General features: G+C 44.0%; 1 long non-coding RNA gene across 1 annotated transcript; it reads left to right on the forward strand.

Moving 5' to 3' along the window:
- The first annotated feature begins 25266 nt into the window (after positions 1-25266).
- On the forward strand, positions 25267-50321 carry LOC105857085 (uncharacterized). Its single transcript, XR_001147478.3, has 4 exons — positions 25267-25689; positions 31866-32051; positions 32586-32712; positions 49853-50321. It is a non-coding gene; the product is annotated as an uncharacterized LOC105857085 (long non-coding RNA).
- The last annotated feature ends 21768 nt before the right edge of the window (positions 50322-72089 follow it).

The raw sequence follows: 72089 nt of genomic DNA on the forward strand, positions 1-72089 counted from the left end.
AAAGGGGTCACCTTGGGGAATGTTTACAATGGCACTGTTCCATTCATCCTGATCTACATTATGCCAAATGATGTAGGCTCTGTTGACAGGGAAATTGGGGATGTTTGCAGGGAACCAAAAGTTTTCAGGTTTGAAGAGAGAAGGAATATGGGGCAGCCAAATAGAGGAGACTATGGGAATGTGGGTGAGCAGGTAAAACATAATTTTGATTTTAACAAGGATGTTCATAACCATACCCATTTAGAAAATTACACCAACAGAGATTGGATAGATCCTAAACAACCTCTCAGGGGTCTTGGTCAAAGCATTCAGGATTTTCAGTAATATATTCTGTAGCAAGGAAAGTAGAACGTCAGTTATTTCAGGGGTCGTGACCACTGGCCTGGTGTGATGTCTCTGCAAGAATATCTGCTTTGGTTGTTGCTGTGGAGACTGGCTGAGCCTCAGGTGTTTTCCAAAGTCGAAGGTGGGTGTCATTAGAACATGAGTACATAAAGAATAGAAAAGAAAGAAAAAAAAAGAAAAAAAGAAGGTGGGTGTCAGAGACTGATTCGAAGATCCAGGTATGGCAAGGAATGTGGTTGGGTGACTGTTTTAGGTGTGAGACATGAATCCAAGAAGGGACTCCCTTTCATTTTGCAGTACACGAGTTAGTTAAAAATACCTGACAAGGTCTTTTCCAACAGGGCTGTGGAGAGTCATTTAGTTGTTTCCTTTATAGGAAACGAAGTCCACCTGGCTATAACTCATAATCCTTGGAGCCTTCAGCTCCTGAGAGCTTACTGTGGAAAGACTCTGTTACCAGCTTTGTAGAGTTTGTTAAAGTTTTGGGAGTCCTTAACAATAATGCAGTATGTAAAGTTTGTTCTTATAAGCATTTGTCCAGTCTCCTGGGTCTTCCTGTTACTATTTCACAAGGTGATGGACAGTGTTTTCCAAAAAGGGTGGATCTAAGGTTAAGCACGACCAGTGGGAGGGCTTTTGGCCAAGGGAGCTGAAAAGCCTGGGTTAACTTAGCTAACTGAGTTTTTATTGTGCCATTTGTCTGTTCTACCAGCCCAGAAGATTGGGGGTGATGGGCACAGTGGAAATGTATTATGGGCCAGACTTTGCAAATAGATCGAACAACTAGTCCAGTAAAATGAGTCCCATGATCACTGTGTGGCTCAGAATGGATTCCCCAAACTGGAATGATTCTTACTAATAATATTTTGTCTCCTGATAAGGTAGTAGTCCTCCGACAAGGAAATGCTTCCACTCAATGAAAAAGTGTACAAACCATGACAAACACATATTTATAATTTTGAGATGGAAGCATCTGGATGAAATCTGACTGCCATACTTTAACTGATCCTGTCGGCAAGGGAAAATGACGTTGGGAGCCATGCAAGGGCTTGCCAGGGTTACGTTTTGGACACATGGCATATCAGGAGTATACCTTTTGGGCTATTGTAGGGGATGGTTTCCAGAAATACTGTTTTCCCTACGATATCATTTTCTCAGGGGCCCAATGAATCATATCATGAATAAACTGTGCACCTACAGGAACTATGGGCCATAATTCTCTACTTGGGTTAAATACACCTCCCCTTTGCTGCCAGATTTTCTTCTCCTGAGGGGTTGCTGCCTACTGATAATTGTGGGAGAATGCTGGTGAGGGCATGGGCGGGACAGAGGGTACATTCTCGTACAGGACGGGCCGTCTTTCCTGGGGCAGCACTTTTTGCTGCAGTACCAGATTATTCCCTATCGCTTTTTCAGTGTTAGCTTCTGAGCTGCCAGGACTTTTTATGATTACAAGCTTCTCTGGCATTTGGAATGCTTCTATTACAATAGCTCCAAGACTTAATGCCAGTTTTGTATAAGTTGCCCAGGTGAGGTGAGAAACCCGCTCTGTTTCCATAGCATGCCGAAGTCATGGGCTGCTCCAAAAGCAAATCAGCTGTCAGTGCGTATATTTGCCACTTTTCCGTCAGCCAGTGGGCAAGCTGTGGTTAATGCTATTTATTGATTCAGCCAGCTGGGCTGATTTTCGTCCTTGGAGTTGGGCGCTTTCAATTATGTCCGCCATGGAAGGGATGGCGGAGCCTGCCTGGAAACGCCCTGACCATCCCTTAAATAAGAACCATCTGGGAACCAAAGTAATTCAGCATTCTGTGGAGTAGTCTCCTGGAAATCTTCCCGAGGGGAGAGATATCAGTCAGTAGGCTGCAGTTATGTTCTTCCTCTCCTTGTTCACCGGGAGAGGGAGCAGGGCTGGGAGGGTTACAGCAGGGCTACGCCAGGTTGGGGGCAGAAAGCAGGGGCACTCCACAGGAGGCAGCTGGCAGAGTAGTGTCGGGGGTGGTGGGAGTGTAGGAGAGATTCCACAGAGTGGGGGGGTATACATGGTCATCAGGGCCCCCAGAAGAAATGTTTTGACCTTCTTACATGAAATGGCCATAGCCTATGTGGCCCTTATACAAGGGGGGAGGGATATTCTCTTGCTACTAGGTCTAACTTTCAGCTGAAATAACCAACTGGCCTGTGACTATTAATACTCCTAGAGCATGTCCATCTATTTCATATACACAAAGGGAAAATGGAAGGCTGTAGTTGGGGTGGCCAGCACAGGTGCCTGGGTGAGAGCCTGCTTTAAGTCCTCTATGTGTTTCTGTTCCCTGTCTTCCCAGCAGATTGGGTCCAGATGGGTCTGTTTTAGTTTTTTTATATAAGGGCTGGGCCATTAATGAATAATTCAGAATCCAACTTCTGCAATAGCCCGTGAACCCCAAGAACCTTCTTAATTGTCATTTTGTTTGGGGCACGGGAAAGGTCACGACAACCGGAGATTCTGTTCTCTCAAGGTTCGTTATTAGCCCTCTCTGGGAAATCATATGTCCTAAGCAGTTGCCTTGATGGAGACAAAATTGCAACTTATCTGTGGACATTGTGTGTCTGTTCAGAGCAAGCTGTTGTAGCAGGTGCATTCTTTTTTTTTTTTTTTTCATTTTTTTTTTTTTTCTTATTCATTCCCAATTGCTGAAAGCAGGTGCATTCTGTCGGGGAGGATGAACACAAGTCACCCACATGCTGAATTAGGATAGTTCTATTTAGAAATTGGGTATCATCTAAATATGCTTTTAATATGAAAAATAAGTAAGACTCTTGGAATAGCCCTGGAGCAATACTGTCTAAGTATGCTTTCCTTCCCAAATGAAGGAAAAAGGTACTGGCTATTCTGCTGTGCGGGTCTGCGGAAGAAGCCTAAGTGGCTGGCGTAGGTAGGAATACCGGACAGCAAGGTATGGGAGTTAGGAACAATAGGATGTCCAGGAATCATTATTTTATTTTATGGCTCAGAGATACTGAATGAATCTTGAATGGCTTTTTGTTTAGTTTTTTTTTTTCTTTTTATTTTCTTGCCTTTTTTCTTTTTATTTTTTTTTCCCCCAAGACATGTTCTCACTCTAGCCTGGGCTAGAGTGCAGTAGCATTATCACAGCTCACTGCAACCTCAAACTCCTGGGCTCAAGCGATCCTCCTGCCTCAGCCTCCCGAGTAGCTGGGACTACAGGTGTGCACTACCTGTAGGATCCCCTCCCCTAGTGGGCTTTATTCTAAAAGGAGCAACTACTACTTCATTTTCTCCTCTAGCTATTTCTGATCCTTTTGAGGTTTGAGGTGAAGGAATAGGGGAAGGATGAGGAGGAAAAGTGACATTGTCCAGACAGGAACGTGCAGAGGGTTGGGGCAGTAGAAGGAGAGAGTTTCTGGCACCTTCCTGATTTCAGAAGCAGCTTCGGCTAGTTTATTTAATTCCAAGACAGTCTCAAATATTTTCTTATTAACTTCCTGGAGGGAGGCAAGTTCATCATTTCTCTTTCAGATGATCCCAGGTGCCAGTTGTAGTATGACCCTCATTCATTTTCCTCGATTCAGGAGACTAATTTCTCTAATTTATCATGCCAGAAAAACTAATTTGGTAATCTCGAAAGTTCCCCATTTGGGGAAGCTTAGACCTAGGTCATCTTTAGTAAGAACTTTCCATTTACACAAATACTTGCAAGTAAAGGTGCCATAATTATCAAACATAAAAGCATGGGGGGTGGGGTGCCCCCAGGGGGCCGCTCTTCTTGCCTTTCCTCATTCTTAGAGGATTTGTTTCCCATTTTTCTTTAGAAGAAGGAACCAGACCGTGGCCTGGGGTTCAGTGTAGTGGATCAGAGTGTGCTGATTGTGGCTGGGACTCCACAGTGTGTCACCACTCTGACGTGTCTCAATTTCTGTCTTTGGGGATATACCACCTCTGAGGGGGCCCCCAAATGCCAAGTGATCAGCTCTTATAAGCATTTCCTGGATGAGCTTTCTTTTAATTAATTTTGTTGGCGGGTTCCCTATAGGGTCACTGTGTGTCTTTGGGGAGTCACCCCAGACACTCCCACTGAGGCCCCTGGTCACCTTGAGGCACCTTTCACCTGGGAGGAGCAAAATGCCATTCTCTCTGGAGCTGAGAAACTCAGTCTCTCATTTATTTATCTATGAAAAGGACAGTTCAGTTTCTTGCACAAATGCACTGATGAGCCAATCGAGATTCATTTGGGGAGGAAAAGGCAATGGAGAAGGCCCTGATAGAATGCACCTCTGAAGCAACATTAGGATCCCAAACAAAACTTCCCAGGAAAAGGAAGCTCGGTCATGTCCAGACAGCTCAGAACATACCAGGGCTCATCAACCAATAGCAGGAGGTCAGGGCTCAGGAGGACTTACCAGTTCCACTTGGGGAGAAGCTCAGTGTCTGGGGGGCATCAATGGGCCCATGCTGGAACCTTAGTGCTAGGTTTGGGTGACTCCTTCTGGGGTCCTGAGTCTTCTCTTAGCCCCACACTGGGTGCCAGGAATTGTTGATGCTAAAACCAAATTCTGCCAAAATATTTAATGAGGTTTATTCTCTCTCTCTCTCTTTTGAGAAAGAGTCTTGCTCTGTCGCCCAGGCTGGAGTAAGTGGCGAGATCACAGCTCTCTGCAACCTCAAACTCCCAGGCTCAAATGATCTTTTTGCCTCAGCCTCCCAAGGAGCTCGGACTACAGTGTGTGCCACCACACCAGGCTAATGTTTCTATATTTTGTAGAGATAGGAGGGATCTTGCTATTTTGCTCAGGCTGGTCTTGAACTTGTGGCCTCAAGTGACCCTCCTGCTTCAGCTTCCCAAAGTGCTGGGATTACAGGTGTGAGCCACCTCACCCGGCCTAAGAGTGTTTATTCTGAGCCTAATACGTGCAACCATGGCCTGGGAAGCAGTCTCAAGAGGTCCTGAAAAAATGTACCCGAGGTGGCTGGGTTGCAGTTTGGTTTTATACATGCATGGAGATTAGGGGTTACACGTAAAATTATAAATCAATACATGGAAGTTGTACATTAGTTCTTCCCAAAAACATGGCACATCTCAAAGTGGGTGCTTACAAGTCACAGGTGAGCTTTAGGGATTTTTCAGTTGGCAGTTGGTGGAAACTGTTAAGCATTATCTAAAGACCTAGAGTCAGAGAAAGGAATGCTTAAGACAGGGGTATGCTAGGATGGTCGAATTGAGAGAAGGGGGTCTGCTATCTCATTTGATGCCATTGCAGAGTCAGATTGGAAAGTAAGCTACATTATACTGAGTTAATTAAAAAAACCCAGTTAATGAGATTTTGTGGCTTGTAGAGCATGACTCACCAGTCCTCTTAGAAAGAAAATTGAGCAAGAGAAAAAAAAAAACAGTTCAGAGTTCAGTCCTTAGTTCCAACTCCGCACATTGTGCTAGTGTCGCATTGGTAGTGCAAGCGGCCTGGGCCAAATGGTCTTGCCATGAAGACAAGCAGCCAGTCACCATTAGCTGGAACTTGTGTGAAAATGAAAATTCTATCTGGAACTTACTCGTGTGAAAATAAAAGTGAAGAGGCTAACACTTTCAATGCCAGAATTCAACATAGAATTGTTTCATTGCTTAATGAGGTAATTGAAGGAAAGTTTCCAAAAGTTCTAACAGCCCTGGTTTAATTAATAGTTTAGGAAATGCTGATTGGGCAGGAGTGAAAGTTACATGAAGCCCTCGTGTGTGTGTGTGTGTGTGTGTGTGTGTGTGTGTGTGTGTGTGCGCGCGGCCTGGCCCTTTGCCGTGTGCTGTACTGGGAGTTTTGAGATTTGTCCCTGTTATGAGTGGCATGGACAGAGGCCTCACAGGGTCTCCAGAATTCAGGACTTTGTACAGCTGGCTGCCCCCGAGCCCTAACCTGAACCCCAAACTTGATCATTCATGTTGTCTCATCGGAATCAGACTCCAGCTACAGCTCAGCGAGATAGGATCACAGCAGCCCGGGCAGGCCAGGGAAGAAGGTGTCTACCTAAAAGAAAAAACTGAGGCAACATTAATATAAGCAGAGAGTTTATTTGACCCACTTTGAGGACTGCAACCCCAGGGGCATAGATTCAAGTTTCCCAGAATATATACACTCTTGATTACCAGAACTTACTAGTGGGTTTTTAAAGGAAAACGAAATAGGCAGTTCCTAAATTGTTTACCAATAATTTACATCAAAATCACATAAGCTACAGATTGGCTATACACTGTTCTTTGTGTCACAAATTCCAGGAACTTGAAGATAACAAGTGAGCTGCCAGTCAGGAACAAAATGTCTTGAAACAACTGCCCCCAAGCATGGGTGTGGGAGTGTGACGAAGTCCCCAGCTCCTGTCTTTCTGGGACTGATAAATTTTGCATATCTCAGATTTGCTCAGTTCAGATTTGGCTGGGCTGTTGCTTCTTGCAGGCCTTGGGACAATGGGAAGCTGCATCTCCTGCAGTTCACTTGTTCATCCCTATTGTCGAGGGACCTTGTAATGACATTGGAATTGGGAGCCTAGAGAAGAGAGTAGGTAGAGTGGGGCATGTCTCCTGTTTACTATGTCATTTTAATTGCTGGCACCTCTGATCTGGCTCACACAGGCAGGATTTCAAATGGGGACTTTAAACATTTCTCCTCAACAGCCGTTCTATCGGGTTCCTGTTCTTGGAATCGTGTGGCAGCCGTGAACATTTTACCTGGGTTTCATTTCTCTGAACTCACCTTCCTTCCCCCTTTAATTCTCTTCTAAAGGCTCAGTTCCTCTGAAGACAGAAAAGACACCCACCCGTAGCACAGCAGCAGAGGTGTCCCGGGGCAGGTGAGGGCAGCGGCTCTCGTGTGCCAGCTGGAGATGGCGGGCAAAGTCCCCTAAGCCACATGGATAGCTGCAGAGTATCAAAAGGCAACATTACGACACTTTCCGTGTAAAGATCTTTATTGGCTCTTATTTTGGATTCTAGCATCGAGTGACACCTCGCTCCACAGAACAGAATGAGTGTTCCCATGAGTCGAGCAGAGGACGTTGGCTGTACACACAGAGAAGGGCTGAGGGAAGCAGAAATTGAGACCGAAAGCCAGATTGGTTGTTTCAAAGTTACTTTTCTTATAAAGATGAAAGCAGAGGGGACTTCCTTATCCTGCCTGCCAAAACTGGCCTCCTGGGGATTTGCCTATTATCTCTCTTCCTTCTGAATTCTTGGAAGGTCAGATAAACGACTTACCTCTGGCTTGGTGGCCTGGGCCTTCAGCAAGCGACTCGTCTCTGTCCGGTCCGTGGGGCCTGGTGCAGGAGCTCAGCCCAAACCAGTGGCCTCCTACGAATTTTTATTTAACAACAGATAACCTACAAGAAAAAAGTCAAAACTCGACTTCAGCACTGAAGAGAGTCATTTAAAACACTACGGGTCTTTGGAAACAAGGTTGTTTCTGACAGGTGCCATCTGTGAACTCCAGGAGAAGGTCCCAAGGGAGGACGTCAGTCTGGATTTGCCGACATGCATCCGGGACACGTCGTTTTCAGGGATGCGTCTGCTGCTTGCACACACGTGTGATGCTGCATGCTGTCACTGACACAGGCTGTCATTTTCATTTTCTTTAAGATGCTGCTCAACATCACATTCCTACCAATTTCTCTCAGGCCCTGCCCGGGATTGCATTAATGCTCAGGAGCGCACAGCTTCCGAGACACGCGGGGCCCCAAGGCCGCAGCTTGAAGCCTAGAGCGAGCTCCTCTCCCTGTGACTGTGGCTGCTGAGGGCTCACACCTGCACCTCTCCGGGGGGTGGCCCTTGGCTAGGAGAAGCTGCGTCACCCAGACTAGCCTGAGAGATTCGTCCCTGCCGCCCCCAGGGCAGCCCCTGTTCAGGGGCAGACTGGAGCCACCTGCAGCTGGGCCTCACCTGAACCCCACCTTTTCTTGGACGCGCCCTGTGCTTCTCTCGCTTCCTTATAGATTTTTCTGGGGATCTTTCCTTCAGTAAGTCTTTTGCCCAAAAATCATGCCTCAGGCTCCCTTCTAGCAGGGGGGACCTAAGGCACCACTGTCAACAGGTGGGTGTTGATGGAACAGGCCACCGCCCCTCACAAGGCTCAGGTGTGGCAGACGCACATGGACCTCTGTGAAAACATGCTAGTCACATGCTCTTCAGTCACCAGGCTGAACGGAAAGTAAAAGGGACAAACATCTGTGTCCAAGCTGGTGTTTGTCATTTATTCTATGATATTAAAAAAACAAATATCGAGAATAAATGACGAAAATATATATTGCCACTCTGGTTATATTAGGAAAGAGAAAATTGGTGATGTGTTGGAAGGACCACTGGCTTTCTTTCCAACCTGGGAGAAAATTTTTAGTAATAGAGAAAAATTAAAGATCAATCTCACTGGGCCTCAGGGAAGATCCCCTGCAGGCCTTGACCTCTCCTCTCAGCCCTGCATTGTGCCGCTGGCCTCCAGCCTGCGGGGCCAGGGCCATGTCTGCTCGTGGGCGGGAGGCTGGGACCCTCAGCTTCTCCCGCTCAGTACCCTCCTCCCTAGGTCATCTCAGCCGCTCTGAGGCTTCAGGCAGCGAGGCTGTGCATCCTACTGCCCGTGGCTGTCCTTCCTGGACACGACCCATGGACGCGACCAGTTCAGAATTTCCAGTGTCACCACCATCATTTTGGCCCAAGACCTGCCCCTCAACTGTCTTCATCATGAGTAGTGGGAACCCACTCTCCATGGTTCTGACCAGAGACATAAGTGTGACACAAGTGTCATCATCTGTAAAGCAGAATGACAATGACCGATGACTTATGACTATGGTAGACGACGTAAAAAGCAACCACACAAACTCTTTGTTGCATGGCAATGGCCATTTATTTTGCGCACATTTGCAGTTCAGTGGGCACCGGCTCTGGGCGGGCACTGTCTGGAGTGGCTCTGACTCAGCCTTTCATCCTTCTCCAGGGACCAAGGACCTAGATTCCCCGTATTCTGTCGTGGCAACCTCGGATGCTTTTTAAGCCCTTGGTCACATCACACCTGCTGACACTCCATTGGCTAAAGCAAGTCACACAGCCCAGCCCAAAGTGGCGTGATGGAGAAGTACACTCCACCATGCAGGGTGGGGGACAGGGAGGGGATGTTTTTGAACAATAATCTAATGTGCCACAACAGTGTACCCCATAGGGCATCAGGGAAATTAAATGAGACAATATTGTGAAATGCTTAGAACAGTGCCTGGAATCTACTTTTCTATTATCTATTTACCTACTTACATATCTATCCATCTATCTATTATCTATCTAGTTATCTATCTACCTCCCTACCTATCATCTGTCATGTTTCCTTTTTATTCCTTGTCTTTCTCCAGCAAGTGAAAATTGAAGTTCTGTAAAATTCTCTTGACTATCTTTTAAAGGCATCCGTGCTGCCATGAGGAAGCTCATGGATTTCTCCTGACTGAGCTTCCTTTACAGTGTCTCGACTGTTCTCCTTTCCCGTGCTATCCAACCCCCTGCAGCAGACCAGACTGTGATGCTTGGCTCGAAGCCACCAGTGGCTTCCATGGCTTCAGTGCCTCCCAAGTGTCCTTAAATTAAAACTCAGGGTAGTGCTTGACATGACATATAACACATGTGAAACTGCCCATGACTCCGGCAGGAAGCACACAGTCTAAGGGATGAGATCTGCATCATCTGGGTCCCGCTGTGGGTGGAGTAGGGGGTCTCTGCTGTGAGAAATGTTCAGAACATTCTGCACGTGTCAGTTATCTATTGCGGCATGAGAGACCACCCAACACTTACTGGCTTAAAACAACATGATCTGCAATTTCTCGCAGTTCTGTAGTTGTCTGGGTGGCTCTTGTGAGGGTCCCACCAGGGTTCACACTGTGGCCGCATTTGGGTGGGGTGCACACTGGGGACATGCTCCTCTGGAGCCAGGTGGGCATCCCTTTGCATGCGGTCTTCCATCCTCAAGGAGGTGAGACGATCCTTCTTTACATGAAGACATTCCAAGACCACATGCCAAGAGCCAAGCTCCAACATGTAAGCCTGGCTGCAGCCATTGCAAACATCATGTGTGCTGCTGTCTCAGTGGTCACACCACCAAGCACAGGGTGGGAGTACGGATGCCTGGGGGGGGGGCGGATGCATTGGGGCCATTAATGTTCCCACTGCCACATCCTACATGGAATCCAGTGATGAAGTCATGAACTTAAATATTCTGATTGCACAAAATACAGTTTTTGAGACTGTAGTTTCAGGAAATATTTTAGCTCCCCCTCATGTGTGGACAGAGATTAGGTATCCTCAGTGAGGACACCAAGGTGCAGAGGAAAGAACTGAAGCCCAGGACCCTGGAGAGCTGAGTTTGGCCGATTTCCTCGTATCCATCCTGTGGTCTGGTCACTCCACTCCTTCCTGGCTGGCTTAGAAAGTCCTCACATATCTAAGAAGTAATGAAACAAAACCAGGGTGAGCCAACCTGGGAAGCTCCCCAGTTCTGATTCCATTGTTTCTCCTGAGCATCAGGGTATAAAACCAAACATGGATTCCAGTTCTGGAATTCGTCTGCACTGCCCAGGAAAAGGAACAGCCACGAGCGGCTCTTTGCAGCCCCCTTGCCTTTCTCTCTTTCGGAATCTGCCTGTAGGTTCAGTGCATAGTGTGAGGGGAGAGCTGTCCTCCTTCTGTCGGCCCTCCTGGACGCGCTGCCGTGATGTAAAGTTTGGGGCTGGCGCCTGGGCAGTGAGGAGCACGTGCTCCATGCTGTGCTTCCCACAGGCCGTGAGGGTTGCTGACCTGTGTCTGGTAAGAGTCGGTGTCTCTGAGTGATGGGCACCAGAGAGGGTTTGCTGAAAGGAAACGTTTAATTCTCTTGTTTCTAGTCTTTACAACAACCACTGTAACCGCTTAGTATGGGACTTGGGTTGTTATGGGGGCAGCAAAGGGCTCTCTTTGACACGGAAAATGTCGGGCGCCGGGACACGGCCGCTTGTCGCCTCCCTGTCGCTCTGCATCTCCGGGGGCCAGCGCTGTGGGTGGCCGGTTGGAGGGCACGCTGCTGGGGCCGGCCCGAGGTAGAGCCGCAGGGGGCCTCCACGTGCTGCTGGCCCCGTGTGCTGCAATGCCCCCGGCCCACATGCCGCTGCATGCTTCTGGGCCTGCGCACTGACCCCCACTGCCCAGGCCTCCCTCGGTGCTGGGCAGCTTCCTGTCATCCAGCCGCACTGCTCGCATCATCCTGATTGGGTAATTTTTGAATCTCACTGTTGCTGATTGGATGTTAAAGCTTGTAGTTGATTGGATGCTTTTTTGAGCCCTACCAAGGGTATAAAAGCAGGAGGAGACCAAGGAAGGGGGGCCAGAAGACCAGAAGATGAGAAGAGAGCTGTAACACTTGCTGGGTTGAGCCTACCTGAAGAATAAAGACTGTTCTCCGACTCCTGGTGTGCCACTCAGTTCTTTCCCCAGTCAAGAGCTGTAACACTAGCTGTACACTTGCCGCAACAGCTTCGGAAAAGAGTGGAGAAGATGCACATGGAAAATGGGCTAAATTGGGCACTATCTGGCTGATGTTCCATAGGAGAATCCTTAACATCTCAGTATCCAACAGCAACAAGCTTTTCCTGTCCTGCTCTCCAGCCTGCAGATGGCTGGTCAGTGGGTCTGGCCTGGCTTGGCCTGTGTCTTCATGCTGCGGCCGGTGCAGAAGGGGCCGTGCATGTCAGGGCCAGGTTCTTCCCATGGAGGCTGGGAGGGGAGCAGGAGGACCAGACAGCCACACGTGCAGGGTTAAGGTCTCTCTGTTGATAGGCTATGGCCCAAGCACACTGCATGACCATGCGGAGGGCAATGGGGGTATGCCCTGCATTCTCTGGAGAAAGAGGCTGCACAGCCGCGTGGCACAGGGCATGGTTGCTTATCAGCAAGGGAGACAATTGTCCATCAATCCTGCCCCTCCTACTTGAATCTGGGAAAACACTTCTCCTCTGTCTGGGCTGTGACATGGCACACAAACTCTCAGAAAGCCTGAGAATTTCATGCTGGTGGTGGCTGAACCTCTGCTAAAGAGGCCGACTTTTCTCAGTCTCATCCGTACATCCTGGGTGTCTGGACAGCCTGGCTCCTAAGAAGGGAGCCTCCATGTGACAACAGCTCCCCTCCCAGGGACTCGGTTTCCTTCTTTATGACAAAGGGCAATCAAAGACCATGACCTCACAGAGGCCTTCTTGGGCCTACGTATTGTGATCCATTCATTGCTGATTATTTCTGGCGGAGATTAACCTCTTTTCCACCCCACTGTGGCCCCACCCACCGTAGGCCATGTGGCCACCAGATTCACAGCCAGGTCCTGATGTGGGTGTCTTTCTGTGGGGTGGCACAGAAGAGGAGGGCACCTGGGAAGAGGGGGTCTGAGAAGCCAGAGAGACCCCTGTGCATTGCAGGGCAGGTGCAGGCAGGGTGAGGAGTGGGGTTCTAGTGTCCCCCACTGAGGTGACACTGTCTGGCAATGCAAGGAGCCTTCCCTCCTCAGCTGTCTTCCTGGCATCATCTTGACTGTCACAGCTTGTGCCACCCCACACCTTGTCACCCGCTCCAAGGAAACAGGACAGGGCGTGGAAGCCGGGGACACTTACCCTGAGTGATTTGCTGTCCTGAAGCTGCATGGTGAGATGACCTGGCCCTCTCCTCCAGCGTCCCATCCCGGCCAGGCAGCCACGAGCTGTGTTCCTGTGGAGGCGGGCAGCTGCCTGGCCCGACCCGTCTGTGCATGTGGGGCGGGGGTGGGGTTCTCAGTGCTGAGGCAGAGCTCTGCTCTGCATTTAGTTTTTTTGTGACTTTCTTTGTGACATAACTTCAAACTTACAACAAGCGGCAAAAGTGATGTAGAAAGCTCCTTCGCATACCTGGATTCCCCTGTTGTGAGCCCATGGCCTCAGTGGTCCCATCCTTCTCTGTCCGTGTGTGTGTGCTGCTGTCGGTCTTTCTGCACCATCTGAGAGCAAAGTGCAGATGTGATCCTTTTATCCTTAGACACTCTTGTGTGTCCCAAGGGCAAGGACGATCTCTTGCACAGACTCAGCACTCTGAGCGATTAACGGCACCAGCGTGGATGCGTCCTCTTGTCCCATCCGGAGCCACAGAGCTTGTCAGCAACGTTCGGTCCTCAGGCCTCGCTAGTCTCCCTTAATCTAAAACAGTTCCTCGGTCTTTCTTGTCTTTGTGATGCTGTCATTTTGGAAGACAGCAGGCCAATCATTTCGTAGAATGTCCCCAGTTAGGATGGGTCAATGGATTAGGTTCGGCCCACATAGTTTTGGCAGGAACGTTACAGAGCGATGTTGTCCCTCAGTGCCTCATGCCAGGAGTCCTCACTATCCCTTTGTCCCGCTGCTGATAGATGCTGTTGTCCAGGATCAGACGGTGTCTGCCAGCTTTCTCCACTGCAAAGTTCCTTTCATCATTAGTAAGTGTTTCGTGCAGCAATACTTTGAAAACATGTATATATCCTACCTCTTATCAAACTTGCACTTTCTAGCTTTAGCGCATAATGATAATTCTTGCCTGAATCAATTGTCATTATGACTGCTCTCAAGTTTCTGTTTCTAACTTCAGCCTTTCTTCTATATTTATTAATGGCACTCATTCTACCCCCTCTTCTCATCTTTCTACCTGTCATCCATCCTTCCATGTAATCTATCTGCCTCATGCTTTCTTATTTTATTCAAGGAGTTATAATCTGTTACCATTATTTATTCCAGTGTTTAAATTGTCTCAGAGTTGACCAGTGGGAGCCCCTTTAACCAGCTTCCTGTGTCCTATTTACATGTTTCCATCGTTATTTGAGCCTATCTTTACTTTCTGATGTAACAAGTTGCAGATTTATGTTTCACTTCCCTTGATCCAACCCTAGGGCCAGTGGTTGGAACTGTGAGCTTAGAGAGCAACACCTGAGCGCTGTGTGTGCTCACTGCTGCTGGGCTGCCACTGCACCTAGGGCTCTGGTGCTCACCTGGGCAACTTTGCCTCCCACGGGCATTTGGTAATGTCTGGGGACATCTTTGGTTGTCACAACTTGGGAGACAGGTGCTACTGGCATTTCACAGGTAGAGGTCAGGGATTTGATAACCGTTCTGCAATGCACAGGACGTCTCCCCAAACAGGGAATTCTCAGGCCCCAACGTCAATAGTGCAGAGGATGAGGAACCTTGTTCTGGGCCTTCTCAGATGGACAGAGCCACAAACACACACAGGAACATGCCCACATGGTGATATCTATTTTTATGTTATCTACATATATGTTAAAAAACATGAGTTAACCCTGACACCGATTCCAACACAATGAAGTTCATTCTGGTCCTTCCCTGTCTATAGATGAGACACTTTTCTTTGATAGTTATCACTTGTATCCCATTATCATCAATACACAGTCAGCCCTCTGTATCCATGGGTCTGTTTCTGTGGATGCAAATACTTTCAGTTCAAAAATATATTTAAAAAATGCATCTGTAGCCAACATGGACACTTTTCTTGTTGTTATGTCCTAAAAAATAAAATATGAAAACCATGCACATAGCATTATACATTGCAGTAGGCATTATAAGTAATCTAGAGATGATTTAAAGTATAGTCGGAGGATACACATAGGTTATACTCAAGCACAATGCCACTTTATATCAGGGACTTGAGCATCTGTGGGTGTTGGTATCTTATCTGAGGGAGGTTCTGGAAACAATCCCCCAGGAATAGCAAGGGATGACTGTATTTATTTATTTTATCAATACTGGAATTCACAGAAAGCATAACATTATTCTAGATCGGTGTTTCTTGAATTATTTTCACAGGACACTACTTCTGAGAGCTCTTGATAGGCTGTTGATAGTCTTGTCCCCCCAAAAACAAAAGATATGAGCATCAAAATTATCTATGAATGCTAGGTGTGGCGGCATGCACCTGCAGTCCCAGCTCCTTGGGAGGCTGAAGCAGGAGGATCACATGAGTCCAGGGGTTCAGGGCTATAGTGCTTGATGCCAATCATGTGTCCACACTAAGCCCAGCATCACCATGGTGACCTCCTGGGAGGGTGGGACCACCAGGTTGCCTAAGGGTGAATGAAACAGCCCAGGCTGGAAAATTACTTTTGAAAGTTTGCAGAGAAAGAATCAGGTTTGTCACCATAGGTATTTTATTTGTTTTAATGAATGTTCTATGCATTGGTATCTCTAAGAGGAAGCTTTTGTGTACAAAATAATTTCTCTATGTTTGTTCAAGGAATTTTTGAAAATTTAATAAGGAACATAGATTAACTCATACAACAACATTTGTGCTGTGTGCAACAGTTTGCAAAATGATGGTTAATCCATCTCATCCAGCAAGGAATTTTTTTATATTTTACCATGAACATAAAAAGTTTTGTGCTTTTAAGGAAATATGTTGGGAAAACATGTAGATAGCAGCTTTCCTCTGTAATATATAGCCTTGTAAGACCCTGTGTGTACGTGTGTGTGTGTGTATGTGTGTGTGTGTGTGATTATGTGCATGCACCAAGACAAATGGCCAGGCCCCAATCCCTCCATGGGACCACGGGAGTCTGAGGGTTGCTCACTGGTGGTCTTCTAATGAGCCCGGCTCTGCCTCATTCAGTAGCTCGTCGTCCCCCCAGAGCATCTCATTGTCTTTCTCCAGGGTCTCTGGGTTAGCACCGCAATTCTTCTGGGGATGCCAGGAGCTCAGAGCACGGCGGCTTTTTCCTGGGGTGGCATCACGTTGGAGTTACTTACATGTTAATGGATGCAACCCTCCATTTTAATGGCACCCTCCTTATATGAGACCCCCAGGAGGAAAGAAGGGGGTGTTTACCAGCCATGCTCTGTGCCCCGTGTGTGCTTCCTTTGCTCCTTACTCGGCCACACTCTCTGCTTCCTCTCGCTGTGGCCCCAGCCCCTAGCACAGGGCTGAGTGAGGAATTAGTTGAATGAATGAACAAATCCTCCAACAATCTTCAAGAAATGATATTTTCCAAATTGTGCAGATGAGGAAACTGCAACAAAGAGTGTCAGGGGAGAATTGAATGCAGGTCGATCAGACCCCCCAGCTGCGATCGTATCACTGGGGAGCCTGCCTGGGATCCGGGAACTCTCCGGCAACACCCCTCCTTAAGGGTGGAGATCACTGTGCCTACAGCACGTCAGCAATTATTTTTTCATCAGCAAAATGCACCTCCCTCTTTGGGGATATGTGAAGAGAAAACTGCTGATGTGTAAGAGGTGCTTGGCAAACTGCTCGGCACATAGAAGTGCCCGGGGAAGAGTAACAGGGCTTGTGGCGAATGCTCTGCTGGCTGGGTCCAGGGCTCGGCCTCTGGGACACCCTGTGCTTCCAGCCACCCTCCCTGGGGCCACTTTTAATCTCTTGGCAATTGCATTTTGATATTTCCTTCTTACCTTTGGTTTTGTTTTGTTTTTCCTTCAAAAGATCCAACGATGACCTCAACTCCCGCAGCTGGCAATGGCAGTTCTGACAAATTGTCTTAGACTCGTCATAACCTCACAGGTGCTGGCAGCAAGATGTCCACGTGGAAAAGTCTCACCACACTGGGAGAGTCTCTGACACACCCACAAGGGCACGCTCATCCCAGGTGTGTGCTGAGTGTCCTCCGTGTTCCAGGGATTGCACAAGACACACAAACCTTGTGCAGAGTGACGTGAATACAGTGTTGTCTTCAAGGAGCTTATGCCAAAGAATATCCTGCCCAGAAAGACCGATCAGCAAAGATCACTTTGAGAAGATAACATGTGAGCTAAACTCTGTAGGAAGAGAAAGAGCCAGCTGCCGAAACCAAGGAAAGAGTGTTTCTGGCCAGGAACAGTGGAGAGTGTCTTAACCTGCGGAAGGTCCCGAATGGGGTGTCAGGGAGCAGCGGGCCGGAGAGGAAGGAGGCCGGGCCTGCTGGGGGAGCAGACAGCGGTGCACCCCGGACCTCACACCCCCTCACAGGGCATTCGTATTTGTCCCACGTGCAATGAGAAGCCTTTGAAAGGTTTGAGAGGGCTATGGCATGAAACCTTCTATATTATTAGAAAGCTGGCGTGGCCACGGTGAGGAAAGAGGGTTTAAGTCAGTGAGAATGGGAGGGCGCGGACAGCCAGGAGGGTATTGGGGGTGGGCAGGAAAGAGAGGCGGGTCTGGGCTGCTGTGCTGGGCAGCAGGTGGGGCGCGAGGGTGGGCTCAGGACCCTGTGCGTGGGGGCGGGGCGGGGCCTGCGGAGGGCTGGGGTGGGGCGCGGAGGGATGGAAAGGGCAAAACTTGAGCCCAGGCCTGAGCAAGTGGCAGGACAAGCACCGAGGAGACGTGAGCTCCAGCAGTTTGTCAGCACCTGGGCTTGGGGGGTGCCGAGTGCTGCTCTCAGAGTCCTGGGAGGTCATGTGCGTAGGAGCTGGATCTCAAATGCCAACCCGGAAACCCAACCTGGAGGGGTCAAGATAATTGTTTACTTGTTTGTTTTAGAGACAGGGTCTCCTTCTGTACCCCAACTGGAGTACAGTGATGTGGTCATGGCTCACAGCAGCCTCCAACTCCTGGGCTCTAGTGATCCTCCTGCCTCAGCCTCCCAAGTAGCTGGGACTACAGGCCGTGACACAAAGCCTGGCTAAGTTTTCTTGTTTGTTTTTGTTTTTAGTAGTCACGGGGTCTTCCTATGTTGCCTAGGCTGGTCTCGAACTCCCAGCCTCAAGCAATCCTCCAGCCTAAGCCTCTCAAAGTGCTGGGATTATGGGCATGAGCCCCCAGGTCGGAATTTATTAGAGTGAAGGGGGTGCATCCTTCATTTTTGACAGTTCCTCAATGGCTTTCTGTTATGCAATACTATGGGAGATACATTTCTTTGCCAATCATATTTGAAAAGACAGAACAGCAGTTCTTAATCTAAAAGAGCACTGATTGCAGGACGCCACCATCTGCAGCCAGTGGCACGTAGGATGTATGTGGGGGGGACGGCAGGGCCCTGTGAGAGTTGGGGGGAAGATGAGATGTTGGGCCCTGAGAGAGGGACGGTGTCCCAGGGGACTCGGGAGGGAAGCAGCAGCCCCTGCCCCACAATAACGGGAGGACGATGTGCTGACATGTCACATGGTAGGATGAAAGCGCCACTAATAGAATCCTCGAAGGGGCCAGATAGACCACAAGCTAAAGGGCATTTCCTGGGCCCCCAGGCCCCTGCCCTTAAATCCTGCTCATGTTTACAGTGGCTGTCAGGCTCCACCTGTGTCCGCCACTTGACCACAGTGACCAGCAGAGGGCAGCCGTCACCCACAGATGCGCAGCCCTCCCAGGCACCTTCTGTTCAGCCTCGCTGTGTGGGCGGCATGTTCTGGAGGTGGCCCTGGGGTTGGCATGGGGTCTGCCTTGAAGGAAGGAGCTTTGCCAACTACACACTCCCCGAGCGCTGTACCGGGTTCTGCAGAGCCCCCTCCTTGGCTCTGTCCTCGCTGCTCTGGGTCACCTGGGCATATAGGATGTCACTGCTCAGAGCAAACACCAGGAGAGGGCAGCAGCCTCTGTTATTGCAGCTCCCCCACCACCTTCCCAGCCCTTTAGCAGAAATGCATGAAACGGGCCCTCCCCAGGAAAGAGCGGCACCTAGAACTGACCATCTGGGATGACAGGGACCTTCCGAGGCAGGTGACCCTGTGGACAAGTCAGATTTCTGTCCTCTCTCCTCTCTTCCTCCTCTAACCCATTCCTCTGCTCTCTCTCTTGCTCCCCTCTCCCTTTCCTCAAGCTTCCTGTCTCCTTGTCATGATCATCTCTGGGGGTCAGAGGCACAAATGTCAGGGAATGCCTGCTTTTGTTCCAGTGTTGGACAAGAACACATGATTCGTTTGTGATGGACAGTTTCCCTTTTAAGGTGAAGTGACTGAGAAGTGAAGTGACCTGAGTCCCGATTTCATGAATCTGCAGACAGAGGAATCTCTTCACTAGCACCTGCTCAGGCTTGGTGCTTACACTCTGCCCCAACAAGCTTCAGCTTTTGACAGTAAGCTTCATGTGACCATCATCACCATCACTGACGTCGTCAACACCATCAGCAACAGAATCCCCATCACTGACATCACCATTATCATCCCCACCCTCAATGTCACTGTCCCATCCATCACCATCATCATCGTCACCAACATCATTATCATCATCATACCAACATCATCACCACCACCATAATCATCATCATCTCCATCACCATCACTACCGTCATCACCTTCATCACCGCCACTGCCAGATATCAGCAGCTTCTCTTCATTGGACATTGTGTTATGATCTTTATTCACCTTATTTGATTACAGAACACCCCAATTCTATACTTTTATAGACAAAAAGAAGATGGTTATTGGATTTGTACTTTGATACAAGAGTATAAGAACCTGCTTTCTGTTCTCACAACGATTTTGCAATCAATGAAAGAGAAGATTCACTTTATTTCTCAGCCCCCACCTTGCTGGCCCCTCCCTAGATAAGTCTGATCAGGACACTCACATCCTCACTGCTCTGCTGTCTCCACCCTCTGATTGTGTTTCCCTGGCTCCCAAGAGTTCAGAGAGCTTCATCCGCTGCACACGAAGCACAGCCATCTTGCCCTCCCTGGCTGCTCCCTTGCTTTTGCCCCTCATGAAGCCTAGGCTAGGAAGTGGACCCCTTAATGGTGTCCACAAGCACACCTCTCCAAGTTCACGTTTGTCCTCTGGAAAGGTCACCTGTATGTGTCCTCTCCTCCACAAATCTTTGCTTCCCCAAATCCTGCTTGCTCCTGAAGTTCAGATCTACACGAACATTTGCTACAAACCCCTCCCTGGTCCAAGCATCCATGGGTAAACATTTCCATTTGGGGTCCTATAGCACTTTTGTGTTCATCAGAGGCATTTATCATTCTTCTCTCAGAGCTTTCGTTTTTATTTATTTATTTTATTTGAGCATATTATGGGGGTACAAATGTTTAGGTTACATATATTGCCCTTGCCTCAGCGGAGTTAGAGCTTCAAGTGTGTCCATCCCCCAGACGATGTGCATTGCACCCATTACGTGTGTATATACCCATCCCCTTTTCTGCCTCCCATCTACCCGACACCCGATGAGTGTTGTTACTATATATGCATTTAAGTTTTGATCAGTTAATGCCAATTTGATGGTGAGTACATGTGGTGCTTGTTTTTCCACTCTTGGGATACTTCACTCAGTAGAATGGGCTCCAGCTCTATCCAGGATAATACAAGAGGTGCTATATCACTATTGATTTTTGTGGCTGAGTAGGACTACATGGTATACATATATTACATTTTATTAATCCACTCATGGTTTGATGTGCACTTGGGTTGTTTCCACATTTTTGCAATTGTAAATTGTACTGCTATAAGCATTCAAGTCCAGATGTCCTTTTCATAGAATGTCTTTTGTTCTTTTGAGTAGATGTCCAGTAATGGGATTGCTGAATCAAATGGTAGATCTACCTGTATCTCTTTGAGATATCTCCATATTGCTTTCCACAGAGGTTGCACTCCCACCAGCAGTGTATGAGTGTTCCTATCTCTCTGCATACACAACCAACATTTATTGTTTTGGGACTTTTGATAAAGGCCATTCTCACTGGCAATAAGTGATATCTCATTGTGGTTTTGATTTGCATTTCTCTGATGATTAGAGATGATGAGCGTTTTTTTATATGTTTGCTGGTCATTATTCTATCTTCTTTTGAGAAGTTTCTGTTCATGTCTTTCTATTTTATTGATGGGGTTGTTTGATTTTTCCTTGTTGATTTTTTTAAGTTCTATATAGATTCTTGTTATCAGCCCTTTATTGGATGTATAGAAAGCAAATATTTTCTCCCATTTTGTACGTTGTCTATTTGCCTAATGACAGTTTCCTTGGCTGTGCAGAAGCTTTTTTATTTTATTAGATCCAATTTGTTTATTTTTTTGCTGCTTTGATTGCTTTGGGGGTCTTCTTCATAAATCCTTTACCTAGGCCGATGTCTAAAAGAGCCTTCCCTACATTTTCTTCCAGAATTCTTAAGGTTTCATGCCTTAGGTTTAAGTCTGTTATCCAACATGAGTTGATTTTTGTGAGAGGTGAGAGGTGGGGATCCAATTTTAATCTTCTACATGTGGATATCCAGTTTTCTCAGCACCACTTATTGAATAGAGATTCTTTTACCCAATATATGCTTCTGTCTGCTTTTTCAAAGATTAGATGACGATATGAGGATGGTTTTATATCTGAGATCTCCATCCTTTTCCAAAGGTCTATATCTCTGTTCTTGTGCCATCACCGTGCTGTTTTGGTTACTATAGCTTTGTAGTAAAGTTTGAGGTCTGGTAGAGCGATGCTTCCCAATTTGTTCTTTATACTTAAGATTGCTTTGGCTATACAAGGTCTTCTCTGGTTCCAGATGAAGCGTAGAATTATTTTTTCTTTATCTGTAAATAATGATGGTGGAATTTTGATAGGGATTGCATTAATTCTATAGATCACTTTAGGTAGAATGGACATTTTAACAATATTGACTCCACCAATCCATGAGCATGGTAGGAATTTCCATCTGTGCACATCCTCTACATTTTCTCAGTGTTTCATAGTTCTCCCTATAAATATCTCTCACCTCCTTCGTTAGAAATATTCCTAAATATTTAATTTTCTTTGATGTTATTGTGAAAGGTGTGACATCTTTGGTTTGACTTTTGGCTTAACTGTTATTGGCGTATATTAATACCACTGACTTGTGTGTATTAATTTTGTATCTTGAGACTTTACCGAATTCGTTGATCAATTTCAGGAGTCTCTTGGTTGAATCCTTGGGATTTTCTATGTATAATAGCATATCACCAGAAAAGAGTGAGAGTTTGACCCCTTATGCCCCCATTTGGACACCCTTAATTTCCTTCTCTTGTCTGATTTCTCTGGCAAGGACTTCCAGCACTACGTTGAATAGAAGTGGAGATAGTGAGCAACCTTGTCTGGTTCTATTTCTAAGTGGGAATGCTTTCAATTTTTCTCCATTCAGTATGATATTGGCTGTGGGTTTTTCATATATGGCCTTAATAATTTTAAAGAATGTCCCATCTATGCCTATTTTGTTAAGGGTTTTTATCATAAAAGTGCACTGTATTTTATCAAATGCTTTTTCTGTGGCAATTGAGAGAATCATATGGTCTTTGTTCTTATAAATAAAGAAGATGGATAAACACATTCAGTATCAATACTATTTTTAATATTTTATTTTGGAGAATCATAGAAAAAAATTTCTATGCATCTTATTGTTTTATAATATTCTAACCAAAACTTCATTTTCCCTATCATTTTACATAGTTTATGTTATTACCTCTCATATTACTTGAATTTGATATTTTCATAGTAGAAATTATTAGATTTCTAACAATGCCAGAAGGCAACTTCTTTCTGTAACTCTCAGAAATTTGCAAACAACTGTGTAAGAACTTTTTCAAGGCATCTGCAGTGATTATGGAGACATGTCTCAGTATCTTGATAGAATAGTGCTTTTCAATCTTTTTTATTAAGTCTAACATGATTTGGCAAAGCAAAGCCCCACAAGGACACCATGTATAACTTGTAATTATTACATTAAGTTTAAAATAAAATGTTTTTCAACTTATTGAAAAATACTAAAATAAACATCCCTTTCCCCTCAAAATTAAGGGAAAATATTTACTCAAAAATCTTTCCTTGCATATCCATACTCTTTCATTATCATCTTATTAAATAATACATTACCTGATTATTTTGGAAATAACTAATGAGAATATTTTATATTTGCCTCATTCTAATGATTTCCAGAAGCATTTAACATTTTCTTTTTGTATCCAGTGGTCCAATTTCATGACTGGGAAGCACTTATACCCTAATTATATAAGTTTTTCAGAAAAATAAAACAAAAGGAAGCTAATAAAATGATGAAAAAACATCAGCTAGCTAAGATCTTATAATTTATGTATTAAAACACTCATTTATTTGCTCTCTTTTGAGGTATTTTGTTGCAATGCTAGGAAAGCTTAGGCTTGCTCTTCTATGATTTATAAGGACATGAAGCCAGGTAAAGCTACAAGGTCAAGGCCTCATTTAAAATGGGCCTAAGCTACTTTTCTCTGCATTATGGAGATAATAAAACACCATCAAAACCATAAGTCGATGTATATTGATTGAAATGGAAATTTTAATAACAATGATTCACAATGAAACCTAATTGTTATTTATTGGTAGATTTTTGTTCAAACAAATGTTTTATGGGCTTTGTAAATTTCTTTTAAGAGACAGAGTCTTTTACTATGCTGCCCAGTCTAGATTACAGTGGCTATGATGCACTGCAAGCTTTTAACTACTGGGATCAAGTGATCCCCCTGTCTAAGCCTCCCAAGTCGCTGGGACTTCATACATGCACCACTGTGACTGGCTTTTAAAATTCTCCCCCTAGTCAAAGATGGTCAAACATTAAACAAATTCTTAAACTGGCTCAAGAATAGTTGAACTTTTTTTTTTCTTTCCTTAACAACTCTGCAATTGATACAGCTTTTCATTGTTGGATTCATTTTGAGATCCCCAGAAATGGATTCTTGAGTGAAATCATATGGTTGGATTGGGAGGTTCTTGTTACATCTTCAGGAGGGATTGGCTTTACATGGAATTCTGGGTAGGAAAAATGTAATTAATTCTGTTTGGTCAAGGTTGCTATTTAAAAACTCTTGATAGCTTTGCCATCTTAGTCATCCGTCACTCAAGTCATGGCAAGATAGACAAAAGTGAATGCCATTTTTTAAATTTCAGCATATCATGGGGGTACAAATGTTAAGGTTACGTATATTGCCCTTGCCACCCTCCCCCCTCGAGTTAATGCTATTTTAAAAATTCAAATGTTGTTTGATTTAACTATTTATAAAGTACTGTGCAATTGCCCATCAACAGGCAAATTTTGCAGTAGTTGAGATTAAAATGCTGTAAGTAACATAGGAATTAAAGATGTACTTTTATGTAAGAAAATGACAATTAGTAAGACTTTAATAGGTTGTGAAAAATATGTTTTATCATGTTGATAATTAAAAATAACACCCTATTAACACTCACTGTATCAGTGCCACCAATTCGTTATTTTTTAGGATAATCAAATGAAATTGTAATACAGAATAACTACTTTTTTTTTTTGCACGTGGGACATTGATCAATTTTTCTCCCCAGGTGGCATGTTAATTCCATCCAGGCTGCTCACCAGCAGAATCAAGTATCTAAAAAAATACTTGACTCCTCTGGGGAAGAACTGTTGCCCAGATCCTCAGATTTGGAGCCCAGCCCTCAGAGCCTCTCCTCCCCACATCCAAGCCCCCAGGCTGCGCCTCCCCAGAGCCCAGCGCGCACCTGGGGGCTCAGTTTCCCTGGTTACCACTCCTCACAGCTGTGGTGGAGGCTTATTTACTGTCACCCTCCCAACTCATGGGCATGGCCGGGAAAGTGCTTCAAAGGCGTGGGGGCAAATGCTGGTGGCGGAATCAGGACAGCAGGACGGCCGCAAGTCTCCGACCCCTCCCCGCCCAGTGTTTCCGTGAAGCCTTTCTGCTTGGCTCCTGGGGCCCAGTCACCCCAGCGCCTGGGAATGAGCCTCAATTATTTCCTCCTCAAAACTGGGGCCATGTGGCCCCGCTGGACCAGTGGAGGCGGGTGAGGTGACAGGGAAAGGGCCGGAAGGACACAAGGTCATAGCGGGATCGGTTCCTCGGGCACGGGGACAGCGAGAGGGGGACATTTTTCCACGCAATAACAGGAGGGTGGGGTCGGGTGGGGGAGCGTGAGGTCACAGGGGTCACGTTGTGACGCAGCTGGAGCGGAGCTGCGGATTGGCCGGGCAGGCGCAGGGGTTGATGACAAGCTGGTCGTCCGAGCCTCGAGCGGGCCTGGGCTTGGAGGGCCGGACCTCGGGCTGCAGCGCCCCTTGGCTGTGACCACCCTCCTACGGTCACCTCTCAGGGACACCCTCTGGCCCGCGTCCTCCAGTGGGTCCGCTCTGTCCTACCGCTTCCTCTCTCTGCTCCCAATCCCCCCGGCTTCTCCGTTCCTGGCCGCCGCCGTCCTCCGCCTTCCACCGCCACGTCCAGAGATTGCGTGCGCAGCCAGCCCTTCTTTCCGGAGCCTTCGCTTACCTGCTCATCCTCCCTGTGTGTCCTGTTTGCCCGGATGTCCAGATGGCTGCCACAGAGACGGCCGCCTGAGTGCTCCGCGTCGCGGCGCCCGTGAGAAATCGTCCTGCCGGCGCGGACAGAGAGCTGGTTTCACAGCGAGGCCGTTTTTCCTAGTAAGAAAGCCCGCGCCGTTTCCACCGCGGCCTGGGCTGCGGAAGGAGAATTCGCGTGGTGGGGACGGAAGTGGCCACCCGAGAGACGCCCTTAGCAAATACGCCGTCAGATAGCTCAGCTTGGACGGCCAACTCCAGAGACACTCACCAAATGCTTTCACAGAGAGACCACCCAAATGGGGGCGGGGGTGGACGGGTGCTCTTTGTTCCTCACAATGAAATTGGGAAGTTTTCTACTATCTCTCAGTGGTGTCCCCGCTTGTGAGGTCTTCCTCTTCTGGAAATGGAAGGGTTGGGCTTATATCTGAGGTAAGGCCTACATCTAGTCCTAGCGAGTCATCAAAAGTGCTCAGTAAATGAACGCACTCAGAGCTGAGCCCTCTTTTGGCCACATCTGTAGCTCCCAGCAGCCTGAATTCTTCTGGAGGGGGGAGTGATGTTTTTCACATCGATGCCTCTGACGTCAGGTTTTTCCTGCAAATGCCAAGCATGAACTCACTTGATAGAAGATTCCCACCCCCATGTAGCCCATTTATTTATCTATATATTTATTTAATGGTAAAATTTTATTTATTTTTATTTTATTTTGATAGAATTGGGTACAGGTTGAATTCTCTTACATGTATATATGATACAGTGAAGTCTGGGCTTTTGTACCCATCACCTGAATAGTGTATATTGTACCACACAAGTAATTTTTATCCCTCACCCTCCTTTTGAGTCTCCATTATACCATCCTGTGTTCCTTTGTGTAGCCATAGTTTCCACTTATGAAAACATATGACATTTATTTTTCAGCTTCTGCTTAAATTTATGGTCAGATGATTTTTTTAAGGTATAAATGAGCTTAACAACTCTGTAGGATACAAGATCAAACTACAAAAACCAATTGTGTTTCTATATACTAGCAATAAACAAAATTAAATAAAAGTTTCTTTTAAAATATTATGAAAAAGAATAAAATAGGGATAAATTTAGCAAAATATTTGTAAAGCCTGTACACTGAAAATTATAAAACATTGCTGAGAGAAATTTAGAAGATATGAATAAGTGGAAAAACATTTTGTATTCATTGATTATAAATTCAGTATTGTCAAGATCATAATTCTCTCCAAATTATACTGTAAATTTAAAAGCAATCCCTATAAATATCCCAGTAGACATTTTTATTGGAATAGACAAGTTGATTTGAAAATTTATATGGAAATGGAAAGGACTTAAAATAATGAAGACAATTTTTTATAAAATAATGAAGACAAAATTTTTATAAAAATATTTTTATAAAAGAATGAAGTTGAAAGACTTACGTACCTGTTTTCAAAACTTACTGTAAAGCTCCAATAATCGAGACATCATGGTGTTGCCACAAGGCCAGGTATATAGAGGAATGAAAATTATTTGAGAGTCCTTAAAAAATGTTTAAATTTCTGGTCAGATGATTTTTGACAAAGGTATACAGTCTTTTAACAAATAGTGCTGGGACAATTGAATATCCATATGCCAAAAAAGCATTATTACTTCACACAGCACACAAAAGTTAATTGAAAATGGATTATAAATCCAAATGTAAGAGTCAGCACTTTACAATTTCAATAAGAAATAGGGAAAAATATGCATTACTGTTGTGGCCTGTTTACAGGATGGAGGATGAACACAGAACACAAAACACAAATGCAGAACACAAAGAAAAACGTGGATACACGTACAGACGGTTGACTCAAGTAATAATACAGTGGGTCAGTTTTGCTTTTATACTCTAAAAGGTTAAAGTTAGTTCCGTGTACGCAACCACCCAGGTGTGGCAGCGATAGCCATAAGTTCCGGAATGCGTAGCCTTAGGGAAGCAGATATCCCGACTCAGAATTTCAAGGTGGTTGCTCTAGGCACTAGGCATAGATAAAGGACAGAGATTAGCAAGGATGGGCAAGGTGAGCCACAGGGGGCATTTCTCATCCCCAGCTTCTCTTAGGGTGACCCATAAGATCTTCGGCTGAACTCGGGCAGCTGTGCCTGGCTTAGGTCGCACCTCCCTTGAGTAGTATTACCCGTCATTGACTAACCAGCCATCTCATGGGGTGTACACAGCAATCACAGGAACAATGTGTTTATCGTGTGGCCTCCAGACCCCCAATGCTGTGGGGTGGGGTAGCTCTTGCTTACTTGCAACTCAGGTCCTTTGTTATGCCTCTAGGCAACAACCTTGTTTATCACAAGGACCTTATCTGGAACAGATTACTTTCAAACACTCTGGGGAGAACAGGTACATTACTCATTAACTTTAATTCTTAAACTAGGAAAATATATGTCAGTTCCCTACACATTACCTTGTATTGTGAAAGATGTTCTTAGAGACAACATCAAAAGCATAGTCCATAAAAGAAAAAATTAAAATGGAGTTTATAAAAATTATAAAATCTTGCACCTCAAAAGACACCATTAAGAAAACTAAAACATAAGCCACACACTGGAAGAAGAAATCACAAATGATATTTATGATAGACTTGAATCCAGAATATATAAAAAACATGTAAAATTCAACAATAAAAATACAACTAAAAAATGTTCAAAAGACTTGCATAGACATTTCACCAAAGAAGATATAAGAATGGCTAATGGGCCTATGAATGATGAGCATATTATGATAATACTCAACATCATTGACCATTAGAGAAGTTCAGATTAAAACCATAATGATATAGTATTACATACCAACTAAAATGACCACAGTAACACAGAAAATATCAAGTGTTGATGAGAATACAGAGAAACTGGAATCCCCACATGTTGTAGGTGGGAGTGTAAAAAGGAACAGCTACCTTAGAAATCAGTTTGGCAAATTCTTAAACTTAACACACAACCTCGTAAGTCCAATTGTGGGAATCTGTTAAAGAGAAACGAAAATGTTCATAGAAAGACATGAATGTGAATGTTTCTAGCAGTGTTTTTCATAAGGGCTCAAGCTGGAAGCAATCCACAAATCCATCAATTGACAGATGATTAAATAAATGTGGTATATACATACTATGGAATATAATTCAGTAATTAAAAACACACTACTGATAAGAACTAAAATATGGATGAAACTTAAACATGCTAAGTGAAAGAAGTCAGACCACAACGGTCTACATATTGTGTGATTGCATTTATATAAAATGTCTAGGAAAGTAAGTTTATAGAGACAAAGCAGGTCAGTATTTGTCCAAGGTTTGGGGTGGGAGAGGGGATTACCTGCAAATGATTGTGAAGGAATTTTTTGCAGGTGATGGAAATGTACTAAAATTGGATTGTGGTGATGCTTGCATAAGTATAAATTTACCAAAACAATTTGAATTTTACACTTCAGTGTAAAATTTTTTGGTATGCTTATTATACCTCAATTAAGCTGTAAACGTGAAAAGAAAGAAGAAAAAAGTTATTAAGTGGTGTTTCTTTCGGTAGACATTTAAAAGCTTATTTACATAGTAAGCTTCTGTTACTATAGTTAGGAGCTAAGAAGTAATGGCTTTGGGTTCAACATCAAAAGAGTTTAGTTTATGATATGATTTCATGTTTAAAAATCAGCTTACCTGTGAACATAATGTTAGGAACAATATTTTTGTTTGTTTAATAAGAGGGTAAAATTTCTATGACTTAAATTTTATAAATTTTCTATATTGGTTTTATAAGTAAAATACCACTGATCTCATAACTGCTTGAACCACAAAATTATATGTATAAACTTATATTGAACTAAATGAAATGATAATAATGGATGCCATTTTAAAGGTTTTAATTTTGTAATATTTTTACAAGCTACAAATCATGAGGATTTAATGTATTAACTAAATTATAATTTCCCTGTCCTTATTTACCTTTAAGATCTTAGATAAATCATTCAGTTAATTAATAAGTTTTGAAAGCCTGGGAAGTTTCTTAGTAAAAAACAGATACAAAACACTTATAAATAATGATAATATCTATTCTTGTTATTTTTGAATGGCAATAGATTAAGGATAAAATATATATGCTCCAGTTGTCCTCAGAGAATATATATACATATATATATATATATATATATACAGTATATTCAAAATTATACAATTGAAATAAATATGTATGTGTGTATATATGTATGTGAATATGTATATATCTATTGCAATTGTTAATATGTGTTGATGGAGAAAAAATAGTAAAATAATTCTTCTTTTTTAATTCTCAAGTTCTTTTTTGTGTCTGGAGAAAGATATTTTGATTAAAGATGATATTTAATGTAAATATTATATAATTGCATTTATAATATATAAATTATAATGTTTTATGATATATAACATATTTTATAATTAATATGAAGACATTTGATTTAAATAATTATATATGATAATTAGAGAAATAAAAATATGTACATAAGAAATTAGATATGATTTCCTTCTTATTTAAGCAATTAATAGTTTATCCATAGGACAAATTTAATATGATATATATGTATTATTTAATATACTGATTAGTTGATTATTTGTTAAAGCTATAGAGAATTTTAATTATTACCGATTTTTATATTTATATATATGTGTATGTCTAAATATATAAGTCTTTTCCTCCATATTATTATATAAATAGTTATAAAGCAGAAACAAAATGAGTGACCCTTTTATTTAAAATGACGGGGCTATTTTATGCTTATGTGGAAGTTTCTTGTAATTCTGTTCAATTTTGGTTATTGTTTTTTACACTCTTAAATCAGTTTTTTTTAAAAAAATCTTGTTTGCTTTTCATAATTTATTTTTGATTACAATTGTTATTTACAGTGTTTTTAAAATGTCTAAAATTATTTCTGACATTAGTTATGATTTATATCGTGTTTCTGTAATACTATTTTTTGGTTTACCCTTTAAAAATTCAGAACAGTAATTTTTCTCTGCAAAATAAAGGAAAATAGGAATAATTAGATTTGTTAAAACTCTTCAGGTTTTAAATAATTCACAACTCTTATGAGAGCCATTGTCCTTCAATCTTGGTATTTAAAAACACAAAAAAGTAAGTTTTACTTCCCTCTGTGCAAAAACTAAAATGCTCCAAACCTGGCAAATCCAAAAGACAGTTGATCTTAGGTTAATTATATATTAGTAAAAGGTATTAATAGAAGTATGTTTTAATAACTGTGTACTTTTCAAGTTAAAAGAAGCATGCTCCTATTTAAACATAAATACTGAAATATAAACTATCAGATTTTGTCTAGGGTTCTAGGCTCACAAATCCTTTTTTACTTTTTGTTCATGAAAATTCTGATCAAGTGCTGACTCAGGTATGTGGGAATCATCAGAGACCTCCTGCTTATTTCAGTATTTTGTTAGATCTAGTGACCAAGCCATATCCACCTTGTTTGGGATCTATAACAGCAACAGAAAAATGTATGAAAACTTCCATTGATTTAGTTCTAGAGTTTCCACTACACTTACTGTTCCTATCCGACACAGACTCTTCTACTGACAGTCACCTGACATCCTATGAAATGTTCCTGCTCTCCTTTTAGAGGTCTCTATCCATTGTTGCATCACTTTGAACCCAGCCACCCTTCGTCCTTCACCTGAAGAAAGAACCCAACAATTACTTGCCAGCATTTTGGGAACTATTCCCAATAATTTAAACCTTATAGATAAAACAACCATGATTTTAATGTGGCTTTATGTGGCTAATACTTCAAAAAACTAAAAATTATGAAGTCGAATATGCTATCAGAAACTTAAATCAGGCCTTGAAATATAAGCTTCTCGCAGAAATAAAATAATTCCTGATGATTACATTAATTGCCATCATCCAGATATATCAATTGCCAAAAGATAAAGAAATATTTTTTATTATGCTAGGTATGCTTTTAGGCTAGTTTACGACTATGAAATGCTTTAGAAACAAAAGTTGTCCTGTTATAAGATGGTGAATTAAAAGCCTAACATTTCTATAGGCCATGCTCCCTAGACAAGCAGCTCATTAGCAACATCACAGAAATCGTAGAGGTCATTGATTTACATCCAGAAACCTGACTTTGGCCTTGGCCTAAAGGAGGCACTAAGAAAGAGAGATGCAACCTCTAATATTTGGAAACTCACCTAGCACTGTTAGGATTTGGTGTTGCTAGGGGTAGACCAGGTATTTGTAGCAAGGTGATAATATTTTTCTGCTGAATGTAAACAATTTCACAGAGCACCAGCTTCGCAAGAGGCCGCACAAGGATGGTGGTGGATCAAGACAAGTAGAAGAAGACTCTACAATCATGTTTGCATGAACTAAAATAAAATCTTAAGCCCGCAAGCTGTGATGGAATGGACGCCTTTTTGGCAAAGTGGACCGCTGAAAGACCTTAAGGCTCGGATACTGGCTATGAAAAGGTAGGTCAGACCTGCATCCTGATACACCTCTGTCTTTTGGGAGACATTATACTTTATAACAGTGAGACGCCAAATCATTAACAGACCTAAGGCTATAGAAGGCAAAGCTTAAAACAAACCTATAGGCCTTCAATGTACATAAGAGATCATTTGAGTTTCAGTAAACATCCAATGGCTTGTCTCTGATGAACAGATTTCTTAAGTTAAAAAATTCCAAGCCTTAAGAGGAAGCTTCATTCTTCAACCAGTTAGAAGTAAAAGAATCTTTAAGTGCACATATAACATATAAGAACACACTTTAAGATGTCCTGCCACTCAGGCAAAACAAATACACGCCCTCCACATACTGACTTAGGGACTTATTTGGAATTCCGACCTGCATGGACTTATACACCCAACTGTACCACAGTAGTCTGGGCACATATTCTCGGACCTCCTGAGGCCATGTGCTCCAGGTGAGTCAGTCACACATATTCAGATCAGAATAAACCTCCTTAATTATTTTAAAGCATTTGGTTCTTTCCTTTTGACAAGATGGTGCTCACACCTGGGGTTCAAAGATGACTCAGGATTCCTGGAAGGAGTAGCCCAATGTGAGCGCCAGGTAGCAGCATGGCCCCCTTGAGCCACCCCACTCCGAGCTTTCCCTTGGGCTGCACTGGTAAGTCCTCTTGAGTCCCCGGACGTCATGATGTTGGTTGATGGTCCTGGTTTATTCTGAGCTGTTGAATCTTTTTGAAGGAAGTTGTTTTCAGGGGTCCTAATTTTGACTTGGAGGTGCACTCTAACGGGTCTTCTCCATTCATCGCCTCTTCCTCCCCAAATTTCTCTGAATTGGCTTTTCTGAGCATTTGTGAAATGAAAGGAGAAACCGAACTGTCCTGTTTGTAGATAAATGAGAGACTGAGTTCCTCAGCTCCGAAGACAAAGGGCATTTTACTCGTCCCAGCCAAAGGCTCACCTGGGTGACTGCGGGTGCAAGTGGGACTGCCTGGGTGACTGCCCATGGAGTGACGTGGCCCCATAGGGAATCTCCAACAAAATTAATTAAAAGAAGGCTCATCCAGGAAACGCACATAAGAGCTGATCACTCGGCGTTTTGAGCCCTCTCGGAGGTGTTAGACCCCTGGAGAGAGAACCTGAGACACACGTGAGAGGCGGGAAACGACTCAGCGGTGAAGCCCTGTGCCGTCCTGCCCACAATCAGCACACTCTGATCCACGACACTGACCCCTAGACCACAGTTCGGTTGCTTCTTGTAAAGAAAAATGGGAAACAATCCTCTAACTGTGAGGAAAGACAAGGAGAACGATCCCATCTGGGCACCCCGGTTGGTTTATGGCACCTCTCCAAAGTCTGTGCATACAGGGAAAGATTGAAAGGCGTGCCTGGTGTGCTAGGACTGCAGCTGGCGATGGCCAATTCTCATGCACACGTGTGAACTGAAAGGCAAATTTCATTCGGGAAAATCCAGAGCTCAAGTGGTCAGCCTGCCACTAGGAATTGAAAATGTGCAGTCTCTCAAGCTCTCTGTCTCTCGGTTCTCTATTCTGCCAACCCTGAACCTGCTAACTTTTCCTACTGCTCTTGAGATAGACTCCAAGTTTACACTGTTTGTAATTCAAAGGTATTTGGAGATCTTACAGCCATTTCAAGCTAAAACACAAACATTGAACAGTCTTTTTCCCATTAAAAAATAGGGAAAAAAAGTATAAAAGGGGCTTTTAAAAATAAGACTGCCACTAAACTGTTTGATCCAACACTTTGGTCCACAGGCTTAATTAGGTTAGCCTCAGGGCAACTAAAGTTCAGAAGTACGAAAGAGAACAGTTTTGTCAGAAGCAGTTCGGATCTCTTGTAAACCAGGGAGTTCCTATCAGAAGCTCAGGGCTAGAGTTGTGAGGTGAAAGGCACTGGAACTTTGTGTGTGTTGCCTGTGTGTGTGTATGTGTGTGTGTGTGTGTTTGTGTGTGGGCGCACACGCTTGTGTGGGGTCATGTGTGTGCCTGTGTTTAGGTTTCTTTTGTGGGTGTCCAGGCATTATGTGTCGCGTCTGCATGGTACCGGACTGGCTTATAAGTCAATTAGCACTGCTAACTTCTTTAAAAGGAAGCCAAATTCCTCTGTATTTCCAGTGAATTTAGTAAACTTTGGTGAATAAATTGGCTTATTAAAACAAGAAAAGTGTGAATGGCAAAGTGAAAGTGGAAGTGCTTTGAAATTGTTGGCATCCAGTTTTGCCTATGATCCTGGATCTTTAGAGTGTCAGTGTTGACACCAAAGTCATACAACAGCAAACCCAGCCAAAAGTAAAATGGTCTGTGCCTGTATCGTTTCCGATAAGTTATGGAAATTGAGTCTTGTCAGTCTCATGATAATGGCTAAATTTCCTGAGCGCCGGCATGGCCCCCTTGGGCGCCCCGACTGCCACAAGCTTCCACGGGGGCTGAACTGCTTAGTTCTCCTGAGCCAGCGGCCCTCGGGATCTTGGTTGACGGTCCTGGCTTATTGTCAGCTGTTGATACTTTCTCTAGGAAGTTATATTGAGGGCTCCGAATTTTGACTTGGAGGTGCACTCTAAAGGGTCTTCTCCATTCATCGCCTCTTCCTCCCAGATTTCTCTGAATTGGCTTTTCTGAGCATTTGTGAAATGAAAGGAGAAACCGAACTGTCCTGTTTGTAGATAAATGAGAGACTGAGTTCCTCAGCTCCGAAGAAAAGGGCATTTTGCTCGTCCCAGCCAAAGGTGCGCCTGGGTGACTGCGGGTGCAAGTGGGACTGCCTGGGTGACTGCGGGTGGAGTGATGTGGCCCTAAAGGGAACCCCAACAAAATTAATTAAAAGAAGGCTCATCCAGGAAACGCACATAAGAGCTGATCACTCGGCGTTTTGAGCCCTCTCGGAGGTGTTAGACCCCTGGAGAGAGAACCTGAGACACACGTGAGAGGCGGGAAACGACTCAGCGGTGAAACCCTGTGCCGTCCTGCCCACAATCAGCACACTCTGATCCACGACACTGACCCCTGGACCACAGTTCGATTGCTTCTTGTAAAGAAAAATGGGAAAACAATCCTCTGTGAGGAAAGACAAGGAGAACGATCCCATCTGGGCACCCCGGTTGGTTTATGGCACCTATAACTCCCAAGTCTGTGTGTAAAGAGAAAGATTGAAAGGCGTGCCTGGGCCGGGTGTGGTGGCCCACACCTGTAATCCTAGCACTCTAGGAGGCCAAGGCGGGAGGATTGCTCAAGGTCAGGAGTTCGAAACCAGCCTGAGCAAGAGCAAGACCCCATCTCTACTAAAAATAGAAATAAATTAATTGGCCAACTAAAAATATATAGAAAAAATTAGCCAGGCATGGTGTCACATGCCTGTAGTCCCAGCTACTTGGGGGGCTGAGGCAGAAGGATCACCTGAGACCAGGAGATTGAGGATGGTGTGAGCTAGGTTGACGCCACGGCACTCTAGCCAGGGCAACAGAGTGAGACTCTGAGACTCTGTCTCAAAAAAATAAAAAAAGAAAGAAGGAAAGGCGTGCCTGGTGTGCTAGGACTGCAGCTGGTTATGGCCAATTGTCGTGCACACGTGTGAACTGAAGGGCAAATTTCATTCAGGAAAATCCAGAGCTCAAGTGGTCAACCTGCCACTAGGAATTGAAAATGTGCAGTCTCTCAAGCTCTCTGTCTCTCTGTTCTCTCTTCTGCCAACCCTGGACCTGCTAACTTTTCCTACTGCTCTTGAGATAGGCTCAAAGTTTACGCTATTTGTAATGGAAAGCCACTTGGAAACCTTACAACCAGTTCAAGCTAAAACACAAAGATTGAACACTCTTTTTCTGTTAAAGAATAGAAAAAAAAAAGTATAAAAGGGGCTTTTCAAAATCAAACTGCCACCAAACTGTGTGATCCAACACTTTGATCCATAGGCTTAATTAGGTTAGGTCTCAGCTCAACTAAAGTTCAGACATAGAAAAGAGACCAGTTTTGTCAGAGGCAGTTCGGGTCCAGTGATCTCTTGTAAACCAGGGAGTTCCTATCAGAAGCTCAGGGCTAGAGTTGTGAGGTGAAAGGCATTGGAACTTTGTGTGTGTTTGCCTGTGTGTGTGTATGTGTGTTTGTGTATGTGTTGTGTGTGGGCATACCCACTTGTGTGGGGTCATGTGTGTGCCTGTGTTTAGTTTTTTTTTGTGGATGTCCAGGCATTATGTGTCATGTCTGCATGGTACTGGACTGGCTTATAAGTCAATTAGCACTCCGAACTTCCTTAAAAGGAAGCCAAATTCATCTGTATTTCCTGTGAATTTAGTAAACTTTGGTGAATAAGTTGGCTTATTTAATCAAGAAAAGTGTGAATGGTGAAGTGAAAGTGGAAGTGCTTTCGAATCGTGTGCAGTCCTACCCATAATGATCACACTCTGATCCACTACACTGACCCCCAGACTACAGTCCAGTTGCTTCTTGTAAGGAATAATTGGAAGATAACCCTGTGAATTTGAGGCAAATAGAGTTTTTAATTAGAATATATCTGATAACTAATTAAACTAATTAACTAATTAAACTAATTAAATCTTATTAGAGGAATGAAATATCTGCTTTGGTCATGAAGATAGTAGCAGTAAATGGATATGCTACAATCCATGCTACTCAAGTGTTCAATAATTCACAGATCTTTCTGTGTTCTATTCCTTTGTTTCTTTTTCCTGTGTGGTTTTTATTGAGAAATAATGTCTTAAATTTCTCTAGGAGATCTGAGAGCCAAAGCCAAGATGCAGTTAAAAATAGGATCCTTAATTTATACTAAGTACTCTACTTCACCTACCTATGCATGTATAAGTCTTGTCTTTTAGGTCTTTGTCTCAGCAAACAGTTACAGAAATTGCAAAAATTTACTAACAGCTAATTGTTGCCTAGCTAGTAATTGCTTAAAACAGTAAAATAGGCTAAGATTTATAGTCAGATTGAAATATAATAATTTTAAGATACATCAAAGAATAATTTTTCATAAGAGGTATTAGATCTGCTTCTGTTTTTATATCTAAATTTCTTTGTGTCTATATATGTTATGTGTTTATTATATTTTGCTACCAATATATACAATGGTATTCTAATTGATTATCTTAGAAATAATTACTACATCAAATATTTTATGAAAAAAATAGAAACAGATTTAAATGCCTTTTTAGTGTATCTGACTTTAATAGTACAATAATTGACCTCTGCTCCACTTTTTAAAATTCTGTTTCACTGTGCTTCACAATTTCTGTTACATTCACCTTCACAGGGAGAATATTAACATGGACCTGAATGTACAGAGATACTATGCGAATGTCCTTAAATATTCTCTCAAATTTTCACAGCTGATTTGTATTTTAATGTTTACTCAGGGATCCACTTTTTTTCAGTACTTGTTCAGTATATAGACGATGTTTTACTCTGTAAACCGGGTGTCCTCTTAGACCTCCTTATTCTTTGGAAGACTAACTGAGTGAGGCCATAAAGCCTCTAGGTGCAAACTCCAGAGGGTACAGACAACTGTTACTTACTCAGAACATAACATATTTCAGGGCACTCAAAAGCTCACCCCAAAATTCCTTGAGTCAGTTTTGGTATAGCCTTCATTAGAGATTACACACTGGTAAAAGGAAAAGTTGTCACTATTTACACAGACTCCAAAGATGCCTCTGGAGGCAGGTGATCTTCTATTGCCAGGGTGTCTGGAGACTGCTGGGATTTAAGTGAACAAGCTAGATACACACACTAACTAATATGCTTGAAGCATGTCATCAACAGGTGAAAGGAGCATGGCTTCCACCAACTCACAGGCTTTGCCATCCTTTTTGACCAAGAGATGGTGTATATATGAAAATTTTTAGAGAAAGACATGTGCTGTCATCTCTCTGGGAAGGCCCCTATGAAGTACTGTTAACCACCTACACTGCCATCAAAATAAAAGAAAAAATTTCCTGGATTCATGCAAGCTACACCAAATTACTCTGAGAGAGTTGGAAGCCCACCCCTACAGGTGCCCTGAAAGTAAGGATTTCCAAGGCTGGTTCCCGGGCCCCTGAAGCAGACATCTTCACAAAGTAGACAGATTTGTCCCAAGATCTTGGATCAAGAAACCACAGTTTTTATCTAAAAACTCTTCTGTTTTATTTCTTTTTATCCCCTCCCCACAAAAGGGTCCTTTATAAACACTTTTTCTTTTAATCCTCCCCGTTGGAGGATTGCACGTTGGAAGCTGAGTGGAGATTGCCTCAACCTTTCCCAATTTCCCTTTTAATCTTCCACTATGACTTTTCTTTCAAACTATGACTCACTCTTACTAAACTCTTACTGTTTTTCCAGAAGGTCAGACACAGACCCAGCATCCCTTTGCACCAGTCTTTCAAACCCTGGCCACACTAACTGATCAATCTAATTGCTAGTTATGCCAACATGTAGATCATACAAAGGAACCCGAACTCGTTTTCGTTTCTGCCAACGTGAGTGCCAGGTGGGACTGGTCTGAAGATGGACATGTGACAAGCAGTGGCATCCACAACCAAAGAAAACATATTATGGTACTTCTCCTGTTGGTGAGTTAAATGAACACAGAAAAAGTGTCTTGTACTCAGGTAAAGTCACTAGAAAGAAAATTTTTCTCTCTTCTGGGTGACATTCTAGGGCAATATTGCAATCAAACCCCACAGATGGCATTCTTGCACCTCTTAGATGAGGCTGACACTAACCCTCAAGATGTCAACGCTTGTTAAATAATCAGATGTTATGGACGGCTCACAAGCCAGGCCTCTGCAACCTGGGGTAGCTCGCTTGCTCCCCTTGTTAAGTTGCCAGACACTAATGATTACATATGGACAGACCGAAAGTCTGGACTTACTTGACTTGGTTTGGTGACAAAACCAAGCCCTGTAACTGCCAGAACTGGACCAAAGGCCTTTTGTGTCAAATATTTCACAACGTCTTTTGTTCTCACAGTCTGGCAGGAACACATGAAAATGAAACTGTCCATATTAAAATAATGTAAAGCTACAAAGTATAAATAGTATTACAAGTCTTATTTTTATAGCAGTATGGATATAGCCAGAAATCAACCAGCCATTGTTCCCTAACTTCCTTGCTGCTGTAACTGGTTACTATTCAACTGCACTATCCTCCCGGGCAGGCACAAGATATGTGACTCCCTCTGCTACTTCTATAGATAAAATTGCTATTGTAAACCCCAAGACTTTGGACTCCATTCCTGTTTAAATCTTAAGACTGGTCTTTGAGGTGTTTTTCAGACTCTGTATCCCGGAGACCTACTGACACCAACCAGGCCCGTGGATAGATGTGGGAATGGATCCAACAGCCTCAAAAGCCCCTGCCCAGAAAACCTACTGACTGAGAAGATAATTTCTGCATTCCAAACCTACGAGCTCATCCCTCACCAATCAGCAGACCCCATTCCCTAGCCTTATGCTCACCAAACTACCTTTAAAATCCCTTTCTCTCAAATTCTTGTGGAAGATGGATTTGAGAAATGACTCCCCTCTCGTCGCATGGCGCATGTGATAATAAAACTCTTTCTCTGCTGTAAGCCCTGCTGTCTCAGTGTGTTGGCCTCCTCTTGAGCAGCAGGCAATGAAGCTGGTCGGGCTGTAACAGAAACTGGAGATGTGGAAGTGCCAATGAGAAAGAAGGAGTATAGCAAACTCCAGGCTGGGAAGTCACAGGTTCCAGCCTGATCCTGTCTGTAAATAATATTGGTCTTTTTGTTGTTAGAAGAACTCTTATGTTTTGAGCCTTCTCATATATTTCAGTCACATTTTCACAGTTAACTGTTCTTTGTACAACTTAGTATACTGATAACTGAGTCAAACTGCTTTACCCAAAATTTGATTCATAGCCTTTATAAGATGGCCTACTTAAAAAAATATTAACCTTATCCTATTTTGTCAGAAAAATGTTTTAGATCCAACTGGTTTTTATAAACTGGTGAGTTTATATGTTTTACTATCTCATGACTAAAATTCTAAAATGAAAACTTTAAAAGCTTTTTTTATGTGTGTATATATATATGACAGGGAAAAACCATCTGGCGCTGGGATGGGGCTGCTTGCCGCCTCCCCACAGCTCTGCATACCCGCAGGCCGGTGCTGCGCAGGGCTGGCTGGAGGCCAGGGCAGGCGCGTGCTGCTGGGGCCTGGCCTCGTGTGCCAATGCCTGCTGTCCGGGCCTCGGTGGGTGCTTGGCCACCTGCTCCTGTCCTCCAGCCGGGCAGGCTGGGCGATCTTGATTGGATACCTTTTTAATCCCTCTGTTGCTGATTGGATGTTAAAGCTTGGTGTTGATTGGATGTTAAAGCTTGTTGCTGATTGGATGCTTTTTGAGTCCTACCAAGGGTATAAAAATGGAAGGAGAACAAGGAAAGGGGGTCAGAAGTTAGAAGTCGGCTGAGCCTGCTGGAAGAATGAAGACTGTTCTCCCACTCTCTGTGTGCCGCTAGGTTCTTTCCCCAGTCAAGCGCTGCCATAAGAGCTGTAACACTAGCTGTACCCCTTGCCGGAACATTTATACACTATATATATATATATATTTAGATGTATCGATGCATATATACATGCATTATGTCATGTGTAATGTCTATATAATAAAATATGGTATAGTCAGCAAGAAATCCCTGCAAAAGTTTTATTTCAATTGATTTAAATAAATGAGCACTCATAAAATGTTTAGTAATTAAATTATTTATAGTTCATATGACAAGAAAAATTTTGATAAATTGTTTTAAAAATTAATGATAAAATAAAATTAGAAATGTCTTCAAAATTATAAACATACTTTCTTGCCTGGGTTTACTGGTTCCCTGGTGAAGGTTTTTACATTCATGTAACTTTCTCTACTGCTTTGGAAGTCTTTTGATTATCAGTTTTGTTAAATGAATGACTACTATTTTATAGTGTTCTGTGATTTTGTTTTGATCAAATGTTTTCAGCCCTTTAACATCTTTGACAAATCTCCCTGAAATCGAATTCTAACTTAAGCATCTTTTTTTTTTTTTTTTTTTGAGACAGAGTCTCGCTTTGTTGCACAGGCTAGAGTGAGTGCCGTGGCGTCAGCCTAGCTCACAGCAACCTCAAACTCCTGGGCTCAAGCAATCCTCCTTCCTCAGCCTCCCGAGTAGCTGGGACTACAGGCATGCGCCACCACGCCCGGCTAATTTTTTTATATATATATATTAGTTGGCCAATTAATTTCTTTCTATTTATAGTAGAGACGGGGTCTTGCTCTTGCTCAGGCTGGTTTCGAACTCCTGACCTCGAGCAATCCGCCCGCCTCGGCCTCCCAGAGTGCTAGGATTACAGGCTTGAGCCACCGCGCCCGGCCTAACTTAAGCATCTTTAACCTAGAATTAATTATGAAAATTTCCAGTTGAGTCCCTGGAAAGATTCAAAATATATATATCTCCCATCTTAAAAGGATATTAAATGATTAGACTTATTTGGTTAAATTGTACAAGAAACATGGCCCAAAGATAAGTGGTACTTGATCTTCTTTAGTTTCATTTGTTGGTATTGTTGATATAAATGTTTCAAAAATATTATTTCTATAAACATGTAAGTTTATAGAAATCTAATATATTATCAGTCATAATTCTGGCTACTATATGTCATAGATATAGTGAAGTTTCCTTATTGTCTGTAAACTTCCATCAGATTTTTAACCATGGCTATTCTAATTTTTTGTCATGGTTATAGTTTTGAATTCTCTAAAATTCATTCTCAGTCGGATTCATAAAACAGACTCCAACAAATACTCTTAAATACAGGTTTCTGATAACTTTAAGAACAATGGACTAAATAAAAATGTCCAGAACTCTACTAAAGAAACTGGTGGATTCATGACACTACTAATGGAGATTAAGCAGAACAAATGTTGACTTCGTGACTTTGAATAACTGATAAAATCATGTCTTTATGACTTTTATTTAAAACATTTTTGTTTGTCTACTTGAAACGTTTGTTTTCCAGATTTGTTTATTACCAAGGCTTTGACTAACATATCATGTTTGAAAATATGCATACAATGCCTGACTTCAAGGGTACCTAGACTTATAATAAGTAAATAAAAACTCACTTTCTGCCAGAGCCAGCATCCTTAAAACTGTAAATAAAATCTAAAGTCTGCCTTGATTTGGCTTCCTAGCCTTAAGAAGTTATTAAACCTGAGGTTTCTATGTGATTAATATAGAGAAAAAAGTTATACTTCTAAAAAAAAGCTATAATACACTCATTATTCGACTGTAGCTCTGTATATTATTTTCTGAATTTTTCTGGGTTCTTCTCATCCAACTTTCTTACAAAAAAATTACAAAAATGCAAACTTCTCTGTGCCTTAATCCCTATAAACTGAAACTAGATGAATTTCAAGAAACAAGTCTTGCAAGTAATGTATGGGCCACACAGAAAGTTCACCAAACTATCTGATGCCATAGCCAGAGACATTGAAATGTAAACCAGGACAAGTTGAATTTCCCATGCTGTAAGGAGCTTTTCCTAAGAGATTGAAACAAGACTCCACATAATAATTCTCACCAGATATGTCTGGACTTTTTAATATGTTTAGTTATTACCTTTAAAATCAGTTTCATGGTTTAAAGCTATTACTCAAACTGGGCTTATTATTTCATTATGATTTTTAAGCTTTGTTCTTATTGCCTACCTAATCTTTGTAAATCCAACTCTCTTCATAACATAATTTGATTAAATGCTTCAAGATACTTTCTGATGCCTGTGCAACTGGTAAAATGGAACTTGATGCTGGAATCCAAACAGCTATGCCCCAGAGAACATGTTCCCTTCTGGCCTCTTTGTTACCCTAATGTGTCCTGGGTCCCTGACAGGTCCTCATACTTTCCCCTGACCTGGGACAGAGACCACCAGCACAGGTCCATCCTGACACCAAGAGACAATTAATTTGAAGTTCAAAGTGATTGATCAGTGATTGTTTCATAAAAAGATATTGATCAAAAGGTAGAAATGTAAAATTGTGTCATTCTTATCACACCCAACTAAAACAAAGCAGCCTGTGGTGGCGGAAAGCACTGAGAACACATAACACGTTTCAACAGTGCAAATCTCTGTAAGTCTGGCTGCTAAAACCGACTTTTGTTACTTGAGAACGGTCTTATCTAATATTGCTTAAAATGACCTGCTGCAACTCTAAGACTAATTTTTCCCACTTACCATTACTTCCTAATCAAAACTTGCCAGATCCACCAAACCTTGTTAGTGCCAATGAACATATAACATTTCTGTTTTTTTATAAAGCTTCCAAACTTCTCTTTGTTTTCAGACATACCAAAGATCACTCAGTCTGCATGTATGCCTTGAATTACAAGTCTGCTTTCCCAAATAAAAAATTAAATTTAGAGATTCATCTTTATATTTTTATTTTAACTATGACAAAACAATGTCATGGTATTTCTTTCCTTGGTGTTTGGGAAATGTTGAGCTCCTCTTCCAGGAGAGAGCACAGAGAGTTGACCGGCTATTTTGGGGTGAATAGGAACACCAATAGACTATAGGATCAAATAATATCAGGTGGTATTCCAATCAAGTCCCTTCTGCCTACTACCTCCCAAGTCTCTAAGAATAGAAGACAAGGGTGTCTTATATGGACCATACACTTCTCATTCAAGCTCTGGGACCCAAATTCCAGCCAGGAAGGTAGCAGAGCTCCTGGCCCAAGAACATCTGACTGAAATGGGCTAGATAGCCCCCAGATTGTGCAAGTTCAGTTTACATCTGCTATGATGTCCCCTCCTAACCACACAATGTAGGTACTAGTTTTGGCCACGAGTATCAACCATTCACCTGGGATAACAGTGTCCAGTAGTCTGCCTGTGTACTGGTTTTCTTTGCCTGACACTTGCTGTGGAGTCCAGAATGGTTTATCAAACCAGACCTATGTTTTCCATGCTCCATGTATTTATGGAAGAAGGCTTGGGGACCTAGCTTCAAAGTTATTTCCAATCCAGGTGTTCTTAAGGCCTATTCATTGGTTTCTCTGGATCCAGCTGAAAATGGCCAAAATAGGCTTAATCTGGACTGTGTAGCATTCTAGTCCAATATCCAGGCACCCAAAAGCCAAAAGGTCGTCAGTGCACTTCTAACCAACCTGGTTTTGCTGTTCTTCCAGCCCAGTACCATTTTACCCACCTGTACTCTCAATGCCCCCAGTCTATCGCGGGGGTTTAGACCTTGTTCTTCTATCTCTCCATGGAAAACATTTTCTCCACCCACCCATTCTGAGACATAATTATCTGCACCCCTCTTAGGTGTTAAAAAGAAAAGCACCCATCCTGATTGAGAAGTTCAGAGGTAGACAGCATTCCTACTTGGAAGATGATGGCACATCAGTTAAAGTTGCAGGCCTGGTGTTTGCCATCAGGGATGAATCACATGAAACTGGCAGGTAAAGATACCTGTGGCCTTTTTGTCTCCTTTAGCTGAGACTAGGTGGCTAGAGGGACACACAAACACAAATGTGTTTGATTTCTTTACATAATATGTGTGTGTGTATATATATGTATGTTTCCTTATACATGTATATGCATACATATATACAATCATATAATATCTATGTGTCTATCTATATATATGTGCATGTGTGTGTATATGCACATATACTTCTCTCCTATATGGAAAAGGACCACCAAAGAGTGGTAGGCAGGGCTAAGAAGTTGCATGTATAAATATCTATTTTAATTTATATTTTTATATGTTGATGCTTATATTTATATGTTACATCTTTAATTAATGCATATTTAATACTATGCACATTGTGTGTCTGTATATATATTTATTTCTAGTTATTTATTTATTTTTTGTTTCTTGTATACATGGGAAAACTTCAAAATGATAAACTGTGCTTCACTCTTTCTTGAGAGCACTGTTTCCAGCACACTGAGATGCCCCCTAGTGTTACTCCTCTGCTCTACTTGAAAAATGCAATTGTGTGTGGGCTGAGTTTCAGAGCCATTTCTTCTCTTGGTATTTGGAAAAAGTTCAGCTCGTGCTCTAGGAGGGAGCACAGAGAGTTGACTTGTTTTGGGGTGAATATGGGTGCCAAAAACATATGGTATCATGTATTATCAGGTGGTCTTTAAATTAAGTCCCCTTTGGTTGCTATCTCCTGAGATTCTGAGAATAGAAGAGAAGGGGACTTCCTGCATGGTCATACTCTTCTGATTTTAGCCTTTGAACAGAATAGTCAGCTGGAAAGCTAACAGAGCTCTTGGTCCAAGGCCCCATGCCAGAAAAAGACCTCAGGGTTCCATTTAGCTTCCCAACTTGCTCATATGAAATTTATCTCTGACAGGATGGACTAGCCTTGACCCACAAGGTAGGCACTAGTTTGGCCACTGGCATCATTCTTCCACCTTGGCTGCCAGTGTCCAACAATCGGCCCCTAACCTGGTTTCCTTGACCTTCCAGCTACTTGAAAGTCCAGAAAATTTGTCAAGTCAGATTTCCGTTTTCTATGCCTAATGTACTTATGCAAGAGGCCTCAGACACCTGTATTTGAGTTTATTTCCAATCAGGTATTCTTCGTGCCTGTCGATAGGTTTCCTTAGATCCAGATGGAAAAGGCCTGCACAGGCTTACCCAGAACTGTGCAGCCTTCAGCATCTGAGGCCATGATTCTCACCCCTTAAAAACCCCCGTGGCCAACCTGGCCTGGCTGTCCTTCAGTCCAGTACATTTTACCCCTCAGGACTCCCAGTGCCCCCCGCGAATCCTAGGGGATCAGACCTTGTCTTTCTAAGTCTCCATGGAAAGCCCTTCTTCACTCACCATTACTGAGACAAAACTGTCTGCCCCCACCTTAGAGGTTAAAAGGAAAAGCATCTATTCTAATTGAAAGATGCCACTAGTATAAATATATTTGTATGTGTATCAGTCTGTGTGTATTTGTGTTTGTCTTTTTGGATAATGTTTATTTATTTATTTATACATATTATTTATCTATATGTATTTATATAACTTTAATATATACATATACGTAATAAAGTATATATATATATATATATACACACACTCACACAAAATACACATTTATATTCATATATTTTTTTCCTTTATGGAGAAAGATCACCAGAATGGCAGGCAGCACTTCTATGTTATGTGCATAAGTATTTATATTTTAATTTTAACTTTATATGTTGATACATATATTTATGTTGTATATGTATTCACATATTTCTAAATCTCCACATTTATGTCTGTGTATATATTTATTTCTAGTTATGTCTTTGCTTGTGCCCTGTACACATGAAAAACTCCAAACTGACAGGCTATGCTACACTTTTTTTTTGAGACAGTCTCACTCTGTTGCCCAGGCTAGAGTGAGTGTCGTGATGTCAACCTAGCTCACAGAAACCTCAAACTCAAGCAATCCTACTGCCTTAGCCTCCCAAGTAGCTGGGACTACAGGCATGCGCCACCATGCCTGGCTTATTTTTTCTATATATATTAGTTGGTCAATTAATTTCTTTCTATTTATAGTAGAGACGGGGTCTCGCTTTGCTCAGGCTGGTTTCGAATTCCTGACCTTGAGTGATCCTCCCGCCTCGGCCTCCCAGAGTGCTAGGATTATGGGCGTGAGCCACCTCGCTCGGCCTACACTGAGAGCAGTGTTTCCAGCACACGGAGATGCCCCAAGTGCTTTTCCTTTTGTTTCCTGGGAGACACAGCTGTGCACTAGACTCTGGGTGCCAGGACCATTTCTTCCCTTGGTCATCTGGTTACAGTTGAGTTTCTGCTCTAAGAGAGCACAGAGTTCTTACTGTCTGTTTCGAGGCACAGGGGCACCATCAGCTTATGAGTCTAGGTAGTATCAGGAGTCTTCCACTCAAATCCCCTCTGGTTTCTACTTCCTTGATCCTCTCTGAATAGTGGAGACCAAGCTTTCTGCACAGCCATGCACTTCTCATTTTAGCCTTCCTGAGCCCCACAGGCCAGTGGAAAGTTGGCAGATCTCCTGGTCCAAGCTCGTTTCCAGGCCTCGGGTTTTGGGGCTGTGTGTAGCTTCTCACACCCCCAGAGCAATGGTGGCTTCAGTCAGAGAACAGTCACTCAGAGTGCCTTTATGAAGTGGTGAAGGTCACGCAGACAGACCACTTGAGCAGCTGAGGGAGACTCGGGACACTGTCCCTACTCTACTTTCTACTATGTTTCCTCATCCTCAAGGGATGCACCCTAACTCTTCTTAGTCAATACCCTGCATGTTTTTCTCCCTCCAGACACCTAACCAACCTGAAGTGCAATCATCTCTGTGCCCCTTTCTAGAGTCTAAATTCTAGCCACCTGACAGTTCAGTCAGTACCACCTGGAAGCTGTCCCTAAGGGTTCTGGCCTCCAAGTTCATCCTTCCACTCTAGCTTGCCCATGGGGTTTGGCACTTGGTTTTGTAGCATTTTCTGTATGGTTTCCCGTGTGCTTGTGTGGCATCCCAACATGACTGCATGCTCTTTGGTGAGAAGCTATGTCCTTACAGTCGATTACATTCTTTAAGCCTTCCTGGGTCACTTATTGCCCTGTACCTGCAATGCAGTGTTTTCAGGGTCTATGTGCATGTGTCTGTTAGAGTGTGCATGCCTGTTTGTGATTGTGTCTATGCGTATGCCTGAATGTCGGTTCGTGTCTATATGTGCATGTGTGTGTAGTGTGTGTGTGCATGACTGTGTGTGAGCGTGTCTGTGTGTGTGAGAGAGAGGGACACCAAAGTGAATGAGACACACAGCCTGCTTTGAGGAGCTCTGACTGGAAGACAGGGCCATCCAGGCCACAGATGACCATGGTAGGAGTCAGACATGTGGTGGAGACACAGGGGTAGAAATCTGGGAAGGGTTGGGAAAAAGCTCTGTGGATTGAGGGGCCTCTGGTCTGGGTCTTGGAGGTGAAGCACGTCTCACCTGGGCACAGCAGCAGGAGGAGGGGCCTTCTGAGGCGGGAACTGCTGGAGCAAGGCTCAGAGGGCAGGGCCGTGGGTGTCCAGGGTCAGGGAACTCCAATTTGACTGGTCTGGCTCTGGCTGTTCTCAGAGAGTTTCCTTCGGTTTGGGGACATTTGATGTTCTCAGGAGGCCCAGGGCACAGACAGAACCTTCCTCTGTGTCCAAGAGGTTGGCTGGAGCCAGGAGGGGACATGGCTGCCTAGACTCCCCACAAGTCATGTTGGGGCCTTGAGACTCGGCAGTGAGGTGTGATGGCAGCGGGGCATGGATGGGCAACAGCCGTACCTACATTCTCAGGGCCCCCACCCGAGCACTCCTCACCCCTCAAGCCAGGTGCCCCAGCTGAAGTCTCTGGGGGAAGCAAGGGCCTGCACCTGAGGGAGAAAACTGAGGCACGAGTTCTGATAGGAGCACACATTGATTTTGTCAACCCATGTCAGTTTATTTTCCCTCACCCCAGAAAGTTAAAGGCAGAATTTAGCACAAGCTGAGGTCCAGGCTCTGAAAGAAATCCCGGTGTTTCCTTGTAGGAGCGTGTCGTAAAACCAGCACATACTCCGGGCCCAAGATGGCCACTCCTTCCTACCAGGGGAACCTGTTCATGTTCTTGGTCAGAAGGCACCTCCTGGGGGTGGCCACCATGCAGCATCTGATGTGACTCAGTGCCCCTTAGCCCACTGTGTCCGCTGGGCCAGCTCCCTCCCATGTTCGAACTGCTGTTGGCCACCTGAAGGAGCAGGGACAGCTCCCACTCCAGGTCTTCAATCCTCTGAGCCAGGTGGACTCTCCTCACCTCCAGCTCCAGGGCCTGGTGGCTCTTCAGGGCCCAGGTTCCCAGCTTCTCTCCATCTGGGCCATTTGTCTCCAGTGGGTGAAGTCTCTCTTCCTGCCACTCACAAGGGGAGATGCTGGGAGCCACCTGGGAATGACAGACATATAACATGGACAGGTGACCCCTGAATGCTCTCAGCTCACTCTACCCTGAGCCCTCTCGTGGTCTGGCCATGACTTTTGTCATTTATACACTCTCTAGGCACCAACATCCACCCCAAACTTGGGAAGATGCCAATGAGCTCCCTCCAGGGACTGACCTCATGATTAACTAATGAAGACACAGTGTTCACCAAGTTGATGTCACCACAGTAATGCACAACAGTGGCCAACTATATCCTTATGCAATTGTCATGTTTAATAATTTGGAACAATTATTCAATGATTAAATCTCACCATATTTTATAATCCCTCCCCTAATCCTAATTTTTCCCTTCCTTAAAACCAGGGATATTTGTACAGAATGTATTTTTAAGAATGATCACCTGTTACTTTATCCTCACTGAGTCATGATCTTCTGACCCCTCGGTGCAGCTGAGGACAGGTTCCTGCACCTAGTCTCTCTGCTGTGGAGCCAATTTTACAGCTGCCTGTCTGAGGGCGAGGGAGGGCGGGTTCACAGAGGAACTGACCCCTCAGCTTGGCACAAACGCTTTGGAGAAAGTCCAGATAAAGCTCAGGGCAAGAATGATTGGTGCGATGAGATGACAGGAAGCCAGAATCTGCATTTGGGTTTCATGAGGGGACTCACCTCTAGGCACAGGGACCCTGGAAGGCCATGTGAGACATAGTTCCCGCAACCTCACTGGGAAGGGCCTCTGTGTCTTTCATGGCCAGTCTTTGGGCCCCATCCTGCCTTGTTTGCTCACACGAGAAATGTTCCCTCAGTTGTTTATATAGACAGGTACCCTTTCTTATCATTTTTGTACAAAGAGAGGTCAGTTTGACCAAGAAGAGTTAATATTCCAGATCTTCAGACATCGAGACCCAGATACCCATGATGTTCTCCTGAAACTCTCCATACTGAAGAAGCATCCTGACTTTCCCTGCTGTGTGGAAGAATGAGAAGAAAACCTGCCCCCAGCCACCTCCTTGGCCCTGATTCCTGGGGCCGCTGTGGCAGAGGGTGTTCCCTGGCTGGGAAGGAGGGGATTCTCTAGTGTTTCAAGGCATCCCGGCCCAGACGCCTACCCTGGGAAGGCGGATGGATGTGAGAAGTGCCTACCCATGCCCCTCCACCACCCAGGGTGCTTTGCTAATTTTAGCAACTCAGGGAAGAGGCTGGAACAAGTGAGGCACTGGGCTTGGGTGCAAAAGTCCAGGGGGCCAGGGTCTAGAAGACAGGATTAAACATGACCCAATAGCAAAGTGAGGACAAGACACACAGTAGAGATAAAATGACATAAAAGGTGCCAGAAACTTCAAGTCAGGATGAATAATATATTATGCAGTATTAAAACAATCAAACTGGTGAACTAACACCCAGAGATTGGCTGCCAGCTTTACCAAATAAAATGACTTTTTTGGTTTATTTTTTCTATAGTTTTAAGCAAATAAAGTTATATTGAGCTCAGTGCAGACACAACTGCATGATCACTTCTGTCTTTCATCTTCCTGTCCTCTCCATCCTCCCTGTGTCTGCACCTCCAGAGACTGCAGCTAGGACAGGGAACAGCCTGGATGGAAGATGCATCTCACAGAAAGCTCCTGGTCCCAGAGGTGTGTGCTGTTAGTTAGGCTACATCTGCAACAGCCATTGTTATTGCTCCTTTTCCATGCCCTTCCTCCATATTTTCAGGCTGTGAATTCATTTAGAGAGTTTCAACCTAATCTGATGGTGTGGGCTTCCCTATCTCCAGCCCCAGCTCTAAGGCTTCGTGGCTTAGCCTTCCATTCATGAAACCAAACACACAGAACCTGACTTTGGCTGGTGGAAATTCTGGTCAGAGCTGCCTCTTGTAGTCCCAACACTTCTCTGTGGAAGGGCTATGACTCCAGGAGTTCCACCCCTTGGACACCTTAGGAGCTGAGTTGCTAGTCTGCTGCGCTTACCATAGACGTTCTGCCTTCACCTGGGGGCAGTGGGTCTGGCTCATCCTCCTTTTTCTGGAGCTCCAGGGCTTGAGAAGAGAGCTGGAAGAACTCCTCATTCAGCTCATCCAAAGTGTCTTCCACTTGCCATATCTTTCTCTAGAAACAAGAAACATGTGGTCTTTATTACATTTTTTTTTTGTATTCTAATTTCATTGAAAATTTCTTGTGTTCCTACTCCATGATTTACAGTGAGGTCAGTGCAAGGCATACAGACTCAAAGTCAGGTGCTGCTCTCAGACAGCTGAGAGTCTGAAGGCAAAGGGAGCCAGACCTACAGCCCAGCACAGCAAAGTAGTAAAGATTATTGTGGAGAGATGCACCAGGCACTGCAGGATCAAAAAGCAAGACACCTAGCCCAGGTAGCATGGTCAGGGAGAGGGAGCTTTCTGGAAGAGGGAATGTCTAAGCTGAATCTTAAAGGGTGGACAGGAGTTAGCTGGGTGGAGAGTGGGAGAAAAGCATTTTAGGCAAAGCAGCATGTGGGAAAACACAGATATGAGAGAGTATAGAAAATATTCATCTATTTGTCCACCCATTCATTTATCCATACATTTATCTATCTATCCATCCTTCCATCCAAACATTCACCTAACCTTCCATAAATGAATTGAACCATCCATCTACCCATATCTCCATCTATGCATCCACCCATTCAGCTATTTGTCCATCCATATATCCATCCATTTATTCACCCACCCACCCATCTCTACCTATCTATCTACCGATCCTTTATCCATAAGTAAATAAAGACTTATTATGAACCCAGTGTGTATCAAGACAATGGTCAGTTATGGGACACTATTAGGGAACTTTCATGGAGTTTATAACCTATGAAGAAAGGCATACATATGGTAAGAAATTATGTGTGAGGAGGGTTATGTGAGTGGATATTTGGGTTGCAGTGGGGATTAATAAAATTTCATTTGGCAGTAGCAAATAATTTGTCAGGAAAAGTGTCAAGAGATAATGCTTGAGAAATGAGGGTAGCATGCTTTTCTTACATTGTGGGGTCATCTAAAGGCCACTCTTTCTTATGAATAGAACCTTCATTGTCTTGGGAATGTCAATGTGTCCAGCTGAAAAATGACTTATCTCAAACTCTCCATAAGATAGAGATAATCATGTGGCTAGTTTTGGCCAATGATATGTAAAAGAAAGTTGTAGAGGAGGTAGATTCTGGAAAACCTCTTTAAAAAGGGAAGCTGGTTAAGTTCCAATTTTTACCTTCCTACCTTTCCAGCAGGTGTCTTGTAACCATGAGTGACCATGCAGATAACAGTCATGTGCTCAGGATTATGAAGCAGAAAGTTAGAGGAATCCTGGAATTCAGAGGACCCTGTGGATGCTGATGGGTTTACTTTTGAACATATTAAACGTAAGCTATCTGTGGGGTATCCTATGAGCTAATATAACCCCAATTGCATGGTTAGTTCATCTGTCAGGGAAAGCCCATCTTTTGCTCCAAACATGACATGGAAGATACAATCTTAAAAAATGCAGAGCCATATTTGAAAGGGAACTCTCCAGATGCCAGAGCTGGAGAGACAAAGCGAGGGTTGGAGGGAGGTGAAGGCATGTAGCGTGTGTATCTTCCTTCTAGAGGCTGAGGAGTTGATTCCCACCTTGGGCAGGCTTTGAGGCCATGAGCACCATTTGTGGTCGGGGAGACTGATCTAAGGCTGCCTGAGAAAAGTCTGGACTAAGGAAGCAGCTGTCCCTTCTCTGAACTTGGATTAAAAACCTCAATCAGGCCTGTGGACATGTCCCTGTCACTGGATAGGTTTCTTGCTCGGGGCTGTGGCTGGAACAGAGTCACTGTGAGAAGTGAAAGCGCAAGTCTGCGCAGCAGAGCACTCCATGGGAGGCCGGAACCTATGGGCAGGACTGGAGACCAGCAGCCCCGCACAGTGGGGACCCAGACGAGCCCAGCCGCAGCACAGAGGAGTCTGCGCAGAGGAAAATGCCCCTGAAGTGGGCTCACAGTTGGAAGCACAAAACCTGCAAAGAAACCCAATGATGTGAGAGTGGTGGACAGAACAAAAATACACTCAAGGAACCAAAGATGATAATGAAGTTTGAGCATGACTGTTGCATAATCATGTTTAAGTGTGAAGAAAGAGAAAAGGAGAAATAGAATCCACAAGACAAGAACAGAATTGCTGTGGAAAAAGAGAGAGATTCTAGAAATGAGAATGGTCAACGTGACTGGTGGATTACATATAGACTGCAAGGAGTTTGTGGCAACTTCCGAGGAAATCGCGTGGGATATAGCACTGGCAGGCTAAAGGACAGGAGGGGGCAGCCGCTGCAACTATGGCGCTGCAGGTTCTGTCCCCAGGCGGTGCTCTTGGCACACACATTTTACACCTGTCTGTGCTGCGTGTGCATTTTGCCGTCTTGCTGCCTGCTGAGTCACCCTGCTGCAGACACTCAGTTTTCTGCACAGGGGATGGGGTTTGTCCTGTCTGCTCCCTGACACTCCCACAGCTCTTTCAACTTAAGGACAAGAGAGCTTGGGGCAACGTCTTCCTCTGCCTTGTTTGTTCCTTCAGGAGGTCCGGCAGCACGATGCAGAAGAAAAAGCTCATGCTGGGATTTGCCGCTCTCTTGGATGCAGTTTCCTCCCCTCCCCCAGGCTCACTGTGCACACGTGAAGGATAAACACGGGGAGGAAGGTGTGTCGCAGGGCCTCCGTGAGGATCGTAGGGTGGCTGGCTCCCAGGAGGCTTTCAATAACCCGTTCCCTTCTGCCGCACTTGGGGCTTGGCACTGGTGTGGCTGTCTGCATATGTGGCAGAAAGAAAACTAATCACACTGCAGTTCATGGAAAGAATGGTTCCGATGGTCACAACCCATCTGGACATCAGTGGCTTCCCTGTCATCCTGTTCCATTCTGCCCAGGACAGTCACTATGTCTGCCACTTTGTCCTCACAAAGAGAGAAAGGGAGGGATGTCCTTCTTGTATTGCTCTCCGTCGTTCCTCACACTGAGGTACATGAGAAAATAATTCCAGGGAAAGCTGCAGCACTGCTATGCCTCTAGGAGCCGGGTCACTTGTTTCAGCGTGTAGGCAAAAGCGTGGAGTTCTGAGGCTGCCCTTTTGACAAAAAACAGGTTTCAAAGATTCCTTCCCCTTTTCCCTTTTATATCAGATAAGCCCTAGCGTCTTTTCATTAAAAAAGAAAATGAAAAACAAAAATATGCCAGAACAAAAAAAACTCCTAAATTTTTATTATTATTATTACTCCTTGAGACAGAATCTTGCTCTGTTGCCCTGGTTAAACTGCAGTGGCATCGTCACAGCTCACTGCAACCTCAAACTCCTGAGCTCAAGCGATCCTCATGCCTCAGCCTTCCAAACAGCTGGGACTACAAGCGTGCAGCACCACACGCAGCTAATTTTTCTATTTATTGGAGAGGTGAGGTCTCCCTCTTGCTCAGGCTGCTCTTATACTCTTTGCTTCAAGTGACCCTCACACCTCGACCTCTTAAAGTGCTAGGATCACAGGCATGAGCTGCTGCTCCCAGCCATCCTTAACTTTTGTTTTTCTAATTTTAAAAGGTAGCACCTGCTCAGTGTAGGCTATTAGTAGTAAGGATATGTAATAAACATAGTATTTAAACATAGAAACGAGTACATAATGTCAGCCATAGCCCACTGACGTATGTCACACTGATGGCCCCTGTGCCCTTGCCCTGTACTGCTGGGGCCCTCCTGCTGTGGGGAGGGCTTTCTTCTCACCCCTTGATGCTGGGCGGCACCACCTGACTTGCTGGGGCCATTAGGATGAGGTGGGAGTCACGGTGGGCCAGCTCTGAGCCTGGGCCTCAAGCAGCCTTCTGTGATTCTGCTGTTGCCATGAGCAGGACAGGAGGCCGCCAGGCTGCTGCTCAGGGCGGGGAGAGGTCCTGGTGCAGTTTCTCCAGCTGAAGAGCCCTGGGAAAGCCCAGTCTGGAGCTGCATCCTGGGCAGAGTCGACCCAGACCAGGAGCTGAACCCCCACAGTCTGCTATTTGCCGCTGAGGGTTTGTGTTGTTTGTCCTGCAGCAAAAACCAACTTACATACCCATTAGCCATTTATGCATTTCAGACCTCCTTTCAGCTTCTCTTCTTTCCCTCAAGCTAGTCTCTCTCTCTACTGCTTTTATGACATCCTCTCTCTCTTCCTCCTTCCTCTGTCTCCCCTTCTCTTTCTCCTTCCCTCCCTCCCTCTTTTCCTCTCTCTCCCCCCTGATTTCTCCCTTTTCTCTTTTTTTATGAACATATAATACATATATTAATTTTTGAACTCATTCCATATATGCAATTCTCTATTTTCATCTTTTATTTTAATAACATTAAAAATTCTCTAAAAGCTTATTTTCAGTAAGGGCATTACTATTTTATTATAGGGCTCCCCTATAACTCAGGTAACCCTCATCTTATTGGAAATGTCAGCCATCTCCATTCATTTTAATATTATGAAAATTGCAATGAATGTGTTTCATCATGTTTGCCTATATTTTAAAATGATTTCCCTTGGAGAGATTCTTAGAATTGGAGTGAGTCAAAAGTGAATGGATATTTGTAGAGGGTTTTTTTTTTTTTTTTTTTTTTTTTTTTGAGACAGAGTCTCGCTTTGTTGCCTAGGCTAGAGTGAGTGCCATGGCGTCAGCCTAGCTCACAGCAACCTCAAACTCCTGGGCTCAAGCGATCCTTCTGTCTCAGCCTCCCAAGTAGCTGGGACTACAGGCATGAGCCACCATGCCCGGCTAATTTTTTCTATATATATTAGTTGGCCAATTAGTTTCTTTCTATTTATAGTAGAGATGGGGTCTCGCTCTTGCTCAGGCTGGTTTCGAACTCCCGACCTCGAGCAATCCACCCGCCTTGGCCTCCCAGAGAGCTAGGATTACAGGCGTGAGCCACCACGCCCGGCTGTAGAGGGTTTTGATACAAATTGCTAGGTTGCTTTCCAGGAATGTTTTAATTTCTCACCCTTGAAGGAAACCAAAATACTTATTTCATCCTCAAATATCCTTCTTTGACTTAAATCTGAGATGGCTGTGCAGAGGGCCTGCAAATGGAAGTAGGTGTACAAAGCTGTCTTTTGTGCAGGAGATTTGCATCTTTAGAGACAATCTACACTGATTCAGCCAGGCTTTCTCTCTGGGGTCTCTCCTTTTCCAGATCTAGGAAAGATGAACTGAGCCTGACATCTTTAAAGAACAGAAAGAAAAATGCACTACGTATTCTCTCTGAAGGCAGCTACCTGTGAGGAAACTAAATGTTAAATAATGAAGAATACAAGAGTTGTTAAAATTGGTCCCTGATCAATTGTGGTTCAAATCCTCCACTAATACTGGGAAAGTTGTCTTGGCTGTCCCAATCATAATCGAAGTAGATCCATCAAAACCTCTTCTGAACCTTAAACAATACCCTGTAAGATCGGAGGCCTTGGAAGGTCTAAGGCCTACAATTTTAGATTATATAAAAAGAGGCTTGATTATTCCTTCTAGAAGCCAATGTAACACTCCAATATTTCCCATAAGAAAAACAAACGGTAGAGGTTGGAGATTTGTACAGGATTTGGGAGCAATTAATAACATAGACATTCCTCAATATCCAGTTGTACCAAACCCCCATAAGTTATTGACTGCCATCCCAACTGAAGGTCATTTCTTCACTGTAATACACATATATAGTGCATTCTTCATCGTTCCTCTAGATAAAGACATTCAAATTCTCTTCATCTTCGCTTGGGAAGACAGACAATATATGTGGATAGTTGTGCCTCAGGGATATACTGAGAGTCTCACTTATTTTTCACAAATATTAAAAGCAGATCTTTCAGATGTCAACTTTCCTGAGAAATCCACTTTATATAGCATGCAGGTAATTAAATTCTTAAAAACAAGGAAGATATATACGTCACTCAACACCAAACAATGGAAGACCTTTTTCAAAGTCAATCTGGATATAAAGGCAATATTGGCCTTCCCTACCCCAAAACTAAGAAACAACTGAGAGGACTTCTGGGGTTGGTAGGATACTTCAGAATTTGGATTCCAAACTTCTTCTTAAAAGCCCAACATTTAGAAAAAAAAATCAGTATATCAAAAGGATACTTGCATTTGTATGCTTATTGCAGAACTATTAACAATAGCAAAAATATGGAATTCAACCTAAGTCCTCATAAACTAATGGATAAAGAAAATATGGTATATAAACACAATAGCATACTATTGAGCCTTAAAAAAGAATAAAATCATGTAATTTGTGACAACATGGATGGCCTAAGATGTTATTACATTAAGAGAAATAACCCAGGCACAGAAAGTGCCTCATGTTCCTCATTCCTCAAGTTCCTCATGTTCTCACTTATATGTGGAAACTAAAAACTTGATCATACGGAGATAGAAAATAGAGTGATAGATACCAGATGCTGGGTATGGTGTTAGGGCAGGAGGGGGAAATTAAGAGAGATCAGTGAATGGGTAAAAACTTACAGTTAGATGGAATAAATAAGTTCCATTGTCCAATAGAAAATGGGGTGACTATAGTTAGCAAGAATAGATTGTATATTTCAAAGTAGCTAGAAAAGAGGACTTGAAATGTTCCCCAAAACATAGAAATGACTCAAGCTGATGAACGCCCCAATACCTGACTTGATAAATACATATTCTATGCATGTAAAAAACACATGTACCCCATAAACATTAAAATATTATGCATCGATAAAAGGAAAAAGCCCTCAACCTTTAGATATTCTATTAAAACAGAATAAACCAGACCCTTTGGAATGAACAGAAGAAAACCAGTTAACATTGAAAGACATTAAAAACAGTCTTATAGATGCCCCAGCATTAGGGAACTCAAATTTTAATATTTCATTTTCATTGTCTGTTCATCAAAATCACGGCAATGCCCTAGGTGTTCTGACTTACAAATGTGGAGATCAAAATAGACCTGTAGGATACTGTAGTCAACAACTGGACGCTGTGACTAAAGGATTGTCATGTTGCATGAAATCAATACCTGCCGCTGCCCTTTTAATAAGAGCAACTGAAGAAATACTGATTTGATCTCCCCTCGCTGTCTTCCTTCCACGTTCTGTGGAAGTGCTTCTAAGTTAGCACCACACTCAACACTACTCAGTTAGTAGAGTGGCTTCTTAGGAAGTTCTTCTTCTTTCTGCTCTCCATATTACAATCTCCAGGTGTGATAATCTTAATCCTGACACTCTTCTGCCTCTTTCTCCTGATGAAATGCCTCATGCATGCATAGTCTTAAACAACTGGTTTCTCTCTCCTACAATGGACCTGCAAGAAACCCTCGTTAATAATGCTATTGTTATTTGGTTGACGGATACTACTTGAAGGATAAATCTGTAGTTTATCATGCAAGTTACACTATGGTATCTTTGACTGAGGAAATAGCGTTTATCTCCCAGGAGCGACCTCAGCTCAGCAGAGTCAATGACATTAATTACATGCAGCCTGTCAGTTGGCAAAAGGAATGACTGCCAATATTTATGCAGATAGCAGATGTGCTTTTGAAGTAGCTCATGACTTTGGGGTGCTATGGAAACAAAGAGGAATTTTTATTTTTTCTGATCAGTTCATAAAAAAGGGACATCCTGTTTCATAATTGTTGAAAGCCACATTATTGTAAAAACCATTAGCCATTTCAAGACTTCAGGCCATTCAAAGTCAGACAGTCTAGAAAGCAAAGGAAATCAAAAAGCAGATAGTACAGCAAAAACGGCTGCCCTAAACTTAAATGAATAAGCAACTCATCCCATTTTAGCTTATAAGAAAGCACTTGACTATGATATAAAAGTAGCTCAATGCAAAGTTCCATGAATACAACAAGCAAATTGGGAAATTAGAAGGGGAGTATACTCCTCTGAGACTGGGCTGCGGTATGCACTAAATGATCTACCCACCCTTTCAACCAAATTACAGTCATCTCTCTGATGTACACACATGATTTAACTCACTGGAGCCTCAATAAATGATTGCTTGAAAAAAACAATATTATTGGAAACGTTCTCCAACTGTTGCTCATCAGGTACACAATCACTGCCATGTCTACTCAAAAAATAATCAAGGGAAGCCCTCAAGTAGTTCTCAAGGTCATTTACCTTTACCAGAAGGCCTTTTAATTGGATGGCAACTTGATTTTATTCAGCTACCACCATCACAAGGATCCACGTGTGTTCTTAGTGAAGGTTTCTATGTTTTCTCATTGGGTAGAAGCATTTCCATGAAGAAAAGCAACAATAGCCTTAGTAGTAAGTAAAATCCTTTCAGAGAAAATTATTTCAACTTGTGGAGTTCCTCTAGCACTTCACAGGCTCAAAGGTATTTATGTATTTATTTCACTGGACAAATAACCCAGTCGGTATGCAAAATCTGGCTCATTCTTTCTTTTTATCCCTAGCTTTAAATTTTTCTTTTTAGAGATAGAGTCTTGCTTTGTTACCCAGGCTAGAGTACAACGGCATGATCATAGCTCACCGTAGCCTCAAACTTCTGGGCTCAAGCAATTCCCCTCTCTCAGCCTCCTGAGTATTTGGGCCTACAGGTATGTGCCACTATGTCTGGCAAATCTGTCTTATGTTTTTGAGATATGGATCTCTCCATGTTGCCCATGCTAGTCTTGAACTCCTTGCCTCAGGCAATCCTTCCACCTTGGCCTCCCAAAATGCTGGGATTACAAGCATGAGCCACTGAGCCTGGTTTATCCCTAGTTTTTATATTTTGTTGTTATTATCACCAGTTGTTGCCCATAAAGCAAACCTTTTTTTTTTGCAATGGGCTCAGAATAATTCTATTCCCATAAGCTGATAAATTGTAGAAAAACACTTGTTGGATATATGGCATCATGCCCCTTTCCTGTGATTCTGGCCTACCATGGTAAGTATCTCCTTTCTGAGGCCAATATTGAATAGAATATCAGAACTACATCCATGTTTCTTAAGAACAGTCATTGAGGCTTAACACTAGTGTGACTAAGAATGCTGTGTAGACAGCTTCCAGATGTCATCTTTTTCTTACCCTCATTGGTTCTGCAGAATTTTAGTTTTAAATCATTCGTTTGAGATGAAGTCCAAATTGGCAAAGCAGCTTTAGTTAAATGGATTATAAGTATCCAGTGTCACTGGCCTATTGACAATATTTTACAAAGCAAAGGACATGAGAAGAGCTTTTCAGTAGATAAAACCAAATCATTAACTTTAATGCTAGTGCTGTCCCAGTTGAGAGATAAGACAAGTCAATTTCAGAACGGTGTAACGCAAATTTGGGACAATTTCATCTGGCTTACCTCCTCCCTTTTGGTGAGCTCTGCCATCATGCCCCTTTATGTTGGAACAAAAGAATCACACCAAAGATGTAAGGCCCAATAACACTGGAGATATGGGAAGGTTACCCAGAGAAGAGTGTATCACACTATTGTATTACAAAGTACTGATCAGCATGCCACTGAATGGGCACAGCCGCCAGGTATTTATTGATTAGCCCTGAATGGAATGTTGTGGCTATGTAGTACAGTTCACAGCCATGGTTACCCCCAGGGTGGTTAGGACAGTGTTCTTTGGGTTATGTCTGGGCACAAGGTCAAATAGTTCACACTCTTTCAAAGTCTGTAAATCTTATTCATTTATAGTCACACTGTATTTTTTCTTGTATTCCATAGGTATGATCATTTAGCTTCCATCTTTCTGCCACATCTGGGCACTGAGAATGTCATTTGGCATGTAGAGACCCTAACCAGTTACACAAACAAGGCCCTGAATGATAGACACATGGGTAGCTTGTTATTAAACAACGAAGATGTTCTTATGAGAAAGGCTGTATACAGAACTGTATACTTTAGACATACTCGCTCAGTCCATGGGGGAAACTGCACTATCATAAAAACTAAGTGTTTCGTCTATATCCCAAACGAATTGAATGACATCACTAAATTAATGATTCACATGAAAACACAAATAACTGACCTTTCTAATCCAACACCCTCTCTAAACAATTGAACAAAAGAGCTGGTTTGGATCTTGGGGACTTTGGTGGCAGAAGTGTTACTTATTCCAGAGATTATAGTCATTTGTGGTCCTGTTTTGGCTTTCTGCTGCTGTTTCATGTGTTTGCAGTGGAGTCAATGCATAACTGAAAAAATCATAATAACGGTCACTCAAAGAATTGCATTAATTGAAGTGGCAGATATGTAACCTGACCCAAGTCACAAAGTCACTTCCTTCATGTTGTGTTAAATTGGGCCTATACCCATCATTTCATAGCCTGACAAGTTTCGCCCTACACGGGACATGACAATCTAGGAATGAGTCATCCTGGCAGTGCAGGAAGAGCCTGAATGTAAAAGGAATCCAAACCGTTTGTGTTCATCTACAATCCTTTCTTTGAAAGATTTTGATGCAAAGGGAAAATTAGAAAACTAACTCAAAAGCTGTTGGAAGTTTAACTTTTTTTGAGCCTTGAGAGGAATGTGGCTATGTAGCCTGAGTCATGTGGCATGAAGCTGCAACTTCTGCCTGTTTCTTTTTCTGTAAATAATCAGGAAGACTAACTGGCACAAGAGATAAGATCCCCTTCAGACTATATTACCCCTCCTCATGGAGTAATAAGGTAAACTACCCTGGAATGTAGCAATCTGTAACCAATTAAATTGCTGTAATGTATGCACTGACCCTGTATGGAAAATGTTGTAATTCTGCTAAAATTTCTCTGTCTCTGCCCTATAAGTGAAATCTTAACTTCTCCACTTTGGAATGCTCACCCCATTGATTTGGAGTCTGTGGTTCCCGGGTGGCTATCCTCAAGCTCTCCCTTCAAACAGACTCTACACCTAATCATATTTTATGATCTCATTATTTTATGTTAACAGAGTGGGCAGGAAGGTCGGGGAATGCCTGTGGTCCCAGAGCCATGTGCCTACCTGCAGCTCAGGAGTGGCTCCATGATCATGTCCAGCCCCAAGGGTCCACTCTCCAGGCCCTGGGCTCTCAGCATCTGATTCTTTAGCATCATCGTGGGGTAGGCTTGTGGGTCCTGGGTCCAGCTGGGGGCTGGAATGAAGAGGAAAGGAAGGTACCTTTTCAGGTGCCTGCTGCCGGAAGCATATCCCGCCTCAGGTAAAATCAGAAAAGAACATTAGCCACTTTCAACTCCTCCACGAAGGCTGCAATATTAATGTGATGGCAAAACCGATAGGCCCTTAGACTCCCTGAAACTGGCTGAATGCACCCCCAGCCCCCCCTGCCTGCACACAGAGCAGCTCCCTCAGTGCAGGGTAGCAAACTTTGTCACCCCAAAGCACACCACTTTCTCATATTGAATATTTTGAGCTGAAGGCAGCTGAGAAGAAGCAGACACAAGGAGAGCTCTCTGTCTTCCAGTTGCCTAAAAGTGGGGCATAAATTTGCAAAGTGTCCCTCCCTCCCTTTACCTGGAAGGACAGAGGCAATCAGTCCCAGGAGACTGACACACCAGAGGAATCTGCGTAAACCTAGCTCCGATAAAACTAGCTCTTATCCAGCATTGGTTTCCTATATATTTACCTTCCCACAATTTCCTGACCTAGAAACTCAATGTCCTTTTCCTTTGTCTTGCCACTTCTCTAAAATTGTATTGTTCTCTTGTTAAGATGCTGAATAAGCTCAAGTTCTAACCACCCCTTGGAGTCACTTGTCCCCGGGAGCTGCTATAGGCCTGTGCAATCAGAGACTTCTGATTGCTTTTCTCTTGCTGATCTGTTCTTTGAGTCTAACTTACAGGGCCCCAGCTGGATACTGTAACATGGGTATAGGAAAAGGATGCTTTTCACCCCATGGGAGGCTGGCTGTGCCCCTCAGTCCCTGCAGGAAGCCAAAGGCCTTGGCGTCAGAGCCTCTCCACATGGCACTGCCTCGGTGGCCCAGGGATTGCCCTCAGCCTTCGCCCTTTCAGGACTGAGAGGGGAGACATTGTCCTGTGTGGTCACTCATCCCTACCACACCTTTGTCTGTGGTCCTTTACTACACTCAGAAGTGTTCCATCCATCTAGAATGTGCTGGCTGGCTCCTGCTGGAAACCTGTTCCGTGCACTGCTATACTCCTCAGAGTCAGTTCTAGTCTGTTTTTTTTTTTTTGGAGACAGAGTCTCACTTTGTTGTCCAGGCTAGAGTGAGTGCTGTGGCATCAGCCTACCTCACAGCAACTTCAAACTCCTGGGCTCAAGAGATCCTACTGCCTCAGCCTCCCAAGTAGCTGGGACTACAGGCATGCGCCACCATGCCCGGCTAATTTTTTCTATATATATCAGTTGGCCAATTAATTTCTTTCTATTTATGGTAGAGATGGGGTCTCGCTCTTGCTCAGGCTGGTTTCGAACTCCTGATCTCGAGCACTCTGCCCGCCTAGGCCTCCCAGAGTGCTAGGATTACAGGAGTGAGCCACAGCACCTGGCCTAGTTCTAATCTGTTTTCCTGCCCTGAAATGAGAAGGCTGAGCTGTCCCAGGGAGGCTCGGGGCCTCTGGGGCTGCTGCGTCCATGAGTCACACTAAAGCTTTCTCACCTGGTGTCTTTGTCAAGGAGCACCCTTCCCCTCCCCTCTGCAAGCCAGGACCCCACCCTCACCTTAAAGCCCATCTCAAATGATCCCACCTTCACAAACTCCTCGCTAACCCTTACAGACTTCTTTAAACCTTTAGGACTCTGTCCCTTGTCTTCAGCATTTCTTGCCTTTTCTTGTCACTGCTGTTACCCCCAGGCCTGCTCCTCTTGACTCACTCATCTTCAAAATCTCTGCACAGTGCCCCTCATCAAAGACGGCTATAAATGTTTGCTGAATGAAATTATCCTCCTATGGTAGCTAAAGGGACTAGCTGGAGAAAGTGTTTGTCAAGATCCACAACACTCAGGGCAGAGTCCAGTCTAGAATGTGGAGATCCAGATCCTTAACTCTTCTTTCCTTTCTGGATCCTTCCTTCTGGAGTCCCTGGTCCTCCAGGGGCCCCAGGCCTCGTGACTTTAAAGGGGAGTCCAGACTCCTCTCCCAGTGCTACAGGAAACTTAGTTATCTATATACACTTTCTAGGCCCCTTAAAGAAGGAAACCAACAGCAGAAGTGTTTCAGGAATTGAGGACTGACCATGGATTTGGCGCAGGGTGCAAGCGAGTAGGGCAGGCTGGGCTCTCAGATTCACACTGCCTGGGCTGAAATCCCAGCAACTTAACCTGTCCCTGCCTCAGTCCCCTCATGTTTACATGCAGCTAGTGTAGCATCCTCTTTGTAGGGTTGGTCTGAGAACTAAATTAGACAGCAGATAAAGTGCTTATCTTATTACCTAGTAAATAACAAGTAGTCGATAATTATCACTTACTGCTATTAAAAGGGGATAAAGGGAAAAACAGACCATGTATCTAAAGACATCAGTAGAAATTAATCAACATAAGCAAACAAATCCACCTGAGCCTCAGATTGACTTGCAGGAAGAATGAAGAGACCCGGTGGCTAAGCCCCAGGAGAGATGGGGAGTAGAGGAAGGAGAGTTGGAAGGAAGTGGGTGGGATGTGAAGTCTAGGGCCCGCCAGGGTGGATGTGGCCACGTTCCCACGGGTGGGAACAATTCCAAACAGCAACATGTGTTCTGGCAGGTTACTTAAGTCAGTGGACGCCGTGACTCACCAGGTGGCCACGGCAAGGGGGAGGTACAAGAGGCTGGCAGCCCCGGGGCCTTACAGCTGGATTTGCAAGGATTAAGGCTTTGTATCGGGTTGTGGGTATGAGAAACAAGATTGTTAGTGCCAGGGTGCCAGGGTCTCTCCCGAGAACACATCTGCTGCCGTGGCAGCTCGGCTGCTTCCCGCCCCTACCGTGCGCTTTGCTGCCGCTCGTCCGCGGGTGGAGGCTGGGCTGCCAGGAGCACGTGCCAGGGGCTGGCGGAGGGAGGCCGCTCACCAGGCTGACCGGAGGCCTTGGGGGGACAGACAGTCCTGTCACTTCCCCTCCAGGGTTCTGGGCCCGGAACAGAACAGTGACGGACAGACAGTGGCAGCTCGCTAACCCAACAGAGACACAGGCCCTGATCCACATTGGGATTCCATGTCTTCTGTGACCAGGCCACAAGCAACTGCCTGGTGGGAGTTAAGGCCCAGTGCAGGCTGTGGCCACTCGGGACTCGTGCTGCCTCAGGGGTACTCTGCTCTGTCCACCAGCTCGTGCCTGCTGTGGCCCTGCCAGGCTCAGGCACGGGACAGACGCCTGGCACATCCTCCTTCCCTCTGACCGCTGTGCGGGGACAGGATCTGTGAGTCCTGCTGCCCCACCGGAGCTCTGTGTGATGGGCCCGAGCAACAAGCAGGGGACTGGGGGGATTGTCTCACACAAACACCTTGGAGGAGATGGAGACCAGGGGTTGGAACCCCGAGTTTCTCACCAGAGTGCAGAGATCCCGGGAGTGCGAGGCCCTGGTGTGTGTGAATGACAGTCTATGTGGTGTATGTGTATGTGTGCTTGCATGTGTGTGTGTGTGTGAATGTTTACCTATTTGTGGCTGTGTGTGTGTCCATGTGTGTATGAGTGTGAATGCACACATATGTGGTTGCGTACATGTGGTTTGTGTGTGTACATGCATATGAATCTGAATGTACACCCACGTACGTGGTTGTGTGTGTATATATGTGTGTGCATGTATGTGTGCTTGCCTGTTTGCATGTGTGTGAGCTCATGACTCTCCATGGGGTCAGGGGGACAGGGAAGAAGCTGTTTTGCACACACAAACATGCTTGGGTGTCCCTGTGGCCTTTCACCTTTCTGCTGGCTCTAGCTGGCGGCCCGCACGCATGAGACAGTGCAGATGCCAGGGCCGCAATCACTTGGCCAAGCTCCTGCGGGAAGCCCAGGGCGGAGATGCTGGGGGTGTTGCCTGGGGAAGGAAAACAGAGGGGAACAGAGTGACCTCGACACACTCGTCTCACCGGACCACAGATGCCCCACCTGACATTCACTTCACTCCCGTGCTCGAAGCCCTGTGTGTGTGGTTGCACGTGTGCCTCTTGTCTTCTAGCTTTGTTCTTCCCTCTCATGCTAGAGAGCCCACTCCCATCTCTCTCTGGCCTTGTGACAGTCACTCTCCTGTGCTAAATATGTGGGTAGAACCCTGCGGAACACATGGGGGCACTTTGTGTATGAGTGCTCTAATTTTTATACATGCTTTCTTCCCCTCCTATACAACTCATTTTGTGTCTTACTTTTGTTTTTTTAAGCACAAAAATGTTTATAGACCTACCCATCTTTTGTTTATATGTCTCTTCTGTCGCTTCTCTGTTCTAACTCCTCCTCCTACAGCCATGATCTCTTGAATCCTGGGTGGCAGGGCACTCCCTGCACCCCTCCCCCATGCCTCATGAACCCCCCCACCCCCAGTGGGATTCTGGAAATGCCCGCCCAGAGCGGTTTTTCTGAGTTACAGGGAATGTCATCTAAGTGTTGATTAACTGATTCTTCTTATTAATTTGATGAAGCTTTTTCCCATTATTTTTTATTTTCTTTTTAAATAAAAGGCTCTCACCAAGAAAACTTCCGAACCCCTCCCCTACAGTTAGCAATAGCCCAGGAGGGAGGGGGAGACTCCTTTTGCCCTCGACCCCTTCAGCCACATGGAGGCCAGTCCCTGGGATCTTTAGGACAGGGAGCTGTATAGCTTGGCCTCAGGCAGTTTTCGGAGGAAAGTAGCTTTCTTGGTCCTTTTCCTGCTCACACTCCCATGGCCAGACGTCCCTGCCCAGAAGTGCACTGACCTGAAGCTCAGGAAGGGGATTTGTTTGTAGAGAAGGTCTGGAGGGCTCAGCCCCAGGCAGCCCAGGGTGGGAAGGGCTGGGGGGGTTTCCAGGGCCTGTCCAACCTGTTCCCCTCCCCTGGGGCCCAGATCGGAAGGGCCCCTTATCCCAGGACAAGATCATTAAAAAGTGACATATTTTTAAGGGACCAGCCCTTTCTGGAGAGTGACCTTCGTTGATGAAAGAGGAGGTGGGAGCCCACCCTGGCCTGGCCGGCCTGTCCCCCTGGAAGGGCCAGGGGCTCCTTGGGCTGGCCTGGGTCTGAGCTGGCAGAACTGGAGCCTGGGGCCCTAGTGGAGGGACCTCAGGCCCAGTGAGTAAGTTCCCCTACGTCCTGTCAGCTAGAGGTGGCAAGGTGTGTGGAGAGGGTGTGCAGCAGAGGGCCAGCTTCTGGCCGGACCTTGGGAGGGGCTGTCTGTCAGCCTCTTTAAGCCTCAGCTTCCTCAAGTGTGAACTGGAGCTGATGGTAACATCACTCACAGGTTTCCTGTGACAACTGAATGGGTCAAATAAGGTAGCACATGTCCTGCGTTTACAACAGCTTCCAGCTGGCTGTGGAGGACACAGCCTTGGAGGAACTGGGGCTCCAGAGCCCACCCCCACCGTCCCATGCCGGAGGGGTGGGCCTGCTCCTGTCCTCCACCGGACAGCCACGTGGGCTCATCTTCTCCCGGGGAGCTCCTCAGTCCCCTCTCGATGTTGACAAGACAACATTCCTGTGCCCCCTGGTTCACCTGGGCAAATCACACCCTGGGGCTCCGGGCCTGGTGCCATCTTCTGTCACCAGGGTCTTGCCGTGCAGTCACTGCATGGAGGTGCTGAGCACCAAGCCTGATGACAACCGTGAGGGGCTGTGAGCTCGTGCTGTGACTTTCCACCTGCTGTCCTGCCTCACCTGGGACCTGCGCCCCTCACCTAGAGGTGGCTGCTGGTGCTCCCTTGGAGAAGCTGCACTGTGGTCACCCTGTGGCTCTTTGCTCTGCTCAGGGTCTGTCTTGGCAGCAGCTTTGGCCTCCATCTTGATGTCTCTGCCCCTGCCCAGAGCTTGCTGTTCAGTCGTGCCAATGCCCTGTAGAAAGTCCTGGAAGAACCAGGGTTGTATTACCCTCTTAGCTATGGGTGTCCTTTCTGGCTCAACAGCGTCCAGAAGGCGTGGGTGGCTGTTCGCTGGGTGGCAGTCTGGGAATGGGGGCTGACCTGAAGCCCCTGGAGCTGCTGCTGGGTGGCCCTGTAGAAGGCCAGCGCGTCACTCCTGTGCTTGCTCAGCTGGGCTGCCACGTGCAGGCTCTGGTCCTCGAGCTTGTCGTAGAGAGTGCGGATGCTGAAGTCCTCCAGGGTCTGGGCCGGGAGTGGCTCCCCTGCAAGAAGAGCCTTGGAGTGAGACTTTGGGATGAGCAGGAGGAGCTGGGAGATTCCATTCTTCCTGTCAGGGCTTTGCAGGCAGCCCTGGCAGGTGGAGGACAGGGGAGGTAGAGGAGAGGGAAGACAGGGGAGAGGGGAGACAGAAGACGGGGAGGCAGAGGAGGGGGAGGCAGGGGAGAGTTAAAGCCCATCTGCAGGAGGGACTAGCTCAGGGTAGGGGGTTCAGAGCTGGAGAGGGAAGGTAGGAGGATGCTTGGTGGTGGCAGGGGAGGAAGGAGGCCTCGAGTGTGGGGGGTGGCAGAGTGGATGTGATACCAGAGTTGGGTAGTGACACTGCCTCCCTGTTTTGCTGAGGGTGATATTCCCTGTCCTCAGCAACCTTCCTTGGGAGGCTATTGGTTGGGTCCTCCTGGGCCTTGTCTCACTGTTATACCTCTGCCCTTCCTTCCACCTGAGTTCATTTCCCTGTCCCCACATTCCCATGACTGCCCTGCACCCCCTGTGCTCACCCTGGCTGTCCCCACTGCTCTGTGGCCTTGTGTCTGGCTTGGCTGCAGGAGCTTCCTCACCTCCAGGAGCCCCTCAGTGCCTGGCACATGTTCAGCGTGTTTGGCTATGGTGCTCCTTTAGCCTCTCAGCCAGCCGGGGAGCATGACCCAGGCCAACTTCAGGAGACCAGGAGCCCTGAAATCAAGGTGACTCCATCAAGGCTGCTGCCTGACAGCCTCTGGGCTCCAGTGGGTCCTCTCGTGTCCTGCAGGAGTTTTCCTGGTCCTCTGACCTGCTTTTCCCTCAAATGCACTCTGCTCTACAGGAAGGACGCATGTGAGTAAGGAAGGACCCTTTTTAACTGCTATATTCAAAGTGTTAAAAAAAAAAAAAACCCTGCCCACCAAGAACCCTATATCCAGCAAAACTATTCTTCAAAAGTGAAGGAGGAATTAGGGACTTCCCAGATGAATAAAATTAAATCTGTCCTGCAAGGAATGCTTAAGGGAGTCCTGCAGGGTAGAATGAAAGGACACTAGACAGTAGCTTGAAGCTGTAATCAGAAATAAAGATCTCAAGAAAGGTAAATACTTGGGCAATGATAAAATTTATTATTATTGTAACAATGGTTTGTAATCCCACATTTAATTTTCTACATGACTAAAGAGACTAATATATTAAAATTTAGTCTAAAATCTAGTATTTTGTAACTTTGGTTTGTAATTCCCATTTTGTTATATATATATATTTCAAGAGCCTAATTCCATATTTTGTTTAATATTTATTAATATTTAATTTTGTTTAAATCTATATAATCTAAAAGGCACTTAAAAGAATTATTAGCATATATTTTAGAGCCATGATGTATAATGATGTAATTCTGTGACACAAACAACAGAAAGTTCAGGAATAGAGCTGTTAAGGAGAATTGTATGTTATTGAAGTTAAGCTGCATAAATTTAAATTAGAGCAATATAACTTTTAGATGTCAAAGGTAATCTCTGTGGTAACCATAAAGAAAATAGTTATAGAATATACAATCAAGGAAATAAAAAAGAAATTTGAACACTTCATTACAAAAAAAAAATCAACTAAACACAAGAAAGTAATGCAGAAAATGAGGGACAAAAAAGCTACAAGGCATATAGAAAACAAACAGCAAAGTGACAAAAGTAAATCCCTCCTTATCAGTAATTGGTTTATATATAAATGTATTAAACTCTCCAATCAAAAAACAGAGATTGGCAGAATGGATAAAAACACATGAGCCAACAAAATGCTGTCTAAAAGTCTCATTTTAGATTCAAAGACACAAATAGGTTTAAAGTGAAAGGATGGAAAAATATATACTATACAAATAGTAACCCAAAGAAGCAGAAATAGCTATGTTCAAACTAGACAAAATATAGTTTAAATCAAAAAAGTTTACAAGAGACAAAGAAGGACATTATATATTAACAAAAGGTTCAATATATTAGCAAGAAGGTATAATAATTGTACCTAATAACAGACCACCAAACTATATGAAGCAAAAACTGACGGAACTGAAGGGGGAAACAAACAGTTCTATAAAAATAATTGGAGACTTCAACACCTCCCTCTCAATAATTAAAAGAACAAACAGAACATAGCAAGGAAACAGGATTTAAGAAAACACAATAAATCAACTAGACCTAACAGACATATACAGAACATTACCCAACAAGGACAACATGCACATTTTTCTAAAGTGCATATGGGACATTTTCCAGGATAGACTAGATGTTGGGCCACAAATTAAGTCTCAATAGGTATAAAAGGATAGATATCAAAAAAGTATTTTCTCTAACCACAATGGGATAAAGCTAGAAATCAGTACCAGAAGGAAACCTAGAAAACCCCTAAAATTGTGGAAATTAAACAACATACTCTTAAAAAAAACAATAGGTCAAAGAAGTAATCTTAAGGAAAATGAGAAAACATTTAGAAATGAATGAAAATGAAAAAAACCCACCACCTACCATAACTTTATGGAACTTAGTAGAAGCAGTGCAAAGGGGAAATTTATAGCTACAAATGCTTACCTTTAAAACAAGAAATATCTCTGTGAACAACCTATCTGTATAACTCAAGGAATTTGAAAAAGAAGAACAAACCTAACTCAAAACTAGGAGAGAGAAGGCAATAACAAAGACTAGAGCAGATATAAGCAAACAAACAAAAAAGAATAGAAAACAACTGCAGAGAAAATCAATGAAATCAAAAGTTGTTTCCTTAAAGATTACTAAAACAGATACAGCTTAGCTAGACACTACAAAAAAAAGAAGGCTCAAATTACTAAAATCAGAAATGCAAATGGGGGCATTACTATCAAGTCCACAAAAATAAAAAAGATTATAAGAGTACTATGAACAGTTGTATGCCAACAAATTGGATGGCCTAGATGAAATGTACAAATTCCTAGAAACACAAAACCCACCAAGACTAAATCATGAAGAAATAGGAAATCATTAAGACTTACAACTAGTAAGGGGATTGAAAGCCCAGAAATAATCTCTCCCATATACACTCAAATTATTTTTGACAAAGGTGCCAAGACCCATCAATGGTGAAAAGGACAGTCTTTTCAACAAAGGCTGCTGAGAAAACTGGACATCCACAGCAAAGGAATGAAGTTGGACTCTAACCTAACACCATATAAAAAATTAACTCAAAATGGATCAACGACCTAAAAATAGGACCTAAAACAATAAAATTCTTAGAAGAATATACAGGGCAAAAACTTCACAACATTGGATTTCACAGTGAATTCTCAGTTTGACACCAAAGGCACAGGCAATAAAAAAAAAAATAGACAAATTAGACTTCATGAAACTTTAAAACATTTTGTGTATCCAAAGACACTATAAAGAGAGTAAAAAGGCAACCCATAGAATGGGAGAAAATATTTGAAAATCATGTATGTGATAAGGGGTTAGTGTTTAGAATATATAGAGAACTCCTAAAACTCAACTGCAACAACTAAAATAAACAACCTAATTCCAAAATGGGCAAAGAATTTGAATAGACGTTTCTCAAAAGAAGACATACAAATGGCCAATAAACGCATGCCAAGATGTTCAACGAGACTGATCATTAGGGAAATAAATGCAGATGAAAACTACAATACAATGAGCTTCTGCCTCATACCCAGCAGGATCTACTGTGTCAGTACAAAGAGAGGATAACGAGTGCTGGCCAGGATGTGGAGCCACTGGCACCCAAGCAGGTGAGGGGTCCCCCTTGTTAGGTCGCCTCTCCATGGGCCCTGCTTGCAGTTCCTGCTGACAGTGGGCGCTGAGGCCCGTGATGGAGGAGAGGTGGGCTGAGGGGGGTGGAGGCGCCCCAGGTTCTCCTGAGCTCCAAGGGAGTACCCAGGTCCCAGGTCAAAGAGGAACGGACAGGGACTGGTGATCGAT

The sequence above is a fragment of the Microcebus murinus genome, chromosome 16, assembly GCF_040939455.1.
Source record: "Microcebus murinus isolate Inina chromosome 16, M.murinus_Inina_mat1.0, whole genome shotgun sequence".
Taxonomy (NCBI): Eukaryota; Metazoa; Chordata; class Mammalia; order Primates; family Cheirogaleidae; genus Microcebus; species Microcebus murinus.